This window comes from Natator depressus, chromosome 1 (genome assembly GCF_965152275.1).
Source record: "Natator depressus isolate rNatDep1 chromosome 1, rNatDep2.hap1, whole genome shotgun sequence".
Lineage (NCBI taxonomy): Eukaryota > Metazoa > Chordata > Testudines > Cheloniidae > Natator > Natator depressus.
Genome location: NC_134234.1, coordinates 295,988,359 through 296,060,447, shown reverse-complemented (window position 1 = coordinate 296,060,447; position 72,089 = coordinate 295,988,359).

The window sequence follows — 72,089 nt, the reverse complement described above, 5'->3', positions numbered from 1 at the left end:
CATTACCCCACAATCCCAGTGGAGATAGAGGTTCAGGGAAACCCGTTGAGGTGACCATGGGCATAGTTCCTAAACTCCCATATCCTGTAGTCATTGGGAGGGACTATCCAGGGTTTGATAATTTACTCCCCCCGGAGAGGCTAGCGAAATCCTCCAGGAAACGTGGGACCCACAGAGGCAAGGACAGAGCTTTGTCACACTATGTAGATATTAGCTTTTCCCTTCAAGGTTTCCAAGACACTACCCTCAGTATGGGGTTGAACATCTCATGGCAGAAAAACAAAGTCCAGAACCTCAGATCTGGGTCACCAGAACTCCCAGTGCAGGTGTGGTCGAACACAGTGGAGAACATTGAGGAGTACATCTATCTAGGCTGCAAAAGAGTTCAAACAGCTGCAGCAAAACAGATGTGCTCCGATTAATAGGTCTTGTTCCCGTCTGCATGAAGTTTATGTCTCACCTATGGACTCAAACCATCTTTGTGCTGAGACAAAGTTCAGGATCTATCAATCTGTGTCCTGCCAGTACTGCCATACAGATCAGAAACCAGTATTCTCCTAAAGGCAGATTAGGAACAGTTTGAGGCACTGAGCATAGATTTTGTGCAAAATGCCATAATCTTGCAGAGAGCTGGCCTTCCTCCAGTTGCTCACTACATTCAAAAGTGGCACTTCATGCTCCTCAGCCATGTCACCAGGATGGACAAAAAGCACCCCATCATGCCTTCTTCTCAAACTCTCCATAGAAGTGCTATCAGACGCATGCGTTGACCCTACCTGACATCACCCACCAGGCTGCTCCAGAGATTTGTGGATTCATAGGAGGGAGCCAGATCTGGGAATGTCAGTTTCATTATACAATGTCAGCAAAAGTGGTCACTCTGGCTGATGAAACTGTTCTCAGTAGACAATGCATGTTTGATGAGGATGTCTCCTTATGCAATACGTGGGGAGAGATAGGTGCCTTAAGAATGGGATATACAAAAGCCAGCATGCTAGGTGGGGAGCCGCCTAAGCTAGCCAATGGGAAATGCAAACAAGAGGATGTATCCTAGGCATGTAATTCCTTGACAGAGAAGAGGCTTAAATTCAGTCTGCAGTGATGCGCCTATCTCTGCTTGAGATCCACAGACTTTCCTGGAGACAGATGGCTTAGGAGCCTAAGCTGTTCTTGCAAGAGGAAGAGAAGTCTCCCACGTAGCCTTTTGTCAAGTGATTAGAGGACTCACTCAGAATGTGGAATATGTGAAGCCATTCCACTGTGGATAAATTCTTAAAGAGTCATTAGAGCAGGGGAACTGGACCCTGGTCTCCAACCTTTTATATTCGCAAAAAGAAAAGGAGTACTAGTGGCACCTTAGAGACTAACCAATTTATTTGAGCATAAGCTTTCGTGAGCTACAGCTCACTTCATCGAATGCATTCAGTGCATCCGATGAAGTGAGCTGTAGCTCACGAAAGCTTATGCTCAAATAAATTGGTTAGTCTCTAAGGTGCCACTAGTACTCCTTTTCTTTTTGCGAATACAGACTAACACGGCTGCTACTCTGAAACCTTTTATATTGGTGCCCTAACCACTAGCCCATAGAGTCATTCTCTTGCTCTCTGAGGTCCAATGACCATGTACATATCTATACAAAGTGAAAGCTGAAACAGGAGAAATCAAGAGACACCCACAGAATATCCCATAGCCCAGTGGTTAGGCCACTTCCCTGAGAGGTGAGCGACTCCTGTTCAAATCCTTTCTCCCCATCAAGCAGAGGGGGAAACTGAATTTGGATCTCCTACTTCACACATAACCAATGGGCAAAACATTATAAGGGAGGCAGCAGCATCACTTCCTCCTCTGGCTGGATTTTGAATGGGGCCAAATCTGATAGGCATGCTTTGAACACCCCTACCAAATGAGGCCTCAGAGTCAAAATAGTCATCTTCACCTAGTTTGAGGATCACTCTGGGGCTTAAATGTGAGATAGGCAACCAGACATCTGGGGTTAGGCAGCATTGTGCATGCCCAAAGGCAAGACGGAGGCACCAAGTTAGTTGAGGTGCCCACAGGTTAGGTGGCAGCCAAGTGGGGGTTTTGTGGATCTCAGTGGTACCTAAATCTGGGGTTCAGGCACCTAAATCCCTTTGTGGATCTGGGCTTCTGCCTCCCCTTATCTTGATACAGATTTTCCACTGTAATTATTTTATTTCATTGTTGTTCAATGAGAGGGATGAATGTAGTTGGTGTACTTTAAAAAAAGTCTCTTAAAATATTATATTTGGCAATATTCAGATTATTCAGATTATGGAGGTTAATATGCTGTCATAATGTGGTACATGTATCCTGTAACTGTATCCTATAATGTAGTCAAATTAAAACTTAGAGACAAACCACGAATCAGCTCACGTGGAATATGTTCAGATGAATTTTGCCACTGTAAAACATGGAGAACTGATGTTCAAAGGGACAACAGACAGGACATAGTTTCTTTTAAATATATATATAACCATTTTTGACAATGCTTTGGTACTGGTGACCAGAAAATTCAGCCTTTCATGTTATAAAGCTGAGCAAAACTCAGCCTATTTAACATGCTGTAATGTTAACATTAGTTGCATTTATGTGTAGGAGATAATGTCAGAAAGAACTGTGGTTACCCAAGCTTGTTTAAAAATCTTTATGATGTGTGTGTTCATGTCCATTTGCCTTTTCATAGTATTGAGATACATTCATTACCAGGACAGGACAGCTCACCCATCCTTTCAAATGGCATAGTAACTTTACATATTGTATGTGTGACAACTTAAGAAGTCAGTAGTATTAGCAGGAAACAAACTGTCCTTGAACAAGTAATAAAGGGTAGCATTTATCAAAGCTGTGTCAGCTTGCAAATTGTTTTGCCGAAATTGACTTGCCTGATTCATGATTATTCTTTTAAATCAGGCAAACTGTGTTTAATTTAAAAATTCTTCAGTGGATCTATAGAATTACATTTTTAAATGGGACTTTGATTCACTAAGCCCCCAGGACTGTTGTAAAGGTCTGAAATTAATCAATATGTTCCACCACTAGGTAAAAAGGTGATGGGAACAGATGCAAAAGATCTGAAAGGGGAGAGGGTGAGAGTGAAGAAAGAGAATCAGGGAGCACAGTAATTGGAATAACCAATGGAAGATTTAAGAAGCCTTGAGGAGCTGAAGGGAAAAACAAAATCAGAGAGGCCTGGAGCATTCAAGACTGGTGATTGAGTGCTGAGGATTAAGAGACCAGAAAAAGATAGGTCTATGAGTTTATTTCCTTCCAGCCTAGCAATGCCAGCAGTTAGAACTGGGGAAAAATTGTGAAAATTGTACATATATTTAACTATGTAAATAATATTTTGTGTACATGTAAATATACATCCTAAATGTATATCAAACACTGACTCTAGAGTTGTTGCTGTGCTGTGATACATATTTCCAAGGCACCCCTCCTTAGATGTCATACCTTCCTAGTTCACAAATATTGAATATTTTGCCACTCCTGGATGTGGCCCTATATTAAAGGACCATATGTTGTAGGTTTACTGGAACTGTCCTGATTTTTCAGACAACATCCCCAGAATTATTCTGGGGCGCTTAAAATGTTCCCATTGTTTCATTTAATCAGTCAGTGAAGTTAACAGGATTATGCACACAATTAACATTAAGCATGTGCTTACGTGCTTGGCTTCATCAGAACCTCAATGCTCAGTCCAAAGTGAGCATTAGTCCTAATTTATTTAAGTATTTGGATTTAACAACCATAAAAAACTTATGTTTACAAAAATTCTGCACACCCTAACAGTAAATTAAACATCCAATAACAATAACCACCACCAACATTAAATACTAGTATACAAATTAACTCCTGCTGCCAACTGTATTTATCTAAACCTGCCAATTAAAAAAAAATCCCAGCCTGACCCAGAACTTACCCTTTTCCTTCCCCCAAAACTCTATCAGAGAAATGGCTTTTGCAGTGTGCCTTGAATGTCACCAAGTTCAGGCTATTTCAGATCATAGTGGGGAACCAGTTCCAAAGTCCCAGCCCCCGCACTGAGAATGCCCTGCTGGCAGCACACTCTCCTTTCTAACAAGAAGCCCAAATGCCAACACTGACCACAGCTGCGGCAGTACGTCAGTTAATAATCATTTGTACTCTTAAACCGGACAGTCACATAGTTCTACTCACCTCAGTGGTAAGTGGTGAGAGAAGAGGTCAATTCTTCTTAATAGTGCTCGTTCTAGAATGGTAGTTTATTTCATTTCCAGTATTTAGTGCACGGATTTATGTGTTTACACAAAAGTCTGGCTCAGAAATAGCTTTATCATAGTAGCTTTAGAAGTCTAAAACGATGATAAAGTACTTTTGCTGAGGACCGGATGGCAGAAGCGTTAACCAAGTTGTATATTGATTTTAATTTTACTGCTATGAGAGCTCTTTTCACCATGCTTAAGGGAAATATACAAGAATATACAAATTCTGCCTTGATTTACACCACTCACGTGGCTCAGGAGGCAATGCCCAACACAACTAACAGTTTTTAGGACAATTCAGAGTGTAGCACTTCGTATTTATTATACATGTCTTAGCATGAAGAGCATGTTTCACCCTCCCGCCCCCCATTGTGATTAATGGGGTTAGCATTATTATTCTGTTAATATCACACTTTATAAAGGGCTCAAAATTATACTGGAAGTTTGCATAGTAACAATTTCAGGATCAAATGATGATTTTATAACACTGGTTTGAGAAAACTAGGTTAGAACATAATTACAAATTTCCAATCACAACAAAGGTTCTCATTTTCTACCACTGTTAACATAGTGCCACTTCAGGACATAGCAAAACAACGTACTCCCACATTGTCAATAGCTTAGTTTGTGTACTCAATTCGACTTCAAATTTTTCTGGATTGGTAGAGTTATTAATCTGAACCACTAAACTAGCACACATGCTAATATTTAACTGCTTACTTTAGTTGGGGAAAACTAATGATATGTTAGCAGTGCCTGATGACTGGAGCAAATGTTATGTATTTTAATGGACAGAGAAAGAGGAGGCTGCAGAAATAGACTGAAAGTATTAGGCCTGGGCTACACTAGGGGAGGGTTCGAACTAAGATACGCAAATCCACTACGCTATTCGCGTAGCTGAAGTCGAAGTATCTTAGTTCGAGTTACCTGGCCGTCCTCATGGCAGCGAGTCAAACGCGGCGCCTCCCCCGTCAACTCCACTTACTCCTCCTGCCAAAGTGGAGTACAGGCATCGATTCAGGGATCGATTTATCGCATCTAGACGAGACGCGATAAATTGATCCCTGATAGATCGATCACTACCCGCCGAGCCGGCGGGTAGTGGAGACGTACCCTTAAACAAAAACACAAAATAGGGAAAGGGTAGATGACATATGCACTGATACACTATTCATCATGTATGCTTTGTTGAACACCAGAAAACCTGGATTTGTGCTGGAAATGGCCCAACTTGATTATCATACATATTGTAAGGAGAGTGATCACTTTAGATAAGCTATGACCAGCAGGAGAGTGAGGTGGGGGGAGAGAAAATCTTTTGTAGTGGTAAACACCCATTTTTTCATGGTTTGTGTGTATAAAAAGATCTTCTGTACTTTCCACAGTGTGCATCCGATGAAGTGAGCTGTAGCTCACGAAAGCTTATGCTCAAATAAATTGGTTAGTCTCTAAGGTGCCACAAGTACTCCTTTTCTTTTTGCGAATACAGACTAACACGGCTGAAACCTGTTTAAATGCATTGGTAATGCTGAAAAGCAGAAGGAATATTGTAGCACAGTGTTATCAGACAGAATGTTTTTAATATAACATATAAGTGTATGCTATTTCTCCTATAACTCCTACCTGGAGAACAGGATCGATAGTGTTCATTATGGGTTCATCCACAGAGTCCTAAAAACACTGGATGACTATTACTAATCTTTAGGCATCTGGGGCCGTTAGGAGAGGGTCACTGATAATTTCAAAGCACAAAGCCAGATGGCAGTCAGCTCTTGAATGAGTGAGCAAGTGGTGAAGCTGGAAGAGGGCACATATAAAGCCTTCTCCTTTTATTGTCCCACCCAAGGACGAGCCACAATAACAGCTTTTGCACTTCCCAAATTGCAAGAGCTTCTCAGGACAATACCTAGATGTCTCCAGCTGGCAGAAAGGAAAGGAGAAAGATTGCCTTACTTATGATAAGTTTCTTTTAGCTCAGGGCTAAATAAACTAACCTATGCACTCTCAGCCTTAACGGGAAAGGGAAAAATGTCGAGATGCTTACTGTCTGGGGTGAGATGGCACTTCCACTTGGAGTCCAGCTGCGGGGAATGTTTGGTCACTACAGGGAAGTGGTGGCGACTAATGGCTGGCTTTATAAGGAGAGTGCTGCAGCAGAGCATCACCTCTGGTGCAGTAGGTTCTTGAGAACAGGAGCTACGGAAGTCACGTGCTATGGAAACTTGACCCCAGAGTCAGGACTGAGGGAAATAGTCTGCTGGTGGCTAGACTAAATTAGCTGGCCTGCCAAACCATGGCCCTGTTGATTTGTATCTTAGCGTCACAGGCTTATCCTTAAAAACATGCTGTGCAATTCTGTTTATTTATCTTCGGGTTAATTATCTTTTGGTTAATTTTGGCTCTTGTTCCTGTTGTTAAAACTAATCACCAAATCTGGCTCTTGCAAAGATTGTTCTGAGATAACATATGTACAATCATACACTTGTCTGAAATTTCCTCCCAGTCATTTGACCGAAACTGAACTCACAAGATCATCTGGTACTTGCCTGCTCAAATAACTAAAATTAACCTGAGTTTGAGAAGATATCCAATTCCTCACAGACTCTAATATAGCATTTTTTTATTTATTTACTGGACACTAAAGTGAATAAATGTGACATTAGTGAGGAAGTATTTCCAACAGGTTAATACACTGAGTATATTGGCCTGAAGAAATGTATTGACTTTTGCATCCATAATTCAGAGGGAGGTGACCGTCAGTTTCTGCCTCTTGGAGGTCATTGTAAATAAGACACTGAGCTAAAAAATCAGCCTGTGGTGGAATTTCTACAACAGTGACACCTAACATGACACTGTGATAGAGCAACAAATAAACAAAACAATATGGAAATAAATAAAGGAAACTAGCTGGTTGTTTAGTTTAGGGATTTTGCTCATGTAGGGATTTTAATTTAGTCATTTTGTCATGGGCTTTTTCACTAGACAAAAAATTTCAGCGCTTTACCAAGAGAAAAATGAATTAAATCATCACTTTCTGATCTACAACTGGTAAAATAATGAATAGTATTGAAAAGGTAAATCAGAAATTTCTGTTCTCTCTGTCTCCTAGCACAAGAACGGTGAGACATTTAATGAAACCGAGAGGTCTCAAATTCAAAATTGATGAAAGGAAATACTTTTTAATACAATATATAATTAGACTGTGGAAATCATTGCCATGGAAAGTCATTGAGGCCAGGAACTTAGCAAGATTCAAAGAAAGATTGCATGTTACTATGGATAACAAGAATATCCATTTTTTATAGTTAATGCTGGATTTTAAAAAAAGATTGGAGGGGTGATAAAACCTCATGTGTCAGGTCTTAAGCTAATCTCTAGCTACTGGGGATAAAGAGAAGACCTTCACGAGGGACAGACTGTCCCACATCTGCCTACTCTGGGGGTTCTTTCACCTTTCTCTGAAACATTTGGTGCTGGCCAGTGTTGGAGACAAGGCAGTGGACTAACTGGACCATAGATCTGATATAGCATGGGAATTCCTGTCAACCAGATACACACATGTTTACCTTTCTCATATAAAAATGTATTGAAAAGTGGGCTCTAAGCAAGTGGAATGCACACCCTGCCTCACCAAAGAGGTACACATTGTTTACTCTTATTTTCAGGGAGAAGTTATCAAGCTTCACCTGCCACAGTGATGTAACAGGAATAGCCCTACCACCCTACGACAAGACTTCTATAACTACAACTTGAATTTAGATATTGTTAGTGTATGATCAGATTTTATTAATCTCTGAGTCACCACGTGTCTAGCTTCCACCCACAGCCTTTCATCCTTAAGTGCAAGGATAATCAATGCTTTTTCCAAATCACAGGTGAACAAGCAGATGATAATCATTGTTATATTTGTCTAAGGCAGCAACATTAATATTGGACACAAATTTAAACAGTACGATTCACAGTCATTTTCTGAACAGAACACTATATCCAATATTTTGTGTGAAGGGTAAAGAACAATATATCAATGGGGTGAGAAAATGCCAAAAAAAAAAAAGCTACAATCCAGTAGAGTTCATCAGTGGAGCACTTGATGAATATTTGTCATTTTAGAAACTGCATTGATAGCTTAACAATTTTCAAAATGATCCTTTGAAAAACGTATGTATTCAATTGTACACTTCATTGCACACAATCCAGCTATGTGAAAAGGATTAAAGAGAGAAAAGAGGTTAATAGGCCAGAGAACAATTAGAAGGAAGAGGTGGAGATTAAACATCTCTCACCCCAATGCAGTTATTTTTGCTCATTAATGTTATTTGATGGACCAGTTTATCCGTTACCTTTTTGTTCTACAAAGCCGGGGCTCTCCTTATTTTGTGTCCTGTATAAGATTAAACGTTCTGTTGTCACATACATGATAAATAATAATTTCATCTGGCATGATGAGGTGTTTCGGTGCAACAACTCCAAAACTCAAGGCTTTTCAAACATCCCTCACAACATCCATGCTCCCGTGCAGGCAGCTGTTCTTGATAGCATGCATACCTCTTTCTTCACCTGTTGGACAAACAAGAGCAGCATTAGTTTGATTTAACAATGGTGTTAAAAAGTCTCAGCTTCATTTGAGTGCTCTAAATGCTGTACTGATTCTGTTTCGTGAATGCTATTCTTGCTTGGTTCAGTTGCTGCTTTATGGTCTTTAAAGCAGAACTGCCTCCTGTTGTGGAAACCACGTATCCAAAGTAACAAGATCTTTCAGCTTCCTCTAAGGTTACATCTTGTGTGTCATTAGGAGCAGTAGCACAGAATTCCTCATTAGAGCAGTAAACATTCAATATATCAGTCTTCCTCATGCTGATCTTTCACCTGCACTGTTTACTGCTACAAAGATGTTTTATTTTTGCCTGTAGCTCATCTTTGCATCACAACAGGAAGAACTCTAAATCTGCAAAGTTAAGGATGCCTCCACTTCACTAAAGATCCTTCCAATAACTCCTTCAGCTCCTCTGAAAGGCAATGTTGTCTAATGAATAATGCACCAGACTGGGTGTCAAGAAACCTGAGTTCTAGGCATAGCTCTGCTATAAATTCACTGTGTGACCTGGGGCAAGTCATCTAACCACTCTGTGCCTCTGTCTATACAAAGGGAAGATAATAATAGGCATCTTTTGTAAAGTGATTTTAAAGCTTCAGATCAGAAGACCAATATAATAAAATAATATTATTAGTATTTTCAAAATAATCAGGATATTATCCAGAGGAACAGAAAGCTAGATACAATACCTCTCTGCCAGCAGATAGACTGTAGCAAGCCAGACTGAAGACAGGTTACTGTAGATGACAAAAACATGCCATTTCTTATACAAAATCTTAACAACTTCCATCATCACTATGATTGGTGTTCCATAGTTATTTTATAAGTGGACACTATCAATCCTTAAAGTCTACAAAAAGGATATAATTAGCTGTTCTGACACTCCTCAGAGATATTCCATTGGCTAAAAAACTGCTCAATACAACTGCAATGTTGTTGGAAATCTGCCTACTCTCTAGCAAGTTAGCATGTGCTTTGTACTGGAATAGGATCTTGTTGATGATACTCTTGCAGAGTATTCCATTGGCATGAAGGGAAAGCTTGCAGCAAGTGGTACTGGAGATTATATAATCAGGCACCCAGCAACTGTATGGATTATTTATTTATCCTCATTACCTAAAATTGCCTTATTGGCTAAGTTATTGCTATCTATTCATTACACTTTCATTAATATACAAGTTATCAATGTTACTTCTATCCCCCCAAAACAGAGAGGTGAATGTTCCCCAACCTAGGAACTATATCCCTCGGAACTGTATGTGGCTGGGGAATAATGGAAACCTGCATACAACATAAGATGAAGAGTGTCACTATATTGTATTAGCTCTGCACACATCTTCTGCCTGGACACTAGTGCTTGCTCAAATGTGAGAAGCACGGAGCAGATCTGATAATCCTCCAAATATGGACATGGCTCCATAGGGTCCAAAGGTCATTTACATCCAAATTAGATAAAATCCTGATTTTTTCAAAAGCTTGTTCTGTCAAGTTAAAGGATTTGACTCTAAAAGTAAGTAAAGTAAGTTCTATTTTATTACACACACAAAAACTAACAAACATTATTTAGGTTACAAAGTCAAGGACCCAAAAGTTAGGAAATATCAGAATTAAGGTTGTCTATGCCACTCTAATTCCTTCACACACATCTTTTGAGTACGTGTTATGATACAGCCTTTAATGCATGGTCAATTGGGTTTTTCCAGAGGACCCCTTCTGTATTCACTGCACAGAATGGATGGTGATCAGTATATCAGCAGCTATTCAATATTTTATTGTCCCCCCATTGTTCAGTGTGTGGCCATAAGCTTTATTTACTGCACACTATTCAAACACTGCTCTGGAGACCAAATTATTAATTTCCTCAGGGGCCTTTCTACGGCACTGATCACTATAGTACATGAAAAAAGAAAAGGAGTACTTGTGGCACCTTAGAGACTAACAAATTTATTTGAGCATAAGCTTTCGTGAGCTACACTGAATGCATCCAATGAAGTGAGCTGTAGCTCACGAAAGGTTGTGCTCAAATAAATTTGTTAGTCTCTAAGGTGCCACAAGTCCTCCTTTCTTTTTTGCGGATACAGACTAACACGGCTGCTACTCTGAAACCTATAGTCCATGAGTGCTTCACAAGCATTAATTAATTTATATTTGCAACACCCCTGTGAGGCAAGGTGCTATTATTATTCCCATTTTACAGATGAGAAACAAGAACAAAGACAATGCCAAAATGTTCTCTCATTTTGAGTGCAAAATTTGAGGTGCCTATGATCCATTTTTTCAGAGAACTTTAGCATTTTATAGCACTTCATTTATTCAGAGCAGAGCTCTCATTGACTTCAGCTGTACTTGTGGTTGAGATGAGGGTGCTGAAATTATCGTTATTATTATTAGTTAACATTTATGTTGCAGTAGCATCTGAAGTCTACAAGCAGGTGGTCCTCATCATGCTAGGTGCTGTACAAACATACAATAAATGATAATCACTGCTCCAATGAGCTTAACATCTAAAAGGGACATGAAAACTAGAAAAACTAGGCATGATGGCAGGTAGAGATTAGATGCTCATGACTGAGGGAGTATAGGAGGTGGTGTTGAAGCTGTGGGCTGGATGTAAAGATGGGCAATTTACTGGAAAGAAGTTAAGTAGCTGCATAATTGCCTGGAAATCAAGCTTTGTCAAATGAGTTTCTACAATAGGAAGAGATGCTTTAAATAACAGAAAGCCCTTTAAACATACATTAGTGCCACCAGGCTCAAGTAGAGATACATAACAGCATAATACCCTTTTCATATACAGATGTCCATTCCAAGATTCACTACCAAATAAACATCAGTCAAGAGATAGTGGCTGTATATGGTTTACAAAATATGTCAATGTTAAAGGAGTAACAGTTTCAGACGGAAAGGACCAAAAGTAAAGGCTTGAAGTTAATTCTGCCCTCAGACATCTATAACGCCACCAATGTCAATGGAGATTAATATGTTTAACTGAGGGCAGCCTTTGTCCTGGATGGCCAAAAGGCTGCAGGACAGGCTGTGACTTTAAGTCTTGGGCCACGCTGTAGTGTAGTACCCGTACAAAACTGCAGGAGAGAAGGCTTAGACTTGGATTTCACATAGGAAGTGTATTCAATTGTTGAATTCCACCAGGATTTCAACAATTTCCACCCCACCATCAATCTCAGCCTGAAGCAGTCCACACAAAAGATCCACTTCCTGGACACTACAGTGCAAATAAGCCATGGCCACATAAACACCACCCTATACCAGAAACCTACTGACCACTATGCTTACCTACATGCCTCCAGCTTTCATCCAGACCACATCATATGATCCATTGTCTACAGCCAAGCTCTATGATACAACCGCATTTGTGCCAATCCCTCAGACAGAGACAAACACCTACAGGACAAACACCTATCAAGTGTTCTTAAAACTACAATACCCACCTGCTGAAGTGAAGAAACAGATTGACAGAGCCAGAAGGGTACCCAGAAGTCACCTACTACAGGATAGGCCCAACAAAGAAAGTAACAGAACTCCACTAGCCGTCACCTTCAGCCCCCAACTAAAACCTCTCCAGCGCATCATCAAGGATCTACAACCTAACCTGAAGGATGATACCTTATTCTCACAGACCTTGGAAAACAGGCCAGTCCTCACTTACAGACAGCCCCCCAACCTGAAGCAAATACTCACCAGCAACTACACACCACACAACAAAAACACTAACCCAGGAACCTATCCTGGCAACAAACCCTGTTGCCAACTCTGTCCACATATCTACTCAAGGGACACCCTCGTAAGATCTAACCACATCAGCCACACCATCAGGGGCGCATTCACCTGTACATCTACCAATGTGATATATGCCATCATGTGCCAGCAATGCCCCTCTGGCCAAACCAGATAGTCTCTATAGAAAAGAATAAATGGACACAAATCAGAAGTCAAAAATTATAACATTCAAAAACCAGTCGGAGAACACTTCAACCTCCCTGGACACTCAATAACAGGCTTAAAAGTGGCAATTCTTCAATAAAAAAACTTCAAAAACAGACTCCAATGAGAAACTACAGAACTGGAATTAATTTGCAAACTGGACACCATCAAATTAGGCCTAAATAAAAACTGGGAGTGTATGGGTCACTACAAATTTCCCCCTACTGTTACTCACACTTTCTTGTCAACTGTTTGAAATGAGCCACCCTTATTACCACTACATAGTGATTTTTCATCCTGTGGATAATAGCCCACTTTAATTGAATTGTCTCAACCCCCCACTTGGTAAGGCAACTCCCACCTTTTCATGTACTGTTATATATATGTTCCTACTGTATTTTCCACTTCATGCATCTGATGAAGTTGGTTTTAGCCCATGAAAGCTTATGCCCAAATAAATTTGTTAGTCTCTAAGGTGCCACAAGTACTCCTCGTTGTTTATGTCATAATTTGTGGCCAAGCCAATTTTCCAAACTAAAATTATAGGAGGGCTAAAGTACAGCTTTCTAACTATAGTTTGCAGTCTTAACCTTAGACCATGCTACATCTCTCCATAATATCAAAAGGAAACTACTGTAGCCCAGTAGCATCTATGCAACTTTATGTCAAGTTTATTTTTGACACTGACCTTTCAGTAAGGACTTAGATAGTTTAATGTGCTTTGAGTACATTACATGTCAATCTGTTTCCTGATTCAATATGCCATGTTTCACAAAAGAGGTGATTTTAGCCACTTTGATGATCATCATATTAACTCATCTTGCATTTCTTACTGTTGTTAATGTTTATATGTTTGTCTTATATTCCTTTAGAGGATAATTTTCAATCACAAATTTTCAAAAATGCTATTTGTCTTGAGTAACTTGAGTTAGCACAAACTTTGGCTGATTTGTTTTACTTTTCCAATGTATTGATTAGGTTAGGTAATAATCAGTGCAATCTCATAGATTCATAGACTTTAAGATCAGAAGAGACCATTATGATCATGCAGTCTGACCTCCTGCACAACGCAGGCCACAGAATCTCACCCACCAACTCCTGTAACAAACGCCTAACCTATGTCTGAGCTATTGAAGTCCTCAAATCATGGTTTAAAGACTTCAAGTGCAGAGAATCCTCCAGCAAGTGACCTGTGCCACACGCTGCAGAGGAAGGCAAGAAGCCCCCAGGGCCTCTTCCAGTCTGCCCTGGAGGAAAATTCCTTCCCGACCCCAAATGTGGCGATCAGCTAAACCCTGAGCATGTGGGCAAGACTCACCAGCCAGACACCCAGGAAAGAATTCTCTGTAGTAACTCAGATCCCACCCCATCTAACATCCCATCACAGGCCATTGGGCATATTACCGCTAATAGTCAAAGATCAATTAATTGCCAGAATTAGGCTATCCTATCATATCATCCCTTCCATAAACTTATCAAGCTTATTCTTGAAGCCAGATATGTCTTTTGCCCCCACTGCTTCCCTTGGAAGGCTATTCCACAACTTCACTCCTCTGATTGTTAGAAACCTTCATCTAATTTCAACTCTAAACTTCCTGATGGCCAGTATATATCCATTTGTTCTTGTGTCCACATTGGTACTGAGCTTAAATAATTCTTCTCGCTCCGTGGTATTTATCCCTCTGATATATTTATAGAGAGCAATCATACCTCCTCTCAGCCTTCTTTTGGTTAGGCTAAACAAGACAAGCTCTTTGAGTCTCCTTTCATAAGACAGGTTTTCCATTCCTCGGATCATCCTAGTAGCCCTTCTCTGTACCTGTTCCAGTTTGAATTCATCTTTCTTAAACATGGGAGACCAGAACTGCACACAATATTCCAGATGATGTCTAACCAATTCCTTGTATAATGGTACTAACACCTACTTGTCTCTACTGGAAATACCTTGCCCGATGCATCCCAAGACCACATTAGTTTTTTTCATGGCCATATCACATTGGCGGCTCATAGTCATCTTGTGATCAACCAATACTCTGAGGTCCTTCTCCTCCTCTGTTACTTCCAAGTGATTTGTCCCCAGTTTATAACAAAAATTCTTGTTATTAATCCCTAAATGGATGACCTTGCACTTTTCACTGTTAAATTTTATCCTATTGCTAATACTCCAGTTTACAAGGTCATCCAGATCTTCCTGTATGATATCTGGTCCTTCTCTGTATTGGCAATACCTCCCAGCTTTGTGTCATACGCAAACTTTATTCACACATTTCTGCTTTTTGTGCCAAGGTCAGTAATAAAAAGATTAAATAAGATTGGTCGGGTCCCAAAATCAATCCCTGAGGAACTCCACTAGTAACCTCCTTCCAGCCTGACAGTTCACCTTTCAATGTGACCCATTGTAGTCTCCCCTTTAACCAGTTCCTTATCCACCTTTCAATTTTCATATTGATCCCCATCTTTTCCAATTTAGCTAATAATTCCCCATGTGGAACCGTATCAAATGCCTTACTGAAATCAAGGTATATTAGATCCACTTCGTTTCCTTTGTCTAAAAAATCTGTTACTTTCTCGAAGAAGGAGATCAGGTTGGTTTGACACAATCCACCTTTTGTAAAACCATGTTGTATTTTGTCCCAATTACCATTGACCTCAATGTCCTTAACTAATTTCTCCTTCAAAATTTTTTCCAAGACTTTGCATACTACAGATGTCAAACTAACAGGCCTGTAGTTACCTGGATCGCTTTTTTTCCCCCTTAAAAATAGGGACTATGTTAGCAATTCTCCTGTCATACGGTACAACCCCTGAGTTTACAGATTCATTAAAAAATTTTGCTAATGGGCTTGCAATTTCATGTGCCAGTTCCTTTAATATTCTTGGATGAAGATTATCTGGGCCCCCCAATTTAGTCCCGTTAGGCTGTTCAAGTTTGGCTTTTACCTCAGATTAGGTAATATCTACCTCCATATCCTTGTTCCCATTTGTCATCCTACCATTATCCCTAGGCTCCTCATTAGCCTCATTAAAGACTGAGGCAAAGTATTTGTTTGGATAGTGGGCCATGCTTACATTATCCTTAACCTCCACTCCATCCTCAGTGTTTAGCGGTCCCACTTCTTTCTTTGTTTTCTTCTTATTTATATGGCTATAGAACCTTTTACTATTGGTTTTAATTCCCTTCGCAAGGTCCAGCTCTACATGGCTTTTGCCTTTCTCACTTTATCCCTACATGTTCTGACCTCAACAAGGTAGCTTTCCTTGCTAATCCCTCCCATCTTGTAGGCTAATCCCTCCCATCCCTCCTTGTAGGCTTTCTGCTTTTTCCCAGTCATCTCTCTGAGATGCTTGCTCATCCAGCTTGGTTTACAACTCCTACCAATGAATTTTTTCCCCTTTCTTGGGATGCAGGCTTCTGATAGTTTCTGCAACTTTGAGTTGAAGTAATTCCAGGCCTCCTCCGCCTTTAGATCCACAAGTTCTTTAGTCCAATCCACTTTCCTAACTAATTTACTTAATTTTTAAAGTTAGCCCTTTTGAAATCAAAAACGCTAGTCACAGATCTATTTTTCAGAGTAGCAGCCATGATAGTCTGTATTCGCAAAAAGAAAAGAAGTATTTGTGGCACCTCAGAGACTAACCAATTTATTTGATCATAAGCTTTCGTGAGCTACAGCTCACTGCATCGGATGCATTAAGTGCATTTTTGTTTATCCTTCCATTTAGTTTGAACTGAATTAGCTCATGACTGCTCGAACCAAGGTTGTCCCCTACAACCATTTCTTCTATGAGGTCCTCACTACTCACCAAAACTAAATCTAAAATGGCATCCCTTCTTTTCGGTTCAGCAACTACATAGTGAAGGAATCCATCAGCTATTGCATCCAGGAAAATCTGAGCCCAATCTAAGGCCATGATCTTGCAATGCATTGTACACAGGCATGCCCTGCCCCCACATGGAGCACTATTGATCACCCATGGAACATATATTGCAAAATTGGAGACCAGTCTATGTTATAGCACATCCATAACTGAATACATATGTATATACTACTTATGAAATTGGACTTATGGGCCTTATTCTTATTTACACTAAAGCCACTAAAGAGAAAGTAAGATATATTTACATGCATTTTAAGAGCAATGTTAAAGGGAGTTAGTGTATCTGAGACTAAGGCCCATCATCTATTAATATGGAAATGTTTCAGTGAAGAGAGTAAATGACTGCAATAAATACCATCTTCTACATTGTTTCAGGTTACTTTGTATTACTATGTTCTGATGAATATGCATGTAACAAACCTCACTGTTATATTACTTCTTCCTGAAGGAAATGATCAATCTCATGAAATAACGTTTTTAATCATTACATGCTTTTGGGACCTGTGTTTCTTCAGCTATATCATTTCTAAATGGACAGATATGATCTTCTGCTCTACTGTCAAATCATTTTTTTATGTAGACTGTGATTGCTCAAAGGACTTTTACTCCCTATCAGAAAAAAGTGGTTTGGCCAGTGTAGATTAATAGTGAAGCTTTGATTTATATAACTCAGAATGGCTTAGTGTCATTCTGAAATCTAAATCTAGCTGATAAACAGCACCTTAGATCTCCTTTTCTAACAACCAAGCCAAAATTAGGCTGAAAGTGTTGTGGTTCACTGCTTAAGTGAAACACTGGGTTTCCATTCCAACTGAGCCTTAACTTATAATTAAATCCCACAAGGAGAATGATAGATAATATCTAAAAATTAATGGTCTAATAACTAAGAAAGATAAAACAAACCTTAGTTGAGCAAATTGCTTAACTGACTACCTATACCACCTTTCTTAGGGTTCTTGGAATTTTGATTTAATTAAAGAAAAGGGACTCGAGAGTTAAATTTAATTTTATAAAATTTTATTAACCCTCCTTAACAACAGCAACTAACAGTAGAGGATATAAGAAGGTACAAATATTATTGGACTGTGATTTTGGTAACAAACTAGAAAAAATTGGTTAATAACCATCCGAGTTGTCAGAATCAAACACCACCACCACAATAGAAAATAATACTTATACTCAATCACTATCCTGGGGAGGTTACTTTGTATAGATTTTTGACTAAGAATCCCTCTGAATAGGGCCATATTCGTGCTAGTTGGTTTTCAACTGGCCAGTGTTGCTCACACAACACAGGAAAAACAATCCCAAAGCTAAAGCATAAGACAATTTGGTCAATTGCTTACCCATGCATTCACCAAGATTTCCCTCCCAGTGCATCCACAGTTAATCCTTTTAAATTACACTCCTAACTTTCTAAAATAAACCCCTATATTTAAGACAAACTGTATAGACCGAGTGCAATTCTAGAGGCTTGCACTTTTGATAGTGTTTTATGTCTGTATATACCTAGAACTTGAAAGGGAATATGAAACCATGAACTACGACAGAAAAGTACAGTGTTTCACAGTCTTAGGGCTTGTCTATATTATCCGCTGGATCATCAGGGGGCGATCGATGCAGCGGGGGTCGATTTATCGCGTCTTGTCTAGACGCGATAAATCGACTGCCAAGCACTTTCCCGTCGACTCCGGTACTCCACTAGGGTGAGAGGCACAGGCAGAGTGGATGGGAGAGCATCAGCTATCGACTTACCACAGTGAAGACACCACGGTAAATAGCAAAAAGAAAAGGAGTACTTGTGGCACCTTAGAGACTAACCAAAACTGGTTAGTCTCTAAGGTGCCACAAGTACTCCTTTTCTTTTTGCGAATACAGACTAACACGGCTGTTACTCTGAAACACGGTAAGTAGATATAAGTACGTCGACTTCAGCTACGTTATTCACGTAGCTGAAGTTGAGTAACTTAGATCGATCCCACCCCTCTAGTGTAGACCAGGCCTGAGTTAACAATAATAACTTGGTCAGTTGAAAAGCTACTTTATAACAATCTTGATTGGAACCTGGTACAAAACCAGGACAACACCCTGTAACTCTGTAACAATCTTTAAAACACATGCACAATCATGTACACTTCCTTTCTAATTAGGTACCCAGTTTCAATTGACTGATTTGGGTCATGAGAAAGTCTGTGTGCTACTTATCAGCAGATCTTTGCTCAGCCATTAGCTTTCAGCTCAGTTACTGTTCCCAGCAGGAGTTGACACTGCAAATGCAGGTGGAGCGAAGAACAGACATGACTAAAATCTTTTCTTGGTGCACTAGCGGGCAACCTGAATTGCTGCAATGTAAAAAGAGATGGTTAAAGGTGCCTATCCAAGCTGGTATCCAAGCTAGGAGTACTCCCTGGTGGCTGGCCCCAGGAACTCAGTCTTCTCCCTTCCAGGTGACTTTGGTTTTCGGGAAGTGATGTGCTGAGGGATACAAGCCATTTAATCCCATTTCTGCTTGGCAGTCCAGCTTAGTTCTTCTTGGAGATGCTGGCATGGACCAATCTGATGGTGACCCATACTTCTGCTGAAATGTCCAACCAAAACAAGGTGTCCTCTCTCATCTTCCAGTCAGGGAACAAGGCATCACTTATGAGTTCTTGCATTTGGGGCTGGAATTTTCCAGTTTCCTTCCACAAAACATCTTGTCATTCCAGCTTGTGTAAGACAGATTAGGCCATAGCTGTTGGTACAACCATCTTGGGGCATATATTGAACACTAGCTAGTTTGCTCTGGTCAGCAACTGATCTCCACGAGTTGCTTTCCATCGGCCCCTCTGTGGTGCATCCCTTAGCCAGCTTTGCATGCTCTGCTTGTTCAAGTTGTGGTTTCTCCATCAACACTCTGCTAGCTGAGTTTAAAGTCCATATTGTTTATACAATGTCCTTCCACATTCTTTGATGCTCTTAAAACTCACTTTAACCGTCCATTATACAATACAATATCACTTCAACAACTGTAGTTCTCCAACAGGCCATAACAGCTGTATATGTCTTCCACTTCTGTACTCCTTGTTTTAACAACAATGGTGGGATCTTTGTATGTATGGCTGAGCTGTGTCAGTGCATTATTATCAAGCAGCTTCATTTCTGATTATTCCACTTTGTGATCTGATTATTCCACTCTGTGTCCTTGTAACATACTATTTGGTTTCAGTCCCTTTTATTTACTGCCTATTTCAGGATAGATCCAGTTCACTAACTTGATAGCATAAACATGCTTGATGGCAATTACTAGTCTTAATTTATTCACTTTATAACTAAAATAAAATAAATCAATACAAATGCAACCCCCCTTTTTTCCTAAATAGGTTTGCCCGGGATGTAAACGCTGTCATTAAAGTTTACAATATTTTGCCCAAAGCTGTCACTTATAGTCAGTTTTCCCCTTTACTACACATAACTTCATTTAATCACAGCCATTGATTCAGTCTAGTTCCTTATTTTTCCCCACTACTATATCTGGCAGCCTAATATAGTATCTTAATATTTTATATTTATATTTTAATTCCTTCCTTCACAGACAGGCAGGAGAAAAGGGGGAGTCTTTTCAGCTGTACCAACAGTGTAGTCTTGTGAAAGGCTGCAGAAACCCTCAGGGGAAGTCTACACTTCAAGCGGCACAGCTACCGCATTCCAGCTATGCCACTGTAGCACTATAGCGTAGACACTTGCTGCAGCAATAAAAGGGGTTTTTCCATTGTTGTAGTAAATCCAACCCCTCAACAGACAGTAGCTGGGTCCACAGAAGAATTCTTTGGTTAAACCACTGATGTCTACACTGAGATTTAGGTCAATTTACCTACGTGTGAAACATTCAGGGGTTGTGAAACATTCACACCCCTGAGTGCTGTAACTAGATTGACCTAAATTTTAGGTGTAGACCAGGCTTGAGTTTCCTCAAACTATTTGGACACTCTGAAGAAACCTTGCCATTAGACTATGTGGTCTTTTTTGTTTATTTTGTTATTTAAATTCTCCCAGCCCTGTGCCCTATCTTTTCTAAAAGGTCTTTATGCCTGGGAAATTCTTAGACATAATTCATAATTTTGGGGATTTCGTCTTTCATAAGCACTCACTCTTTCTTTTTCAGTCCTGATGAAAGGTTTGAAGTTATTTTTCTTTTGTTTGTCTGAGGTATCCTGAGATCTTAGGAAAAGGCCACTGTATGTCTTCACATCCTTTTACATCAACAAAGGGATTATGGAAATCAATGTAGGCCGATATTATTTCATTTTTCCATAGGCTTCTTTTATATGAGTGAAAGAGCAGGTTAGATCATGATGCAATAGGTTAAAAAAATCAAGTAATTTAAATGGATGTGGAGGGGAAGTCAGACAAGATTAGAGAAATCAAATATTAGCATACAGAATTACATTCTTTAGCTGCTAGCAGAAGGCATGACTGCATATCAGTAGTACGTTCAATATGTAGTTCATTTTAAAAAGCCACCATTTTGTTATATTCCCTATAGTAACATGGTAACTTTGAGACATCTATAATCTATTTAAAGCTGTGTGGTAGCTTTAAGAAAATGTTACTTATTGTTCACAGCACGTATGTGCCCATACGCGCGCACACACAGACACTGGTCAGTTGTCACAAGTTAGGGTCTTGATTCTGCCAACTCTTAAACAACTGTATAATTTCGCTTGTGAGAATAGCCCCATTACAGAGCTTGGCCTAAAAGTCTGATCCAAAGCCTGCTGAAGACAGTGAGAGTGTTTCAATTGACTTTATTAGGCTGTGCATCAGGCCCCAAATATGGAAGCTTTTTCAATATTGAGTGCATTACATAGGGACTTGGAGATCTTGGGTACCTCCGCACAGGAATCAGAAACCCACGGCTGTCTGAGATCAGCTGACTTGGGTCGGGCTCTGGGCTGAAAAATTGCTGTATAGAATTTTGGGCTCAGGCTACAGCCCAAGCTCTGGGACCCTCCCCCGTCGCAGGATCCCAGAGCTTGGGCTCCAGCCCAAACCCAGATGTCTACACACCAATTTCTCAGCCCAGAGTCTGAATCCTGTGAGCCCGAATCAGCTGCAGCTTCTTTGTCCCTGTGTAGATGTACCCCTAGGGACCCTACTGTCCCACACATTGGTAGTTATTAGCAGCCTGCAATAACAAGCAGGGCTATATGTGTGACAATGAGGTATATCTGTGTCATTATGAACTCCATTTCAAATTATGTACTGAACATTACTGAAATGATTCCAGACAGCCATCCTCCCCAGGAAAGGTGTTTAACCCTTCATTGAAAGACTACCTATAGAGAAGTCAAGACTACCATCTAGAGCCACTGATTCTGATTGTCTCTCAACTAGTGGCTCATTCCTGTGGGAAAAAAGACTTTCTCCACAACCTTCCTCCTCCTGAAGTCCCTTCCAACCCTGATATTCTATGATTCTATGATTCCACTGGGGGCGGGGGAGGGACAAGCATGCCAATCAAGCTGTAGCGAGGAGGCATGGCCTCCCTCAGATGCGGAGGGAACACCACAAACCACCTGGTGGGTGGAGCCAGGAGGGCCACACCCTGCATGCCAGAAGCAAAGGAGTGGAACAGAAAGGGGAAATATAAAAGGCCAGCCCAGGAGCTCAGTTCAGGGGAGGCTGCTGGAGGAGATAGATGCTTCTTCCCCACTGCTGGAGTGGAGCACCAAGGAGAACTGCTGTTGCCCCAGGGACCAGCGTGAGCTTCCAGGGAGCCCTGATGCTCTTGACATGGAGGAATGACTACCACTAGCCTTGACAGTGTACCCCAGGGAGATTGAGGATGACCCCTGGATCCAGGTATGCCTGAGGGGGAGAAAAGGAAGAAACCCAGGGGAACCAGGCAATAGTCTGGTGGAGAGTGAGCCTGAAATCAGGTCAACATGTTGCAGGGAGATCCCTGCTGACCCAGTGGTGGACTACTCCACCACTGTTAGGGCCCTGGGCTGGGACATGGTGGAACTGGGTGGGCCCATGTCCCCTCAACCACTCCACCCTTGGGTGGCAGTAATCCCCCTCCATAGGCTAGAAGGCCTGTGATCCTCCACTCACCCCAAACCGGATCCCCATAGATGGTGTGTGGCACTATCCCAAACCTGAGCCCCATAGACTGGACTGGTGCTACAGCTCTGCCTGATTGCAGGTCAGAGCCCTGACTGTTGCTGCCCTACCCTGCTTAAAGGCTGAGCAAGTGCACTGCGACAGCTCTGCCTGATTGCAGGTCAGAGCCTTGGCTGTTTGCTGCCCCACCCTGCCTAGTGCCAGGGTGAATAAACTGCTGCTGCTGTGCCCGGTTGCAGACCAGACCCTTGACTGTTGACTATCCCGCCCTGCTTGACAGCTAGGGGGATAGACTGCTACTGCTCTCCCTTGTTACAGGCCAGAGCCCAGACTGTGTGTGGCCTGCCCCACTTGAAGGACAGGCCCCTTGAGAACCGCTAATTCCCCCCTTTTTCCCTCCTTGGAGAAGACTTTAGCAGACCCAAATTGCGAGGAGGCGTGGCCTCCCTCAGATACGAACATGGAAGGACAGCCCCACCAGCTTACATGTGGTGGAGAATGTGGACATAACACCCCCTGACGCAGAGAGGGGACTGCACTGCTCTTCCGCTGTCTCCATCATGGAGTGGGATAAGCTGGTCAAAGGGTGGGCCAAGAGCCAGCAGCAGCAGCAGGCCACACAGCTCCAGCAACAGCAACAACTGCTACAGCAGCTAGGAGCCCAACAACAGCTCATTCAGGAGTTGGTGGCCCAGCAACAGTGACAATATGCTCAGGAGCTGTCCACCCCAATGGGTCAGCCCACCGGAAGAGTGATACCAAACCCAGCCCTCAGTCTGCCTCTCCGACTCACCAAGATGGGGCCAGGGGACAACCCCGAAGCGTTCCTGATAATGTTTGAGTGTGTCATTTCTGCTGCCAGCTGGGACTCGGCGCAATGGGCCATTCTCTTGGCTCCCTACTTGATGGGCTCGGGACTACAGGATGGTGAAGGCTGCCATTTAGGGCCATCCCTGGGGGAGTCTGGGGCCTGGGGCATAAGTGATGAATCCGTCACTTCCGGGACAGACCCGTCACTTCTGGAAATGACCACGCTGGCCAATTGCACTGGCCTGTGGGGCCCCCCAAAATGCAGGGCCCGGAGCAGTTGCCCCAATTAGCTGTACCCTAGGGACTGCTCTGCTGCCATTCTAGATGTCTTGAATATTACCCCAGAGACATTTCAATGGTGTTTCCGGGGGAAGACCTACCCGCCAGGCACCCGACCCCAAGTGGTTGCCCAGGAACTAAGGGATGCCTGTTGGCGCAGCCTGCAGCCAGACCGATGATCTGCTGCCAAAGGCACGCAGAAAATAGTGGTGGAACAGTTCCTGCACTTTCTCCCAGTTCAAGGCTGAACATGGGTGATGAGGTATTCCCCTACCACCTTGAGTGCTGCCTTGCAGTTGATGGAGGACTTCATGGCAGCCAAGAACCCGGTGGCACCCGGCATGACGCTGGTGGTTCAAAGTCCTGGCCACACCATGTGGCCAGAGAGTGCCCAGAGGACCCTCTGACAGGTGCTACCCTGCAAGGACAGCCATAAACACAAGTCTCCCCCAGGACCTGTCCCAAGAATTCCATGGCCACCCCTTAGATGGAAGGGTGGATGGAAAGACCTGAGGCCAGCACCCACAGAGCCCCGATGCCAGGAGGAGAATCAAACCCCAGGACCCTAACGGTAGCTGGGTAACCCGAGAGATGTCAGTAGTGGTCGCGGCGGACTTACCCCACCCTGTCATCCCCCAATTTCTCGAGAACCTGAATCTCCGGGACATTCCCCCATGGATGGTCCTCAAGGGGGAGACGCCTGATGAGAAAACCACCCAGATGGATGAGGAGCTGGTTTGTAGGCCTGAACCAACCCCCACCCTGGCTGATGGGGGTGACCCCAGCTGAGGTACAGAGGCAGACTTTTGCTAAGACCAACTAAATGACCCCACCCTGCGGCATGCCTACGAGCGGCTAGTCTGCAAGGATGGGGTCATGGTCAATGCTCAGAAAGCCAAGCAGTGGCCTCGATTTGAGTTCATCCAGGATTGGCTCTACCACGTTGAGCTAGACCCCTGGACCCGCAAACTCCAGCCAAAAAGTATAACTGGGTTTAAAAAAAGAATTAGATAAGTGCATGGAAGGTAAGTCCATCAATGGCCATTAGCCAAGATGGTCAGGGGCACAACTCCATGCTCTGGGTGTTCCTAAATTTCTGACTGATAGAAGCTAGTACTGAACAAGAGACAATGGATCACTCAATAAATTGCCCGTTCTGTTTACTGCCCCTACGCATCTGGCATCGGTCACTGCTGGAAGACAGGATACTGGTCTAGATGGACCATTGGTCTGACCCAGTATGGCCATTCTTATGTTCTTATGCAGGAAAGGTGAGGGCAGCCTGAAATGCTGATAATCGTCACAAAAGGGTTAAGATCAGAATGGGGAAGGTGCATCTCAAGACTTTTGTTATTTTGCAAAGATCTTGAAATTCTTGAGAGAATGTAAGACTAAAGTGACTGTGGTTAAGAAATTCTTTTGCTCAACCAGTGTTCCTTGCTTTCCTGCCATGTTGTCCCTGAATGAATTAAACTAGAAGCCCGGAGAGCCCACAGACAAAGATTGAACTCTGAGGGAGCATGTGTAAGGGACTGGGAGGGCTTGAAGGTCTCAGTACTCATTTGGGGGTTGAAGATGGCTGGGCAGCAGTACCTGGCATCCCAAAGGAGCATGTCAGAATAAAGGTCTGAGCCTGGGAATGTTCCCTAGAGCTTCAGACCTAGAAAGTGTGACTAGACTCTACCCAGACCCAATTGGCTTAGAAGCACTTGGGACCCAGCAACTTGGTCTACTCACTACTGACTGGTGATCACACAGTGGGGCACTGGGCATGTTGTAATAGTGTGATCAAGGAAGTTCTATAGACTGACACTGTGCAAACAGAAGCTCTGCAGCACTTTCCCCTCCCATTGTGTAATGGATATTTGGTTGTTCATACCAAGAAAAATATCTACTGGTATTATTTTGCTATCTCAGATTAAACAGTTAATCTTGATTAGTTACCATTTTACTGAATTTTGAAGAGTTTACATGCTAAGATCTAAGTATTAGTTTTTAAACTTGTTTAGGTAAGTAAGACTACTCTCTTTTTATGTGTAAAAATCAATATTACAGAGACACTGGAAATAAACTGCCATAGGTTTCAGTGGCAAAGTGCTAATTCAATTAAGTATTTATCAAACTATAACTCTAACCCATCAATATGTTACAATAGCAAAGTGAACAGATAAACATTATAAATCTAAACATATACAGTATATATAAAATATATATACAGTAAAACAAAGTAACAAAGGCCTCAGTTTTGCCATGAGCTCCACACAGGACATTGCCAGCTCAGGGATCTTTGCAGAGACAGGACCGTTATCTATTCAAGTCATTAGTGTCTTGAATCAGTTGTCTGTTGATATTCAGCAAAGCACACAAGTATATGCTTAACTTTAAACACCAGCTTATGTCCACTGAAGTCAGTGGGGCTTAAGCACACATCTAAAGTTAAGCACATCATTAATTGCTTTGCTGTTTTGGGGCCTAGGAGGCCCCCTGCAGGATCAGACTTTAATTATAATTGCACTAAACATACAGGCTTTGATATCCTTCCCCGAAGAAAGGATAAAGATGCATAATGCTCTTTTAAAGTGGAGGCAGCGAACATCCAGAGGAGTGTAGAGCGGAATCAGGTGGCTGACTATGATGAATCTTTTCATTTGTGATGATCACACCTGTCATGGAGGTTGCAAACTATACTGTAGGTAAAAAGAGGCTGTGTTGATCCCCACGCTATATACAGATATCAATTTATGCATCATTTTTCACTTTTATTACTCTTTGGGTTAACTTTCTTATTTGAGTTGCTCCACATTTGCTTTGATATACTCAAAACATTGCCAGAATATATAAATGTATCACATCTAGCAATATTTTGTCAGTAATATATTATGTGTATTATATTTGTTTTTCTACTGCTTCTTTCACAGGGGTTTAAATTTTATCATATTCTTTACATAGCAATAAAACCATTTCCATTGCAAACTGTTAACAGTAATGGATAATAGCCTTCAGGGGATACGTTTCTGAGAAATTTATTTCACCTCATGATGTTCAGCCACCCAAGGAATGAATTTGTTTCCATGACAGATAAGGACTGCAGAGATCATTTTAAAATGGTCTTGGGGTACCATACATCAATATCAGAAAAAAGGAAAATGCAGAATTATAATATTTCTTTTGTTGTCATTAATCCTGCTAGTTTGTACTGTAGAATTGTGAACTGAACAGTGCTTCATTAGCAGTCATTAAGAGACTTGCTAAATAGAGTTAGATAATCATTCAGTTCTGCTAAGTCCTGGGTGGCTTTTTATTTATTTAAGAAGTGAATTGAACTTTTTCTTCAATCAATTTGTCTTTGAATGTATGGAGATGAATTTCTGCAAAATACAATTTCAACACCAGCAGTGTTCTTACTGGAAGCATTATATATCAAAGTCAGATTAACAACTTGCACCCCCATCCTACAGACATTTATAAATGCTTAACTTGGTAAACTGTGGCTTCATCTACACTTGAAGCTGGGGCTGTGGTTCCCAGCTTGAGTAGACATACTCACACTAACTCACACTCCTAGTGTGGCCATGCTAGCACAGGCAGTGATGAGCAGTGGAAGGGGCTAGCTGCCCCAAGTACAAGCCCCCCAGACCTTGGAGGTATGTACTTGGGGTGACTAGCCCATTTCCCTGCTTGTCTCTGCCCACTCTACCATGACTACCCCACTATTTTTGGTGTGCTAGCTCAATAAGAGCTAGCGGGAGTATGTCTGCTGGAGCTGGGAAGCACACCCCCAGCTCCAAGTGTAGATGTAGCCTATCACTATGTCTGTACTGCAGCTGGGAGCATGCACAGGTGGGAGCTCTGTACGTACCTGCCAGGACCCCCTGGGTATATACTCAGGCTATTAGCGTGAGCTGCCACCTCCTAGACTCCTACTTCTAGCATGCTAACTGGAGTGGAGCTAGCACATATCCGTGTATCCACGCTAAGAAGCAGTGTAGATATACCGTTTGAGTACCCATTGACTTCAGTGGGTCTGCTCCAAAGGCATAAAGTAAAGCATTGCTGGATCAGGGCCATAGGTAGCTATTTAAAAATCACTCTGTACATAATGTACAATGTAAACAGGTTTATCTTATCAACACAAATGCTTACAACTGAAGCTAACAACCTTGTCTCTGTTGATTGGGTAGCCTACATTAAGAGATTTGCAAGCAGATGTGCCTTTCATAACACTGTCTGTGGGAAGAAGAAAAGGAGGACTTGTGGCACCTTAGAGACTAACCAATTTATTTGAGCATAAGCTTTCGTGAGCTACAGCTCACTTCATCGGATGCATACTGTGGAAAGTATAGAAGATCTTTTTATACACACAAACCATGAAAAAATGGGTGTTTACCACTACAAAAGGTTTTCTCTCCCCCCACCCCACTCTCCTGCTGGTAATAGCTTATCTAAAGTGATCACTCTCCTTACAATGTGTATGATAATCAAGGTGGGCCATTTCCAGCACAAATCCAGGGTTTAACAAGAACGTCTGCGGGGGGGGAGTAGGAAAAAACAAGGGGAAATAGGTTACCTTGCATAATGACTTAGCCACTCCCAGTCTCTATTCAAGCCTAAGTTAATTGTATCCAATTTGCAAATGAATTCCAATTCAACAGTCTCTCGCTGGAGTCTGGTTTTGAAGTTTTTTTGTTGTAATATCGCACCTTTCATGTCTGCAATCGCGTGACCAGAGAGATTGAAGTGTTCTCCGACTGGTTTATGAATGTTATAATTCTTGACATCTGATTTGTGTCCATTTATTCTTTTACGTAGAGACTGTCCAGTTTGACCAATGTACATGGCAGGGGGCATTGCTGGCACATGATGGCATATATCACATTGGTGGATGTGCAGGTGAACGAGCCTCTGATAGTGTGGCTGATGTTATTAGGCCCTATGATGGTGTCCCCTGAATAGATATGTGGGCACAGTTGGCAACGGGCTTTGTTGCAAGGATAGGTTCCTGGGTTAGTGGTTCTGTTGTGTGGTGTGTGGTTGCTGGTGAGTATTTGCTTCAGGTTGGGGGGCCGTCTGTAGGCAAGGACTGGCCTGTCTCCCAAGATTTGTGAGAGTGTTGGGTCATCCTTCAGGATAGGTTGTAGATCCTTAATAATGCGTTGGAGGGGTTTTAGTTAGGGGCTGAAGGTGACGGCTAGTGGCGTTCTGTTATTTTCTTTCTTAGGCCTGTCCTGTAGTAGGTGACTTCTGGGAACTCTTCTGGCTCTATCAATCTGTTTCTTCACTTCCGCAGGTGGGTATTGTAGTTGTAAGAATGCTTGATAGAGATCTTGTAGGTGTTTGTCTCTGTCTGAGCGGTTGGAGCAAATGCAGTTGTATCGCAGATCTTGGCTGTAGACAATGGATCGTTGGTGTGGTCAGGGTGAAAGCTGGAGGCATGTAGGTAGGAATAGCGGTCAGTAGGTTTCCGGTATAGGGTGCTGTTTATGTGACCATCGTTTATTAGCACTGTAGTGTCCAGGAAGTGGATCTCTTGTGTGGACTGGACCAGGCTGAGGTTGATGGTGGGATGGAAATTGTTGAAATCATGGTAGAATTCCTCAAGGGCTTCTTGTCTGTGGGCTATTTCTGCCTTTCTGAGATGGCTGTTGTGCTTCAAAGCTCATGTTGGCAGCCACATATTAATGGCTTTGTGATGCTGTATTGAACCATTGATTCTGCAAAGGGTGCAAGCTCCTTGACAATGAAAGATGCATCGTGGTGTTGCTCTGTGGTTTGATTTGCTTTCCCCTTCATGGGCCAGAGTGAGAAAAATGTTAAAGAAAATAGTTTCTGCATTTTCCCTTGCTACTTGGAAAAATCCCTTGAAAGTGGAACAAACCTATACAACCTGAAAAAGTAAAAGGTATTCCCTAACCCATGTGTTACTCTTAACATCATAAAAATATTTCTAAATTCAGTGACATGCAGAAACGTACATGTATTAATTTAAATCATTATTTGTGATTGTAAAAACAACTCTCAATTTTAAAGGAAACAAACTGTGAAGTCTTTTAGGCAGGCAGCTTGTTACGAACACTTGTCCCCAAGAGGAAAGGTCAAAATAAATCCTGTGTCTTACACCAAGTAATGTAGCCTACACAGCTGACCATCACCTTTGTTCACAGGTCTGCAGGAAGGAGCCTCAACTCACCAACAGCTTGAGCACTGACTTCCAATAACCAAACTGTAGGTTTAACAGCTCTTTAGATGAGCTTGATTTTGAATAATTCAGGAAACCTAAGAGTCAGCACAGCAGTCGCAATTACAGTAACCTTTAACAACTATGGACTCAACCCGCTGCCACCTACACAAGTGGAGTTCCATCACGGAGTTCGATGAGAGCAGGCACAAGTGCTGTATATATTTAACTCAAGGAAGTAATATAAGCAACTTCATTTTCTTTCCTGAGATCACTTCAGGTTCAACAGTTCTAGTCGAGCATCATTAAGGATTCTTAGTCGTTCTATAGTATTTCGAGTGTCACAGAAGTTAACAGACAAAGGGTCAAATTCAGCCCTGGTGTAAGTGGGTGTTACTCTGTTGGCTTTAAAGGAGCTGCATTTGCCTATACTAGGAGTGAATTTGGGCCTATATCTCTAATGACCGTTTTTCACTTCCTAGAAAGTTTATTTTTCAATAGTTTTTTTATACAAATAACCTGTGTGGATGTTTACATTGAAAATACCATGCGAACAGTTGCACATTAACATCACTGCTTTATGTTCAAATGTCTCCTCATATCTCATGATCTACCATGTTTTTCAAACATTAATGAATTAGTCAGACAACCCTCCTGTGACATATTATCCTCATTTATAGGTTGGAAAGAGCAAAAGAGGTGACTTCCCAAGGTCACACATGAAGTCTGTGGCAGATTTGAAAACAGAAGCCAAATCTCCTGCTTCCCAATCCTGTTCTCCAGATTATGCCTCTTTTTTGTGCATCTCTTGCACAACTTTTTAAATTCATTTTAACTCATATAACTCACCTACTCCAGCAAATCTGAGTTCATAAGCCATGCCATTTTTTCCCCACTATGCAGTTTTTGTTCCTATGTTGACCTTAAAATAACCCCATGTGCTGATTCTCTGCTTCCGCTGAACTTGTTCACCCTGCACACTATTCCTTATAAGTAAATTTAGCAGCACTTATTCCCTAATATTCTCTTCTAATATATTTAGTTAGGATTTAAATTTCTTTAGGTTTTTATTTTATTTATGTTTAAGTTTATTAATGACAGGGTGTCAGAAGCTTTTATACTACAGCTTACAAAGTTTTTGCAAGGAAATGTGTAAGACACATTAATTAGACATCAGAGAACTCATGTGCCTGCATGAAATAAAGAGCAGCTTATGCATCCATTTTGTCATAAATAATTCTATACACTCCATTATGGGCTATATTTGCAGTAAGCAAAACATTCGTCCGCCACCACCTTAATAACTTTGCTTTTAAGTTGTATTTCTTTCATTCACTCTTTCTGTTTTGTTTCTTTGTAGCCTTTTGGGGACATATTTGGAAATTGTTTACCACATTTTTGGCACTATCATAAAACAATTAAGTATATTCAAGATGTTCCTTTTCCAAATTAAGCTATTTTACTTAGGCTTTGTCTTCACTAGCACTTTTGTCAGTAAAACTTTTGTTAGTCCGGGGTGTGAAAAAACCCCTGACTGACATAATTTCACTGACAGAAGTGCCGGTGTGGGCAGCACTATGTCTGCGGGAGATGCTCTCCCAACATCATAGCAACCGCCGCTCGTTGGAGGTGGTTTAATTATGCTGATGAGAGAGCTACAGAGAGCGCCTACACGGTAGACCTTACAGTGGTGCAGCTACAGCAGTACAGCTGTGCCACTGTGGTATACACATAATCTCCTTAGGGAGAAAAAGCAGCTAGCAAACATGAAGTACTACTGAATGTGATATCATTTAAATCAGAGGTTCCCAAACTGTGGGTCATGCCCCCAAAGTGGTTCATGACCCCATTTTAATGGGGACACCAGGGCTGGTGTTAGACATGCTGGGGCCGAGGGCTGAAGCCCAAGCCCAGGCCCCGCTGCCCAGGAGGGATGCCCGAGCCCCACCTCCCTGGGCTGAAGCCAAAGACCAAGGGTTTCACCCCTGGGTGGTGGGGCTCAGATTACACCCCCCCCCCGGGCAGGGGGGCTCGGGCTTTGGCTTTGCTCCCCTCCCCAACCTAGGGCGGTGGGGCTTGGGCAGGCTCAGGCTTCAGTCCCGCATCCTAGGCTTGTGTAGTAATTTTTGTTGTCAGAAGGAAGCCACGGTTCAATTAAGTTTGAGAACCGCTGATTTCAATAAAATTTTAAACAAAAGGTGTTGACTGGCTGTTTTCCGGGATAAGTCTGATTGCAGTGTGCATGTGCGCACATACACACACACAAACACACACAAAGATTAGGGTATAAACTATCAAAGACAGTCACAGTGGATCAGGCCAATACCTATTCTGAGTTACACCTCTTGACAAATTAAATTAAGCTGAACGGGTGATACTGAGAGTAGAATGTGGCCCAGTAGTAGGGAAATTTAATCAGATAGATTGGCAGTGGCACATATACAGCTGTGATTTTCTGACATAAATTTATATGACTTTGCTTTTTACTTGCAAACTAGCCAGATTTTAGACTAGATTACACACACTTGTTCCAGAGAGCGAGTCTTCCATTGTCCCTTGTGGTCCCTCCTTTTAACAGGCAGCCAAGGCCTCTTTCCATTCCTGATTCTCATTTCCTAACAAATTATCTACCCTGTTTGACAGTTGGGACTCAAAAACTGGGAGGGAGATTGTTCCTATTGAAAATGCCCAGGCACAGATAGCAGGGACAGCTGCTTTAATTTCTAGTGTTCTTTTTTTGACAAACTGTTGCAAATGAACCACAGACACAGGCAATAATCTTGGGGTTTCACTTTCAGCATTGACAAAAGCCTCCTTAAAGCAGCTTTAACATCGTTTTTCAGATTTAATATATGAGCAGCCAAGTTTCTCTTTCTGATGGATAGATCTTGTGTCATTGTTGTAGGTGCCATATAATTTGAGGCTCTCCTTAGCTGGTCTTTTATTTAAATTGTGTATCAGGTTTTTTATGTGTTTTGGGGGGGGGGGTTCAGGAAAAGACCCCCCCCCGCGCACACACGTATGTTCTGGGACACTCTAAAATAAATTCAAAACATGTAAAAGTGCTATTTGGGGACTTGCTTCTGACCCCTGCAGGCATGTGCCCCCTCCACTGGGATGAAAAAGACTTTGTGGGGGACATAAATGAAGTTCAATAATAACTAGCTAGAAGGCAAGAGGTTACTACTTGTAAACAGCCAAGGCACTGATCACTGTTGTGACACAGCCTACCCAGGAGTCAGTTCAAATCAAAGGCACAGGCCCATTCACTTCTTAGAATAGAACAAAAGGGAATGTTACCACATTATATGTACATGGCATGTGCCTGATTATTACATTTGCCCTTGAAAACTAGTGAAGTGCTAATGTTATTGTATCCACTTGTCTGTTTCCTATGATGCTGTCCTTGTACTTAATTAACCTTAAAACAATAATGTGTGTTAGTGTTTAAGTGTGAAGGATTGTCTCTGGCTTTCATATTGTGTTTACATTATGTTTACCCAGTGGAAATTGGAGCCTTGGAAATGTAAATGAAGAAACAGGTAGACTTCAAAGAGTGGGTCCTTGTGTGTTCAACAATGGGAAGTCTACAGACCCATGCTATGCTGAAAACACTTGTCAGAGTGTTTTCAACTATAAGAAGGAAACTTCATCTCTCATCTATTTGGCTGCTGTCAGGGCAGCGCTCCAGATATAAGACAGAGGTCCTCAAAACCATTTTGCGCATCCCTGAGAGACTTATAGAGAACTAAGCAGATACACCATCTCTGCTATCATTTGGACTTACAAACTTTGACTCACCTGTTATATATTCTATCTGCTTTAACCGCGCAATAACTCATTTCTTTTTCTTAGCTAATAAATCTTTAGTTAGTTTACTAAAGGACTGGCTATCAGCATTGTTTTTGGTGTGAGATTCAGAGCATCCGTTGACTTGGGGTAAGTGACCAACCCTTTAAAGTTGGAAGAACTTAATGTCAAATGATTTTTGGTTTTAATAACCTTTTATCACGAAGTCCAGTTTATCAGAGTGGCACGATATGCTGGAGAGCCTAAGAGGACCGTCTGTGGCTCCTTGGTAAAGCTAATACAATGATCCAAGAGTGCACACTTGTTAGTGATTTGGTAAGATCTAATTAAAGAATATATCACCAGTTTAGGGTGTATACCCTGTTTTCACACAGTCTGGCACTTTCAGTTGTGAGCCACATGGCAGGCAACCTGACAACTGTGGTGAGTTGTCTCCACTTTTAAAAGGCCAATTACAAGACATCCGAATAACGAGTAAACTGACATGGGGTGCTCAATAATGGCCAGGTAGTCAGAAATAAGAGACAGAACTTCCATTGATTTCTGTGGGACAGCCCTTAAGCAGCTATGCCAGGGGGCCATAATGGCCCCAAACATCTGTAGTATCAGTAAACATCAAGGTGGAATAAAGCCACGTTTACAGCCACACCCTTTAACTGTGTGAAATTTGACCTTGTTGCAGCTCAGAATCTAGCCACATCACTTTAGAACTCCTTTTTTAAATTATTATACCAAAATTCCTGGGAAAGTCATAGCCTGAAATGAGATATGTGGAACAGGAAGACTTGTTTGGTGGAAGTTAGGGTGGGGCATGTTTAAAATTCAGGCTTATAATGGGAAGCTAGCTTCAACGTTAGTTGTGGCTCTGCCACTCGCTACAGTTAATGTGGATTTAGTGCTTATCAAAGGTGTTGTTCTGAAAATCCTGAAGTCTGAAGGTATCTGCACAGCAAGCAAAATATGGGAAGTGGCAGTATCCAGGGTAAAATTCTTCTCCCATGTGTCTCAGTTGTGTTTGAAAAGAACCACTTCTAGATGTTATAGGACAGATCATTCTCCATGCCTTTCAAGAAGTTTGGCTCTGCAGAGAATTCCAAAAAAGGTACCAATTGTGGTGATGAGGTTGTTTTTGGTTTTTTTTCATGATTTGGGAAACGAACTGAGACCAAGCTGATTTCACTGCCTGTTTCCTTTTCAAATTGTACATACTGCATATATCATGACTGACAATGTAAGAGATGCAAGGAAAAATTCATCATCTTAACATAAGGTTTTTCCCCATGGATAATAGATGCACTTAACAGAAAATAATCTATTTGAGACATGTACACAAAAACTAGTGCTTGATAGATGGAACGCAGCAGGAATGCATTTGGGAAAGACAGCTTTGATCAGAAACTCTGGGAGATGCTGGACTATGAAAATGACTTTAGTTGTGCATCACATTATTTATCTTTGCTTGCAGGCAAGGAGTCATTAATTGGAAACAAACTAAAACCCCAGCAGGAGGTCCACTCTGGGCTAGATAAACCTACCATGGTATTACACTGAGTGCAGGGAAATTAATATTTTTCCTCATTTCATAACTGAATGTGCTGATGACCATTAATTGTATTTAAAAATGTTCTCCCCAGGATATCCTCAAGAGATGCAAAGTCTCATATGTGTACAATAAACAATACAAAAATATAGAGAAGAGCTGAGCAGGTATATTAGCATAAGAACATAAAGAACTCAGCTGCCATCGTACTCTTTTCAATGTTTCAACATTTACTATTTGTCCTTCTTGCTGCATATTGCCTTTTCGGTAGACTCACAAGTAGCTTTTGTAACCACTGTTTTTCTCATTTCATAGCAATACAAACAACAGGCCTTGAATGTAACAAAAAGACAAACTAGCCGACCAAAAATGTTATAATGAGTGCTAATAAACACAGATTTCCCCAAATGCATTATAATTACAGAAACAGCAGTGCTAAAAAGCTGTGATCTTATCTACTGGGAAAACTCAATGGCCTTCAATATTCCTAGTTTCTCACCTTTAGTGGGATAATTTAGCAGTCCCCAAATGTGCTACTTTATAAAACACACAGGTGAATTGATTCAAAGCCTCATAAGGACATTTTTCTTATATTGAATATGAATCTAAAAAAGTGCTAGCAAGTTGGCACTCACAAGGAGTGACTATATCAAATACCTGGCTCTCCCTATTTTAGGAGTCAGCTTACGCCATTATCTGTGATTATTCTGGTAGCATTGACAGGAAGACATGGCTATTTTGGCATTGCAAGCCCAGCCCACCATTTATTGTTTATCCTGTGGTGTAGAGTATTTGAGCCCTCCATGGTATGTGTGCCGTATACAAAACTCAGTTGGAGTTTGACACGTGTGTCCCAATCCTGCATGAACTTCACACACCTGGACTCCCACTTGTCCAAGGAGCCCCACTGAAGTCAGTGGGGCTCTTTGTGGGGCAGTGAACTACCCCTGTGTTGTAACAACCAGGCAAGGTACTAACAAATTCAACAGGACTTTATTCTTAAAGTGGAAACCTCTTTACCAAGCTGCTGCTGCACCTTTGGTAGCTCTCGCTCAGCCACCTCAGCTCCCCCCCGCTCCTTCCTGTTTCCTGTCCTTTCAGACTCCCAACAGCTGCCAGTGTTCCTAGTTCTAATAATTACAAGCAGCGTCTAAACACCACATTCCCTCCTCTCTTAAGAAACTCTCCCAATTAAAATAAACATTGTTGTTCTAACCACAGGAACAAATATGAAACAAGACACTATACTGTTGGCAGAAATATTACACTGAAAACACTGTAGATACTATACAACATAGTCTCTAGTCCAGACAGGTGGTCGTCTTGGTCTGACAGGTCGTCTCTCAAGCCCCGGTTCCAGTGCAATGTCTTGTTATGTTGATACTACGGTGAAGTCGTCCAGTGCAGATTGGGTGTTGGCATAATCTCCTCTTGGTGCATAGGCAGGTGCAAGATAAGAAGCATTCCATACCCGCCCATCAGAAAGTCGATAGGTGTAAGCTCCCTTCTTCTCTATGATTTTAAAAGAAGCTGTGAATTTATGGTCCCCTTTTCATAAAATTCCAGGTTTTCGTATTCTAACGAAGGAACCACACTCAAACTTTGGTTTCTTAGCACCCTGCCGCTTGTCTGTGAAAGCCTTATACTTTGCTTGGTTCTGTTCAACTGTTTTTCTCACATCATCCTCGGTTGGGGCATCAGGACGTGCCTGCAACAATCCAGCAATGTTCAGTTTAGTATTCATCTGTTTCCCATGCAGTAACTCTGCGGGTGATCTTTGCATTGTGGCATGTCATGTAGCCCAGAATGCTTGCAAGAAAGCAGTAGTGAAGGTTATCCACAATTGCCCTTCCAGTTTAGCCATTTGCAAACTCTCTTTCAAATTTCTGTTAAACCGTTCGATTTCCCCATTGGCTTGAGGGTAATATAGAGATGACCTTCTGTGTAAAATGTTCCTCTCTGCTAGAAAAGTTTCAAACTCCAGGGAAGCAAATTGACTACGATTATCTGAAACCAGTTTTTTGGGGTTACCTTCCCTGCTAAAAAGTGAAGAGAGGAACTTAATTACTGTAGCAGAAGAGATTTGCGATGTAAACGCTACCTCAGGCCATTTACTGAAATAGTCTATTAAAGTGATGGCTAACGGCAGTCACTTGGAGCAGTATCAAAGGGTCCTACAATGTCAATTGCCACTTTTTCCCATGCAGATTCAGGAAGAGGAACAGGCTCTAATGGAGGGGTACATGTCACTGCTGTCCTATCATGCATTTGGCAAGTGACACAGGATTTTGTGAGTGCTTGAGTTTGAGAGTCCATCCCTGGCCACCAATATAGATCCCGTAGTCGTTGTTTGGTTCTGACAATTGCTTGATGAGTATTGTGTGCCAGGTGTATGAGTTTTTACTGTAATTCTTCGGGCACAAGTAGCCAGTGTGTACCTCATAGCACACAGCCATCAAGCGAAGAAAGTTCATCCCGAACTCTAAAATAAGGCAGCAAAACTGCGTCAAGGTTTTTATGGTTACAGGGCCATCTCTTTGTCAGAAATTCCTGTAGTTTTTGTTGAATTGGACACGCTGAACAAGCAGCTTGAAATTATTCTCTTGTAACTGCAGTAAGAGTGCTTGTAATAAGCACAACTATTACATCCTCATCCTCCGGGACCATCTGGTGAAGGCAAAGGCAGGCAAGAAAGGCAATCAGCTACCGCATTTTGGTTTCCAGGCTTATACCCCAGTTCATAAATGAAAGAGAGTAGTCGTGCAGACCACCTAACAATACGATATCTTGCTCTTCCCAGTCCTTTCATGGTGAGCAACTTCGTCAAAGGGCTGTGGTCTGTGCGCAACTTGAACTTGCGGCCCCACAGGTAAGTTCTCCATTTTTCAGTAGCCCAGACACAAGCAAGTGCTTCTTTTTCAACTGTAGAACATTTTCTCTCAGCATTACTTAGTGTCCTTGAAGCAAATGCAACAGTCCTCTCTGTGTTGTCCTCATGAAGTTGTGTGAGGACAGCCCCAAATCCATAATCAGAAACATCGGTAGTTACAATAGTGGGCAATGCAGGACTGAATAGTGCAAGTACTGGACTATGTACAATCAAGTCTTTCACCATTTTGAAACTAGCTTGTGCATCCGTTGTGCACACTAGGGTTGAACTTCTCCGTAGTAATTCTCGTAACGGTTCAATGACAGAAGCATAATTGGGAATGAATTTTGCATACCATGAGGTAAGACCCAAGAAGGAACATAAGGTTTGCAAATCTGTTGGAGGAGGAGCATTTGAAATTGCAAGGATATGATCTGGATCAGGTTTTAGTCCAGCCTGTGAAACTGTATGCCCCAGAAAGGAGAGTTCAGTTTGTCTAAATTTGCATTTGGCCCTATTAAGCTCGAGGCTTGCTTTGCTGATGCAGTTTAGTACAGACTGCAGGTTATTGTCATGCTCCTCAGAAGTATTTCCAAACACGATAATATCATCCAGATAGTACTGAACTCCACGTTGATTCTTCAGAATCAGTGACATCATTTTTTGGAAGGCACTTGGGGCAGATGCGAGACCGTATGAAACACGTTTAAAATGAAATAGTCCCTCATGTGTAATAAATGCTGTGAGGTCTCTGCTATCTTCATGCAACATAACCTGGTAGTAATTGCTCTGAAAATCAAGAGTAGAAAACATCTTTGCTCCATGGAGTTCTGAAAATACTTCTTCTATGTGAGGAAGAGGATGTCTGTCAATCACAATAGCTTTATTTGGCTCCCTTAAGTCCACACAAAGGCGAATGCCTCCACCCTTCTTCTGCGTCACTACTATAGATGAAACCCATTCCGAAGAGTCAATCTCCTCAATAATTTCCTTTTGAACAAGTTTTCTAAGTTCCTCTGAAACAGCTTCCCTGACTGAAAATGGTAAGTGCTGTAACTTCTGTCATACACGCATCACATTCCGCATTTTAACTTTATGCAGAAACCCATAAGCACAGCCAAGTTTCTCCTCAACCTGGTGTTGGGTCCCAGCTGAAACTGATGTGTGTACCGCAAGAGTGCTTTGCTGAGGAAGATCAATTCGTCCATTAACTACCCGGAGATTTGAAGCAGCCAATAAATCTCTGCCAAGGATAGGAGTGCCTTTGTGGACAATGTAGAACTCTGCAGTTACACAGCAATCACCAAACGTAACTATTGCTGGCGGGCAGCCATGTACTGGAATATGTTTTTTTAAATAGCACACCAAGTGAAGTTTGGGTTCAGTAAGAGGCACATCTTTAAAGTAATGCAAATAGATGGAATCAGGTAGTATAGATACTGCTGAGCCAGTGTCCAGCATTAGCTGAATAGAGTGTGATTTGCCTGAGGGTATGGCGGAAACGTTTACAGTGTGCTTTATTTGTTCTGGAATATGTACAGTAGTGATTTTGTCCACGCTCAGCACAGTAACATCTGGTATTGTAACTGCATGCACCTGTTGATTGAACTGGCTGCTGTGACATACTTTAGCAAAATGCCCAATCTTTTTGCAATGATTGCACTGAGCTACTTTTGCCGGACATCCTGTGTAGCTTGCAAGGTGTTGTGGGGATCCACAGCGAAACATGCTTTTACTGTATTTTGAATTTGTTGATTCGGTGGTTTTTCATTAGTTTTCCTCTTAGAGTCGTTTGTCTGCAGCGATAGTGAACTTTTCTGCAAAGGAGTCACAGCCTGGACTGTGCCTCCTGTATCCATGCTCATTATTTTGGCTTCAGCTGTAGCTGACTCAATCTGGGGAGCAATGGTTATTGCTTTTTCTAGTGTAAGTTGTGGTTCTAAAAGTAAACGTTCTCTTACACGAAGCATGGTTGTTTTTTCAATGAGCTGGTCTCTAATCATCTCATCTGCCATATTCCCAAAGTCACAAGTTACAATCAGACTTCACAGGGAAGCAATATACTGCATTATAGGCTCCCCTAGTTTCTGGTCACAATGGCAAAATCTGTAGCGATTAGCTACTACATTCACTCTTGGTACAAAAAAGTTCTTTAATGCAGTGAGTGCAGTCTCATATTTATCATCTGCAAGGGGAAAAGTGTAAAATATATGCTGCCCTTCTGCTCCAAGGCAGTGGATTAGCAGCGCACGCTTTCTTACTTCAGAAATCTCTGTAGCACTGATTGCAAGCAGATAAGTCTCAAACATATGGATCCAGGCAGTAAAAGCAATTGGAGGGTCACCTGGGCTTTCCAGAAAGGGTGCAGGTGGGTTCAGAGGCAGAAGATCCATCCTCATCACCAAAATATTGTAACAACCAGGCAAGGTACTAACAAACGTCAACAGGACTTTATTCTTAAAGTGGAAACCTCTTTACCAAGCTCTTTACCCTCGGTAGCTCTCACTCAGCCTCCTCAACTCCCCACCCCTCTTTCCTGTTTCCTGTCCTTTCAGTCTCCCAACAGCCAGTGCTCCTAGTTCTAATAATTATAAGCAGCATCTAAACACCACACCTTGCAAAGCTCACTGATCTGGATCACTGAGTGTAGCCTCAGAATTTGACATTCCTGCATGTACCTCAGAATTTTACAGTACTGCAGTCAGCCATTTTGTATGTTCAATCAAAGCAGCTGAAACCCAAACATCCCATAGCTAGAAATAATCCTAGGCCCTGACAGGCAAGCCTGTGAAGCTGCATGTTTGCAATTTTGCTATCAGAATGAGATAAGAAGTGAATGTACTGTGAAAACAGAAAGAATGTTTGGACAGTCGCCCTTGGTTTTATGTCCCTCTGACATGTAAGTTTTTTTGCTGTTATGACTAGAAATGTTTTGCTGGTAAGGAGAATAATAAATTGTTATTGGTTGTTGCTAGGGAAATTGTTAGCCTGTTAGGGGCTACAATGAGTTATATACTTTGTCTGGAGAAAATTTATAAAACCATTAGTTAGAAAGTGTGCTTTGGAGTAGCCTGAGGAAGCTTTTCTTTAGGCAAGGATCTGACACGTAAGTTCTCCAACAGCTAGATGGAAGGAGGGGCCCCTGGAAGCCTGGCTGTTGATTCCTGGAAATCTGGAGCTGCAGCTAGCAAGAGATGTCAAGAGTAACAAGAAGGGTTTCTTCAGGTTTGTTGGCAACAAGAAGAAAGCCAAGGAAAGTGTGGGCCCCTTACTGAATGAGGGAGGCAACCTAGTGACAGAGGATGTGGAAAAAGCTAATGTACTCAATGCTTTTTTTGCCTCTGTCTTCACGAACAAGGTCAGCTCCCAGACTGCTGCGCTGGGCATCACAACATGGGGAGTAGGTGGCCAGCCCTCAGTGGAGAAAGAGGTGGTTAGGGACTATTTAGAAAAGCTGGACATGCACAAGTCCATGGGGCCGGACGAGTTGCATCCGAGAGTGCTAAAGGAATTGGCGGCTGTGATTGCAGAGCCATTGGCCATTATCTTTGAAAACTCGTGGCGAACGGGGGAAGTCCCGGATGACTGGAAAAAGGCTAATGTAGTGCCAATCTTTAAAAAAGGGAAGGAGGAGGATCCTGGGAACTACAGGCCAGTCAGCCTCACCTCAGTCCCCGGAAAAATCATGGAGCAGGTCCTCAAGGAATCAATCCTGAAGCACTTACACGAGAGGAAAGTGATCAGGAACAGTCAGCATGGATTCACCAAGGGTAGGTCATGCCTGACTAATCTAATCGCCTTCTATGATGAGATTACTGATTCTGTGGATGAAGGGAAAGCAGTGGATGTACTGTTTCTTGACTTTAGCAAAGCTTTTGACACGGTCTTCCACAGTATTCTTGTCAGCAAGATAAAGAAGTATGGGCTGGATGAATGCACTATAAGGTGGGTAGAAAGTTGGCTAGATTGTCGGGCTCAACGCGTAGTGATCAACGGCTCCATGTCTAGTTGGCAGCCGGTGTCAAGTGGAGTGCCCCAGGGGTCGGTCCTGGGGCTGGTTTTGTTCAATATCTTCATAAATGATCTGGAGGATGGTGTGGATTGCACTCTCAGCAAATTTGCGGATGATACTAAACTGGAAGGAGTGGTAGATACGCTGGAGGGCAGGGATAGGATACAGAGGGACCTAGACAAATTGGAGGATTGGGCCAAAAAAAACCTGATGAGGTTCAATAAGGATAAGTGCAGGGTCCTGCACTTAGGACAGAAGAACCCAATGCACTGCTACAGACTAGGGACAGAATGGCTAGGCAGCAGTTCTGCGGAAAAGGACCTAGGGGTTACAGTGGACGAGAAGCTGGATATGAGTCAGCAGTTTGCCCTTGTTGCCAAGAAGGCCAATGGCATTTTGGGATGTATAAGTAGGGGCATAGTGAGCAGATCGAGGGACGTGATCGTTCCCCTCTATTCGACATTGGTGAGGCCTCATCTGGAGTACTGTGTCCAGTTTTGGGCCCCACACTACAAGAAGGATGTGGATAAATTGGAGAGAGTCCAGCGAAGGGCAACAAAAATGATTAGGGGTCTGGAACACATGACTTATGAGGAGAGGCTGAGGGAACTGGGAACGTTTAGTCTACGGAAGAGAAGAATGAGGGGGGATTTGATAGCTGCTTTCAACTACCTGAGAGGTGGTTCCAGAGAGGATGGTTCTAGACTATTCTGAGTGGTAGAAGAAGACAGGACAAGGAGTAATGGTCTCAAGTTGCAGTGGGGGAGGTTTAGGTTGGATATTAGGAAAAACTTTTTCACTAGGAGGGTGGTGAAACACTGGAATGCGTTACCTAGGGAGGTGGTAGAATCTCCTTCCTTGGAAGTTTTTAAGGTCAGGCTTGACAAAGCCCTGGCTGGGATGATTTGATTGGGGATTGGTCCTGCTTTGAGCAGGGGGTTGGACTAGATGACCTCCTGAGGTCCCTTCCAACCCTGATATTCTATGATTCTATGATCTTAACTTTGGTAAATATAAAGGTTTAAGATGCTCTGGACCTACTGCTACAACATACGTGTGTGTGTGTGTACACATGCGTGCATGTGCCCTGGAGACCTAATAAAAAAGTAGTTTTAGGTGAAAGCACTCTGGTTTGTTTCAATCATATATCAGATGGAGGAGCTGTGCCCCATTTATTAATTTCTGCCACTGCCTGGAGGGAAACAAAGTTACCACTGCTTTCTGAAAACCCTGGGCAACATTAGCAGTTACATTAGCTTGCAGAAACTAAATACAAAAAGAGAGACTGCATTTTAATGCATTATTTATGTGGCAAATAGTTGGATGCTTTTGTGTGTTTGAAATTTCATATTTACTGTGCATGAGTCACTAGAGTGACTAGTGGATCTATTTATGGTTCCTGTTCTGACCCTTACAGGTATTCTCTTAGTCCTCCTGACAAGTGCAGTGCAGGAGGTTAAGTTATGTTTTCACACAAAATGTAGTTATAAACATGCAACACACGGGCATGCTGGTAAGAGACTGGTCTTTATTCCCTGGCTTGAGTCACATGTTGTGGTTCAGGGTTACAAAAGTGTATACCCACATCAAATGGCAGGAGTCAGTATCACTGATTTTGGTGGCTATTGTAATACTGTTCACAGTGTGAAAGCCATGTCATGTTTCTCTGCAGGTGTGTAAAGTTAAGACTTAATTGTTACTTGATCACTGCCTTTCAGTTCAGTAGGGTATATAATGTATCGTACAGCTATGGTGGCTGTTATCATTTAATGTCCTAGCACCTAGGGTGAGAGCATTCTCAAGTGATGATGTGTTACCAAAGCAAATAAACAAGCACAACAGGACTAGCTTTTTCTTACTGGCACCTTGGAAAGATGACCCATTTACCTTTTCTTTCCAATGGCAAAATCAAATTTGATTTTTTAAAATTTATATCATTAATTTTCATATAGAAAACACTTGAGGATGTAACTCGGGGTATCAAACTATAGTATTTTACAGAGACCAGATGTGCGAGTAATATCTTTTATTGGATCAACTTCTGTTGGTCAGAGAGACAAGCTTTCGAGTTCTGTATTAGCTCAAAAACTTGTCTCTCTGACCAACAGAAGTTGATCCAATAGAAGATATTACCTCACCCACCTTGTCTTGTCATATCCTGGGACCAACATGGTTACAACAACATTGTATATAGTATTTTAGACAGTTTGCTACAGCCATGTCAGACATATGTATTCCATTCATGGAACATATGTGACCTAAGTTTCAGAGGTTCTGAGCATTCACAGATCAGTTGTAACCAAAATTCAGGGGTGGGGGAGATTTACTAAAGGACACTCTCTGGGAATACAGGTAGAAAGAGTGATGAAGAGAGTCAGAGAAACATGACCTGCCAAGAACCACACATCATTATGATGACAGCATTTGGAAATGCAATATATTTTCTCCTTTCATGTAACAGAGATTGCAGCACAACTGTGAAAAGGCTAAATGAGAATTTATTCATTTCAGTAAAAATCCTTTTATTCCAAATCAGATGCATGGATAATCAATTTAAGACTTAGAAAAACTGAGTAAATGGTAACCACAAATGAAAATGTCTTTAATGTTTCATTAGCATTCTCCCCATTAAATTGCCATCCTGCATTGTTTCCAGAGGTAGGTAGCTTCTTTGCTCTTTTAAGAATAATATGCAAAAGAGGAAAGGGACACATGAAATAAACAGAAGTATGCCGAGTGAGTGAGTTTTAGAATTTTCTTTCTAAGATATCTGAACTAGTATGTTAGTTTTCTCTAATTCCTTAGTGTTTTTTTAAGTGCAATGCTCTTCCATTGTAACACCCTGAAGTTTAAGGTTATTCTAGATTAGCAGTGAAGACATCACACATATTTGTCCTGAACGTCTTTTATACATTCACCCATTTTAACCTGCATCTCTTTCGGACACAAAAATTCCAAGAATAGCATTAAGGCACAGCTGGAGGAGTGCTGTGTCATTATTCTCTTTTACTGTTAATGACTGCGAGTAATTTAAAAAAATCTTTGGTTAGGATCCCAATAAAATGGATTATTTATTTAATGGGATTTATCCATCTGAATTCAGCTATGAATTCATCTGTAAATAAAAATTGCACATTATCTGGTAAATTGGCAAAATATTTATATGTACCTCTACATTCTACTGTATGGAACAAAAACTGCATTGTGTCATAGGGCCTATTTCACTAGCAGCTAATGGAGAACCTCCTATAGCTCAATTACCAAAGGCAAGTGCTTTTGGAGCAGGAGGATCCATGCTATATTTTTTCTGCTGTCACTCAGATGTTTCAAATGGCCCCAATGTATAAGATTTGTTATAATATAAATTAGAAAAATGCATGAGCAATAAGACTCAAGATCTTTTTTAAATCTACCAGAAGAATTGCATCCTCACACAACTGAAGCTCCATGCTGCGAGAAAAGCATGATAAAAAAAACTCTTTGTGACTTGGGTTGCAACTATAAATAATAAACCTCCTGGATCCCTCATTGAATGGTCTCAGTGCATGCTTTTTTGCTAGCTTTATCCTTATCCTGTGGTCCCTGTTTGGACAAGTCCCTTAAGACTCCATCTCTGACATACTACGAAAGGAGCAAACACTATGCAACCTTGGCAGAGATCATTACCAAAACACACACATATCTTTATAAGCTTACTTCTTGGCTCCTAACGTATAACTCTGTCACAATAGTGCCTTGAAGTCCAAAGTGAAACAGAGCAATTCGTCCTTCCAAAAGACTCAGGGGGCTCCCCTGTGACATGCTTGGAGATGGCTGAATATATCTCACAAAGACAGATGTGAAAAATAAATAGAAACATGATAAACAAAGAGGAAATATAAAATAAAAAGTACAGGTACAGGAAGATGTTATTTATTAGTGTGCCCTATAGAGTACTGGTTTGGAGGACATACCTCACATTTCACTCTTAGTTGTGAATGTCTGGGCTTTTAGTGCACTCTGGAAATCTCCAGCATGTTTAATTTTCTATTAGTGTACATTTTTGAGGGTGTGTGAATGATGTGTATTATGTGTGTGCACTTGACTCATATTGAGTTAAAGACATAAAGCATAATTAGAAATGAAAGTAGAATGCATGAAACTAACTAGATATTTCTGCATTATTAACAGCTGTCTAATCTCTCTCTCCCTCCTAGTGTAATAGAATGGGTACAGTGCCTTCTGGTAGCTACTATATCCAATCTCATCAGGTGTGAGTGTTCATGGTAACTGCATGAAGAATAGGTTACATGTGGGAGTTAGCCATAAGCAACTTTGCTTTAGCAAAACCTCAGTCCTCATGATTTGGTTTTGCAAACCTCAAATCAAAGCCACCAAAATACAGATGATTATTTAAAACTCCCAAGCATCCACATTACCGAAAAGCACACAGGAGCAGACAAGAAATCTCACATACTTGCTGTAAGAAAAGGAGTACTTGTGTACAAAGGATCTGTGTGTCTTTCTATATGCTGCCTTTGCTAGGGATAGACCAGGAATGGAGTCTTAGAACTTTTAGTAAGTAATCTAGCTAAGTACGTGTTAGATTATGATTTCTTTAAATGGCTGAGAAAAGAATTGTGCTGAATAGAATAACTATTTCTGTCTGTGTATCTTTTTTGTAACTTAAGTTTTTGCCTAGAGGGATTCTCTAGTTTTGAATCTAATTACCCTGTAAGGTATCTACTATCCTGATTTTACAGAGGGGATTTCTTTACTTCTATTTACTCCTATTTCTATTAAAAGTCTTCTTGTAAGAAAACTGAATGCTTTTTTCATTGTTCTCAGATCCAAGGGTTTGGGTCTGTGGTCACCTATGCAAATTGGTGAGGCTTTTTATCCAACATTTCCCAGGAAAGGGGGGGGGGTGCAAGTGTTGGGAGGATTGTTCATTGTTCTTAAGATCCAAGGGTCTGGGTCTGTAGTCACCTAGGCAAATTGGTGAGGCTTTTTACTAAACCTTGTCCAGGAAGTGGGGTGCAAGGTTTTGGGAAGTATTTGGGGGGAAAGACGTGTCCAAACAGCTCTTCCCCAGTAACCAGTATTTGTTTGGTGGTGGTAGCGGCCAATCCAAGGACAAAGGGTGGAATATTTTGTACCTCGGGGAACTTTTTGACCTAAGCTAGTAAAGATAAGCTTAGGAGGTTTTCATGCAGGTCCCCATATCTGTACCCTAGCGTTCAGAGTGGGGGAGGAACCTTGACAGCAGGTGTCATGGTGCACCCTCCCATTTCCTATAGTTGCACCCTCTGACTTCATATATTCTCTAACCCCTGTTAGCAGGTACTACTTGAATCTGGAGGTGTATGTTTTGCTTCTGTACTAGCAGGTATTCATATGGACATCTCTATGAGGTGATGCACCTATATATCTCCTTATGTCATGTGTCACTGCAAAGAACTATCCCTTCTGCTTTACAGGTATTTGTGTCTGACACTGGCTGGTCACTTTTCATGGGAAGGATTTGTGCGAACAAACTGCTCATCCAGTGCCATTTTCCATTTTTTGGCTCTGTCCCATGATTGTCTGAAAGACTCTGGGAAGTTGCAAAAACCTGAGGGTACAATCTGCATTTGTCTTGGCTCGTTCTTTCCAAGTGAGGTTTACTTTATTTATTTATTTAGCTTGTCTCTTACTCCACAGTTTGGGCCTTAATAAGATATTTGTAGTAAAATGTGTCCCTTACAAACAGCTAATTGTAATATATTTATGTTGTGTACTTCAACCAAGAATGGAAATAAATAAACTGAATTTTAGTTGTGGAGTCTGTAGGAATTTGTTTCGAAAAATGCTAAACAACTAAGAAATGAAATACTAAAGAGTGGCCATTGCTCTTAAGAAATTAGCCACCTCAATAATTAGGTACTGAGGCTGGTTGGATCACAGAAACCCCCTTGGGGTTGCCAACTGATGTGCCAAGACTACTTCTGCCCCTGCTTTCCCTGCCAGCTTGGGACGCCAGCACCCTGTCTTGCTGAGCCAGACACGCCAGTCTGCTCCAACACAGACCCAGGGTCTGAACCATGGGCCTCAAAGCTGCAGACTTAACTGAAAGCAACTTAAGAAGTGCTCCTCTCTTTTACACTCAGATGCTAAACTCCCAATGGGGTCCACTGATAGAGAGGTATGCAGAACTGTTTGTCCCCGCCCCCCCCCGGTATAAATATATACTCTAGGTTAATAAGTAAAAAGTGATTTCATTAAATACAGAAAGTAGGATTTAAGTGGTTCCAAGTAGTAACAGACAAAACAAACTGAATTACCAAGCAAAATAAAATAGAACACGCAAGTCTATGTCTAAGAAAACTGAATACAGATAAAAACCTCACCCAGTAAGCTTCCTTTTCCAGACTAGTCTCCTTCTAGTCTGGGTCCAGCAATCACTCACATCCCCTGTCGTTACTGTCCTTTTGTTCCAGTTTCTTTCAGGTATCCTTGGGAGTGGAGAGGCTATCTCCTTAGCCAGCTGAAGACCAAAATGGAGGGGTCTCCCAGGGGTTTATATAGACTTTCTCCTGGGGGTGGAACACCTCCCTCCCCCCTGTGTAGAATCCAGCTACAAAATGGAGTTTGTGAGTCACATGGGCAACTCACATGTCCATGTATGACTGAGTTTCTTATCAGCCAAGCCACATTCCTGGGAAAGCTCAGATGTAGATTGGCGTCTTCAAGATCCATTGTCCGTTAAGTGCTTCTTGATTGGGGATTTAACTTGAGCATTCCTTTCTCAGGAAGCTGACCAAATGCTTACTAAGGCTACTTAGAAATCAAGCCAGTACACAGCCAATATTCATAACTTTGAATACAAAAATGATACATACATACAAATAGGATGAATAGATTCAATAGATCATCACCTTCACTGAGATATGTTACATAACATATGTAGCATCAAACATATTCCAGTTATGTCATATATATATATATATATATATATATATATATATATATATATATACATTCATAAGCATATTTCCATAAAGCCTTACGGGGGGCACCGTCACAGGTACCCCAAGTGAAATGAAAGTAATGAGTGAATGACTGGTCATTTTACAGCAGAGAATAATTTGTTGCTATGGACAATGTTGCTGGTATCAGAGAAGGAATTTAACTTTCTAATGATCTTTTCATTCAAATTTGATTAAGTCTGTATCACAGTTTTATTTCATGTGGTGAGCATAACCACTAGGAAAGATGTTATAATTCTGTAACAGAGTGAGGGACTACAAATAAATAAATAAGTAAGTAAAATAAATCAGAATTGTCGAGAAAGTGTTAGCCTTAACTCAGGAAAGCCTACATACAATAGCGTACACTGAACGTGGAAAAACATCCACTATCCATTAGCACACACCAGAGGACATTAAAGATAGTATTATCATTAATAATACTGCTTTTGTTATATTAAAATAACCCCTTATTATTTAGGTCAGATTGTGATACCTTTCCTCACCTTGAGTAGCACCTTACTTCACAAGCAGTCCCAGAGTAATACTGTTGGAGTCCATGGTCCACTTGTGGCGTAAGGTACTGTGACCAAGCCGGAATGTGCTTAAGTGGTACAAAGTAGTTTTAAAACAGCTGGAGAAAACCAATGGAAATTTCCCCTTATACAAGGGAAGTCTTTGCTGGCAAACAGTTGGTGGAGGTGGCTATCACACTTCCTGAGCCAGCTGCCCCCACATCCCTGGCAAAAGGAGAGTGAGAGGTGTATCACGGGTATTCCTGGAGTGGGATGTGGACATGGGGAGGATGGTGGAGTAGAGCTTCCCTATGTCTGATCCTCCACTGGTGCAAAGGCAGACCATATGCCTGCAGAGGAGGTTAAAGCAGGCCCTAATATCTGCTCTGATATCTGCTGAAACTGCATGGTCAAGGATCCGGGAGCCACAACCATCTCCCTGTGGCCACCATTCTCCACTACCTCCAAGTGCAGCTAGGACATAGTCAGTGATGCAAGTAGATTTTAATTCTTACTGGTATGGTGGCTCCTGGGAGGGAAACAAAGGGGGGCACCAGCTAAAGGGGGGGCACGTGACCTCCCCCATGACTCCTCCCCACCCCACCCCCAGCCCTGTCCTCTGGCTGGGCTGTTCAGACCTCAGACAGGAGATGCAGATGTGTGGAAGGGCTGGGGGTGTTACAGCCACTCCAGAGGAGCTGCCAGCATGATCCGCCCCGTGTGGATTTTAATTTAAGCTTTGCAACAGCCAGCTTTTTCTTTTGCAATTCCAGTGCCAATTCCATTTTACTCATCCATCACTATGTTGAAACCAAATTCTGCTCTCAGTTGCAGTAATGAAGCCTCATCAGCCTTATTGGAGTTAAACCAGATTTGGCCTTTACTCTTCCAAACACCTGTTGAAAAGCAAGCAAAGTAGAGAATAGAACCATTTTTAAAAGTTGGCTATAGAGCACAAACTGAAAGCAGAAAAGTAATCCTTGCCTTGGCTGAGCAACAATGCACAGTAATTCCAAACATATGTCTTTTCACTCTGGAGTAGGATGCATTGAAAGGTTGCTATTGATTTATAGCAGCAAAAACAAGCACTTGATATTGATTGGGCATTATATCTGCACAGTATTGATGTCAAATATCAAATTTTGCTAAAGCACTCAAAATACATACATCTGTCCTTTTTACCCACTGAACACCAGTTACCAGTGTCCTATATTCCATATGAATCACAATCTAACTAATTATGAGCTTTAATCTCATCTAGATTTAGCACCAGAATGTTGTTACATCAATCCCTGAAAGCAGTACTACACTTCAAGATCTGTCATTGACTGACCTGTTTTTACAGATTTTATAATTCAAATCATATTGGATTAAAATCTTGTCATGCACATTTTCCCATTAAAAATAGGGCTGCTGATTAATCGCAGTTAACTCACACGATTAACTCAAAAAAAGGAATCATGATTGAAAAAATTAAATGCAATTAATCGTAGTTTTAATTGCACTGTTAAACAATAGAATACCACTTGAAATTTATTAAATTGTTTTTGGATGCTTTTCTACATTTTCAAATACATTGATTTCAATTACAACACAGTATACAAAGTAGACAATGCTCACTTTTGTTATTGTTATTTTTGATTACAAACATTTGCACTGTAAAGATGGCAAACAAAAGAAATAGTATTTTTCAATTCACCTCATACAAGTACTGTAGTGCAATCTCGTTATCGTGAAAGTGCAACTCACAAATGTAGATTTTTTTTGTTGAATAACTGCACTCAAAAACAAAACTATGTAAAATGTTAGAGCCTACAAGTCCACTCAGTCCTACTTTTTGTTCAGTCGATCGCTAAGACAAACAATTTTGTTTACATTTACGGGAGATCATGCTGCCTGCTTCTTGTTTACGATATCACCTGAAAGTGAGAACAGGTCTTCGCTTGGCACTTTATAGCCAGCATAGCAAGGTATTTACATGTCAGATACACTAAACATTCGTATGCTCCTTCATGCTTCAGCCACCATTCCAGAAAACATGCTTCCATGCTGATGATGCTTTTTAAAAAAATAATGCATTAAATTTGTGACTAAACTCCTTGGGGGAGAATTATGTCTCCTACTCTGTTTTACCCACATTCTGCCATATATTTCATGTTATAGCAGTCTCAGATGATGACCCAGCACATGTTGTTCGTTTTAAGAACACTTTCACTGCAGATTTCACAAAATGCAAAGAAGATATCAATGTGAGATTTCTAAAGATAGCTACAGCACTCGACCCAAGGTTTAAGTGCCTTCCAAAATCTGAGAGGGACGAGATGTAGAGCATGCTTTCAGAAGTCTTAAAAGAGCAACACTCCGATGCAGAAACTACAGAAAAACCACCAAAAAAGAAAATCAACCTTCTGCTGGTGGCATCTGACTGACTAAGATGATGAAAATGAACATGTGTCAGTCCGCACTGCTTTGGATTGTTATCAAGCAGAACCTATCAGCATGGACACATGGGTAGAAAATGTCCACAACTATTTAAATAAACGGTATCCTATTATTGTTTAGCCGTGCGATTAATCGTGTGATTAATCAAGATTATTTTTTTAATCGCACGATTAATCATGATTAATTTGTAATCGCTTGACAGCCCTAATTAAAACTTATTCAAAATAGCACATTTTCATTCTAACTTAAATCTATGCAAACCCTTTCATTCTAATGGATCCTAAACCATATAGCAATATATAAATATAAATCATTTCTCCCATCTGAAATGCACTTCTGAGCTGCACTAGGGTAGCTGTTTAACAACAACATTATACAAACAGTTTAGGACAGAAAGTGAATACTGTATGCATCTGAAACTGATGGAGGAATTGAAAATGACCATATACAATTACCCAAATGGAGTTTCACCAGGATAATAGGACGAATACTACTTTTGAAAAATTACTGTGAAACGTGCCAGTGGTTCTTCAGTGACTAGACATACTCATGACCTCTTGATGTCTCACATGAAAAATGACAGCTTCAGCAGCATGCTGTCCCAAATATCAATATGGGATATTTTCATGTCTGCAGGCCTGCCGACAGAAATTCTGGGCCCCCGGGCCAGGACCATGACCGTTCCTAGGGGAGGCGGGGCCTGGGTTGTAAGTAATAAATCTGTCACTTCCGGGACCACCCATGCTAGCCTGTGGGACCCCCAAAGCGCGGGGCCCAGAGCGGTCTAGCAAACCTAGGCGCCCTGCATCCCACCTGGGTGATTTTAAAGGGCCTGGGGCTTCCAGCCGCCACTGCTACTGTGGCAGCAGCAGTGGCCAGGGGACCCTGGGCCCTTTTAAATTGCCTGGGCACTTGGGCAATTGCCCTCTTTGCCCCCCCCACCCCCATCAGCAGGCCTGCATATCTGTCCCAGAAAACAGAGGACCACCAACAAAGGGTCTGATTCTGAACTCATACACAGCTGTGTAAATCAAGAATAACTTCTTTGATTCTGATGCCACACAGACTTAAAACTGGTGTAATTCGGTTGAGGTTAAAGGAGTTAGACTGGGGTAAAACCAGTATAAAGGATATTAGAATCAGGCCCTGCATCACTAAAATCACTCTCTGCTGCACCCATTCTTCAGATTTCAAACATTAACTCAAAACCTCTTAGGGTATGTCTAAACTGTAATGTAAGCCTGGGATTAGTGGAACTCAAGTGAGACACCCTGAGTTTGTTAACTTAGAGCTGAGTGTCTATACTCATTTGTAACCCCAGGTTAGAAACTGTTGAATCCTGGGTCCCACTCTGGGGCTCTAGCATCTACACTGCATTATGAAGGCCCAAATCCAACCACCTAATCCCAGAATTCCTAGCACCCTCCCAAAATGTGGCCACTCTAGCCTTTTGTTCATGGTGCAGTATGAGAAAACTTGACTTTTCACCAAATTTGACTGTTCAGAGGCCAAAGAAATCAGCTTGTGGAATACTTTTGATGGACTCCCAGAGCACAAGTCCAGTGAGACTGTGGCTGCACTGCAAAGCTATAAGTCTTGAACCCTGAGTCCTGGCTTCACTCAGGTAAAGATCCTCCACCTCATTGGGTCCTGGGACCTTGGGTCCGAGCCCTGGGTTAGTGCGATTTGAGCATAGATGGAAGGGAGGTGTGATGGTGTGTACACTGGGCCCAAAGGAGTTAAAGGACAATATTGGGCCCAGGTAACCCCGGCCTCTCCTAGACCTGCAGAGCATGCTCCAAGTGAAAAGGAAGCTTAAAAGGGAGCAACTCAGCTCAGAATAGGGAGGAAGACAGACCTACCCTGAACACTGCTGGACAAGGGTGTCAAAGAAGCCTCCCTGTGAGGAACAGGACTGTACGCTGAGCCCAGTTGGGGCTGAAGGTTTAGTTGTCTTTTTCTTTTGTTATCTCATATTGGACTTGGAGCTGTGGGGAGAGAGATGGTAGGACGTGACACAAGGAGGGTAACTCTGAGGGCACTCCAGGATGCCAGGCACGGTTGACCCTCATAGGGCTCTGGGTTGGAGCCTGGTGGAGTGGGAGGGCCTGGGCTCCCCTTCCAACTGCCCCTGCTGCAGGAGAGGCATAAGCCACATTCCAGTCTCACTCCCCCCTGATAAGAAGGGGACAAGGACATTGCAAACCCAAGGTGAAGCTAAGCCAATCCTCAGGTGAGGAACTAAGCTGAAAGGCCTTCCTGCTGAGAGGAGATACTGGGTGTGCCACCCACTAGATCACAGCTGGCCCTCCAAGGAATCTATGATAGGGAGTTATGCTTGAGCCTAAGTTCAAACCCTGGGCTTACATTGCAGTGTAGACATACCCTATTATCCCCAGTGGGTTAATTTAGAAAAAAATAACCAAGTAATTGAAGCCTGATTCTGATCTCACACCAGTATTACACCAGTCTAACTCCATTCACTTCAACAGAGTTACTCATTAATATTGGTGCAAGATCAGAATCAGGCCCTTAGCCCTTTAAAATTGACCAGGTGCCTTTTGATACTTTGAGAAAAAGGGTTTTGAAACAGCAGAAGCATTGAAAACTTTGATCAATATTTTAGCATCCACATCAGTTATCCATAGCCGTTATTGCACATAATGTCATTCAAAATGAAGTTGACACACACTTTCAAATAATGTCAAGTATTGTGCAAACATTCGACATGCCAATTAGGGTATAATGAAGCAATAATAAATGACAGGGAAGGTATTTACTGTCAGTTAATGGCCAGTTAGAGGAACTGAATCCTAATTTCTTGGGCCCTAAAATTCAAGAATTAACCACTCGGAAATGCCTGACTTGGGGTCATTATTTCTATTCTAAATCATGTGAATCGAATGAAGTAATTACCATTTGATCTTTTTCCACTTTGTCTGATTAATGATGCTGTGATTACTTTTTTTTTTCTTCATGGTTTGCAGCACCATTCTTTTCCTAGCAGTTAATAACTGGTACAGGCAGAAAGCAGGACTTGATTCATCACTCTCTTTCACACATGGGTTTAAAACATAGAATAATATCAGGATTACATTATTGACTTTACATTCAGTGCTTTCCTCCTCCTCTGCTTCAATTGCACCCCGTATCCATTCTACACAAGAGTCTGGTGTATTTCCTTGGCTGGTGTGAATAGACATAGCTCAATTCAAGTCAATGGACCTAAAACAATTCACATAGCTGAGGATCTGCCTTCATGTGTATGCCCCAAAAAAAGGATTCTGAAGTGTTCCGTGGCAAGGAGGGTCATAATACATCATTTTTAGTCTTGTTTTTCTTTAACAAAAAAAAAAAACTTGTATGAGTTCACTTACTTTTAAAAATGCCTAAAAAAGCACATCTGCTAGGAGATAACGAGGGGTCCATTTTGGATGAAAGTCTAAAAAAGTATTAAAAGGGTGATAGTATACAGGATCCCTGAAAGTGTGTGGTTTAGATATTCCTACATGAAATGTGAGTAATTTTCACTTTTTTTTCCTTGCTGGTGTGTTATCACTATCAAAGAGACAGCAGTGGTGCTCTATTTACTACTAGGGGACAATCACAAAGGCAACAATTGCAATGTCATGATCTGTATTTCATTTTTAACTATTGAGGGTAGAATATGTAATTTGCATTACCTTAATTCTCTTCATGACTTTTACATGATTGATGATCTTTTTCTGGAGTGTTATTTTCTTAAAATGTTCTTTGTCAGAGTTATTGTTTATTGAACAAATGTACAAAGTATAATCTTAATTTATTCTGTAGTCTCCAAATTACCTTCTTGTATGAATCAGTTTCCAGATCACTCCTTGCTTGATGGCTCATCACAGCTTTCCATTGTCTGAGAATTTTGGTACAAATATATTTAAACCTTCATGGATTACTTCTGCAAGAAAATATAATGATTTCTGTAGTAGTATGGATGATTATTCTACATAAAGATGGGGAAATAATATTCATTGCCCATTCTAACATTTTTGTAATTATTTCTCAATAAATGTTCCCATTAGTCAGCCAACACTATTGATAAGTCACTACTGGTGTATGGATTATAGATTTACTGTTTCAGTTTATAGCTGTGGAGTATAGTTTTGTTGGTCACTTTTACAACAATGCTGGAAAAACTTCTACAAATTTGTATTCAAAAACTGTGTAACATCCCTTAATGCTGAGTTTGTATAGTACTTGGTATCTGATTATATTTCAGGGATGGGTATTCACTATACAGCAAATCCGGAAAAAGTGAATTCATCACTAGATGAAAAGAAAATTGTTTAGGCACACAAGAATATGGAGGTGGATCCAAGCACATAGGAAAGAATAGAAGAAAAACACAAAAACCCAAAAGAGAGGCTACAAAGGGAAGCTAAAAAGAACCCAAAGAGAGGAAGGGGCAAGAAGAAAGGACAGCAGAGATATAGGCAGGGACAGAGCTGTGCAGGCCTTCAAAAGTGAGAGGACCTTAGCTTTGATTAAGAAAGACTGAGATCCAGAGATGGATTCAAAGAGGGGGTTATGACTAGAGCTGGTAAGAAGTTTAAGGGAATGATGATTCTTTGTGCAGAAATGTTTCACTCAGTCTTATTACAGATTCAGTGAAACTTTCACTGAAACACGAGCAGGTTTTGGGGTCCACAGCTCTGGTGGGAAAGCTGGCAGCCCCAGATCCTTTGACACAGCCAGACTCTAAGGGCTTGAAGACTCTTTGTTCCCCAAGGAGAATCTAAGTGAAATTGACATCCTTGCAAATTTAATGGCTGCTATTCAGTGACAAGAATGTCAGTATCACATTTCATTTCAGGAACACCATATTTTGGTGTTTCTGAAACAATATATTCAGGGATCTCCATTTTCCTGAGAAATTCCATAAATTTGCTTTAATTCCAAATCAGAACAAAAGCAAATTCATAAATAGCAAAATCCCCAGCAAACTGAAATCCCTGAGTTTAGGCCAGCTCTAGTTATGTAATGGGCAGAGTAACAAAGAGGAAATAATCTTATTTGTAGCATTTTTGATAGAGAAATGACAGTGTAATTTTTGACCCTATATACTATTTTGCTTGCATTCCCTCTATGCAAATTCTGAAAATGCGGTTGAAAGACCACATTCAAAGAGAGGTTACCAAACTGGGAGGATGACTCCGCTGGGGTCAGTCCTGAGTCCAGTTCTATTCAATAATTTCATTTATGACTTGGATAATGGAGTGGAGAGTATGCTTATAAAACTTGCAGATGACACCAAACATGGAGGAGTTGCAAGCACTTTGGAGGACAGGATTAGAATTCAAAATGACCTGGATAAATTAGAGAATTGGTCTGAAATCAATAAGATGAAATTCAGTAAAGACAAGTGCAGAGTACTACACTTAGGAAGGAAAAAGAAAATGCACAACTACAAAATGGGAAATAACTGGCTAGGTGATAATGCTGCTGAAAGGATCTGGGGGTTACAGTGGATCACAAATTGAATATGAGTCAACAATGTGATGCAATTGCAAAAAGGCTAATAATTCTAGGATATATTAACAGGATTGTCATATGTAAGATGTTCTACTCTACACTGGTGAGGCCTCAGCTGGAGTACTAGGTCTAATTCTGGGCACTACACTTTAGGAAAGATGTGGATAAATTGAAAAGTCCAGAGCAAGCAATACAAATGATAAAAAGTTTTCAAAACCTGACCTATGAGGAACTGGGCATGTTCACTCCTGAGGAGAGAAGACTGAGGGGGGACCCAATAAAAGTCTTCCAATAAGATAAGGGCTATTAAAAGAGGATGGTGACTGTTTGTTCTCCATGTCCACTGAAATTAGGATAAATAATAATGGGATTAATCTGCAGCAAGGGAGATTTAGGTTAAAAATTAGGAAAAACTTTCTAACTATAAAGGTAGTTACATTCTAGAATAGCTTCTAAAAGAGGTGGTGGAATCCCCATCATTGGAGGTTTTTAAGATTAGGTTGGACAAACTCCTGTCAGAGATAGTCTAGGTTTACTTGGTCCTGCCTCCGCTTGACTTAATGTCCTCTTGAGGTCTCTTCTAGCCCTGCATTTCAGTGATTGTATGATTTACTCAGCCATTTGCTATACAAATGCTATACAAATGCTAAATTGCTGCTCCTAACTTTGTAGATGCATGGACTGATACATCTTTAAACCAATTGTGTTTCTCTTCTAAAAATAAGCACAAAATTTGGCCTGGTTGTCAGCCATCCTTCAAGAAAAGCCCACTACTGCAAAAGCCAGGGTGTCATACTGCCAGTACGGAGGATGGACGTTCATAGGCAATTTTATGTAGGGGTGCTTGTACATTTTCTTCCCATGCCCTGCTGGTCTAAGATAGACCACTTAGTTCTTGATCAGCCCAATGACTTCAGTAATGGGCATTAGATTAAGTCTACAGTCTCTCATTTTTGTGAGCAAAACTCACCTCAAAAATGATAGTCAGTTTTCTATTCATTTACATTTTCCTCATATCTGTTTTAAAGTGGTTTTATTCAAGCAATAAAATTATCAAATAAGTGACTTCACATTACATTAAATGAATGCTAAGAGTCTACCAGGAACTGACAAAAGCAAGGACATTCAAACAAAGCTGTCACTCCACACACTCAAAGTGACAAGCTACACAACAAATATCTTGTTTTGATTACGATTTGTATCTCTAATGATGTTTCAACATATCTGCTGTATTTGTGCTATTACAGACCATTAAAAGTAGTTGGGAGTCCTTAATGGACTTTTAAATAATGAGATAAATGTTGAAAACACTAAGCAGAAAATGAAAGCACAACAGCCCTTATTCAATGGACAAATTTGGTGAGGTGAATAATTTTTTGAAAACTGTAACTTCACTGAATGTGAAAGTTTTGGGCCATATTCTGTTACCCTGAACATTGAGTGACACCTTACTCCACTCCTAGCCCCATTGACTTGCCAGAATATGGCCCTCTGACTTAGAACCCCAGAACTCCATTCATCTGTGCAAGGGATTTATCTGACCCTCATCACTATAGCATTTGAGAGCCACACAAGTTGTGAGGATAAATACATTAAAACACACCTGGGAGGTAGGGCAGTCAGGTAAACCAAGTCTTCAGCTACTGCCCTACCCACTGGACCATTTCCTTCCTCTTAAAATTAAGAATTCCATTCCTCAAGCAAAACTTTCATTGATTTCAATGGGAATTCTATGGTAAAAATGGATTTTTATTTGGAATGAGATTGGAGTGTTGTCAGAGTTGAGGGGGAAAATTTGGTTTCCTGGTCTGGCTCTTCTTTTATGAAAAGAATGTATTGGTTTGCTAGTGTTTGTCTTAATTGGGCTGTATTTTAGGTATTTGTCAAGGGAGCACAGAGCCTGGGGGAAGGTGCTGCTTTTATGATTATTTGTAAAAAATAAAATAAATCCATTGTTTCCCATCCAGGAAATCCTTTCCCATCCCAGGACTCCAGCCCTTGAAACCTTCCTCCCATCCAGCCACATCTTGCCAGGCTGAAGGCCCTTTAGTTTCAATAAAAGCATAGTGTATATACAGTAGATTACCTTAAATAATGTGTGAATCTTGTTTCCATGAAAAGTGCTAAGTTGACACCCCTGAAGACTGGAGTCCTCTATCCACAGATCCGATACAGAACTGGCAGCAGCATGGCTGTCAATCCAGCAACTTTCAGGAACTCTAAATTCACACGTACACAATTGTGGGGGAAAAAAGAAACTTGATTATTTCAAACATTCACACCTTTCTACATTCCCTGGTTCCACGCAGGATTGAAATAGGAAATGTCATGACATTTTCTAGAACTGCAGTTGCCTGAGGGAAAAACAGAACTGACAACCCCTAAAGAAACTGTCTTGTTCAGATATCTCCAGTCCAACTTGCAGATTAAAGTCTGGTTTATCCAAATCAAAGCTCCACATTTCTTTTAGATTGACCAGTCACTGCTTTGGTCCTCATGGGTCTTCTCTCTAAAAAGATGGTGGCATTTAGAATAAACATTGCGTTTTACAGGTACTGACAGAATCAACTCTCAGCAAAGTGGAAGTACCTGTCTGCTGAAATGCCCCTATTGTCTTTTCTGACATTCATTCAGGTCCCATCCATAACAAGATTCTCCTCTTCCTGATTCTGGGAATATTCCAGGAAATCCAAGATATCAGATTACCATGTTATAGTTCAAGGGGAGTGTTCTATACCCAAATGCAGAGTTTAAGTTGCATAGACAGATCTTCAGTTTTTTTAAAGGAGAAATGTAAATGTAAAGAGCTCACAAAGAAAAAGAGCTTGTCCTAAAATTTGAGAGATGTTTTGCAAATTTACCCTCCAGACATTTTTATGCATGTTTATAAATCTCTTCTGAATCCAGGCCTTGGGCAGCAATGTCTTTGGGTCAGGCACCATGCTTTCTTTGGGTGTGTATGGTAACTAGCATAATGGGCCCCCAATTCATAGAATCATAGAATATCAGGGTTGGAAGGGACCTCAGGAGGTCATCTAGTCCAACCCCCTGCTCAAAGCAGGACCAATCGCCAATTAAATCATCCCAGCCAGGGCTTTGTCAAGCCTGACCTTAAAAACTTCTAAGGAAGGAGATTCTACCACCTCCCTAGGTAACACATTCCAGTGTTTCACCACCCTCTTGGTGAAAAAGTTTTTCCTAATATCCAACCTAAACCTCCCCCACTGCAACTTGAGACCATTACTCCTTGTCCTGGCCTCTTCTACCACTGAGAATAGTCTAGAACCATCCTCTCTGGAACCACCTCTCAGGTAATTGAAAGTTGCTATCAAATCCCCCCTCATTCTTCTCTTCTGCAGACTAAACAATCCCAGTTCCCTCAGCCTCTCCTCATAAGTCATGTGTTCCAGACCCCTAATCATTTTTGTTGCCCTTTGCTGGACTCTCCCCAATTTATCCACATCCTTCTTGTAGTGTGGGGCCCAAAACTGGACACAGTACTCCAGATGAGGCCTCACCAATGCTGAATAGAGGGGAACGATCACGTCCCTCGATCTGCTCGCTATGCCCCTACTTATACATCCCAAAATGCCATTGGCCTTCTTGGCAACAAGGGCACACTGCTGACTCATATCCAGCTTCTCGTCCACTGTAACCCCTAGGTCCTTTTCCACAGAACTGCTGCCTAGCCATTCGGTCCCTAGTCTGTAGCGATGCATTGGGTTCTTCCGTCCTAAGTGCAGGACCCTGCACTTATCCTTATTGAACCTCATCAGATTTCTTTTGGCCCAATCCTCCAATTTGTCTAGGTCCCTCTGTATCCTATCCCTGCCCTCCAGCATATCTACCACTCCTCCCAGTTTAGTATCATCCACAAATTTGCTGAGGGTGCAATCCACACCATCCTCCAGATCATTTATGAAGATATTTGAACAAAACCGGCCCCAGGACCGACCCCTGGGGCACTCCACTTGACACCGGCTGCCAACTAGACATGGAGCCATTGATCACTACCCGTTGAGCCCGACAATCTAGCCAACTTTCTACCCACCTTATAGTGCATTCATCCAGCCCATACTTCTTTAACTTGCTGACAAGAATACTGTGGGAGACCGTGTCAAAAGCTTTGCTAAAGTCAAGAAACAATACATCCACTGCTTTCCCTTCATCCACAGAACCAGTAATCTCATCATAGAAGGTGATTAGGCAATTGAGGCCTCTGGGCACTACTGCAATACAAATTAGTAATAACTACAGTGTTTATCTGCAGTAAAGATACAGAGTTACTTTCTACTGTATGCATATTAACTTATAATATGGGGACATTATGATGTTAATGTGATACCTCATAATGATCCCTCTGAAGCCATTAAAAGGGGGTCATGGCAAAGTTCCACTTATTAACAGCCTAAAACTAACCATTATAAAGCCTAATGTCAAAGATTTGCTTGTTAATATCTTCACACCATTGACTGACATATGGAACCTACTTATCAGTGTTTCCTTATTCTGTATTGTTTTTTTTCTTTCCTGCTTTTCAGTTTCTTACTCACTGTTTTCTCCTTCTCCTGAAAAGGTTTGATTTCTTTTATTAAACCAGTAAGAAAAGAAAGTTATATTAGACAAAAGATTCCAGTAAAATACATTTGTCATAAGCTGACAAAATGCAAAGAGTCATACTAAGGATGGACTCACAGCTCTTAAGTCTTCCTGGGCCTGTTGCTGTGAAGTGATGAATGCCGTTGGCTTCAGCAAAATAGGTGTAGCTCAGCTTCTTGCAGGATTGGGCTCCTGTACTTATACTGGATACCGTACATACTCCCAACTTTTTCTGAGAATCCTGTAAGAATGGGAATGAAAGAACTGTAAATTGTATAACTGCTCTGGACTGTTGTTGAAGAGAGAGAATGACTAAAGTGGACTTGCTAGTCCCGCTGTCGATGAGCGCTACTGCTTAGAGAAATGCCCAAGAGGAGACGAGGGAGGAAGAACAAAGGAACCAGGAAGCAAGCAGCAGATACATTTCATCTAATTGCTCTGGCTTTTTTCTTTATGTTTCCTTTTAAGAGTCTGTCTGTTGTAAGATAGAGATTTGAATGACTAATAAGATTTGGCAAAGAAAGACATATTTACATTTTCTGCCTCCATTACTGAGTAAGATAACTGAGGCTGTAGACACAATACTCCCCAATGCTCCACCACAGTGGGGCAACTTTTCTCCTCCACCCTGTTTTTTGTGAAAGCACGCCCCATCACAGTGCTCACAGAGAGTATGGCCTGGGAAAGGGACATGGCCAAGACACTGTTACATCCTGGCAATCCCTGGCTGCCAAAAGGGGACCTGAGGATTGCTTGCAGCTGATATAGGGTGTCCTACTCTATGCCAGAGCTCCAGGACAGTCCCAGGATTATGCAGCACAAAGGGGGCTTAACATTACCTTGAACTTGCTTCTCCCTTACTTCCAAAGCTGAGCCAAGCAATCTGTGATAAATTAAGTGGGTGGTAGGTAGCCCCCTTTGATGGACACTGTCATAAAAATAAAGGGAAGGGTAAACCCTTTTAAAATCCCTCCTGGCCAGAGGAAAAATCCTCTTACCTGTAAAGGGTTAAGAAGCTAAAGGTAACCTCGCTGGCACCTGACCAAAATGACCAATGAGGAGACAAGATACTTTCAAAAGCTGGGAGGAGGGAGAAAAACAAAGGGTCTGGGTCTGTCTGTATGCTGCTTTTGCCGGGGACAGAACAGGAATGGAGTCTTAAAACTTTTAGTAAGTAATCTAGCTAGGTTTCAGAGTAACAGCCATGTTAGTCTGTATTCACAAAAAGAAAAGGAGTACTTGTGGCACCAGTCTCTAAGGTGCCACAAGTACTCCTAATCTAGCTAGGTATGTGTTAGATTATGATTTCTTTAAATGGCTGAGAAAAGAGCTGTGCTGAATAGAATGACTATTCCTGTCTGTGTGTCTTTTTTGTAACTTAAGGTTTTGCCTAGAGGGATTCTCAATGTTTTGAATCTAATTACCCTGTAAGGTATCTACCATCCTGATTTTACAGAGGTGATTCCTTTACTTCTATTAAAAGTCTTCTTGTAAGAAAACTGAATGCTTTTTCATTGTTCTAAGATCCAAGGGTTTGGGTCTGTGGTCACCTATGCAAATTGGTGAGGATTTTTACCAAACCTTCCCCAGGAAGTGGGGTGCAAGGGTTGGGAGGATTTTGGGGGGAAAGACGTGTCCAAACCACGTTTCCCAGTAAACCCAGATAAAGTTTGGTGGTGGCAGTGGAAATCCAAGGGTAAAATAATTTTGTACCTTGGGGAAGTTTTAACCTAAGCTGGTAAAAGTAAGCTTAGGAGGTTTTCATGCAGGTCCCCACATCTGTACCCTAGAGTTCAGAGTGGGGAAGGAACCTTGACAGACACCCAGTTAGCTGTAAAATCCCTCTTGGTGTCTGTTCTCTGCTTGCTTTATCTGTAAAGGGTTAACAAGCCCACAGGTAAAAGAAAAGGAGTGGGCACCTGACCAAAAAAGCCAATGGAAAGGCTAGAACTTTTAAAATTGGGAAAGAAACTTTCCCTTTGTCTGCTGTTCTCAGGGCTGCAGGGACGGAGCAATAATTCTATAAACAGGAATGCTGTGTAAGGTTTGAACCAGGTATGAAAAAGTATCTTCCATACCTATGCAAGCAGAGTCAGAATGAGCTCTACCCTGACATCTGGTGGTGAGCTGTGGAAAAGGACTTCAGGGGCTGATCTCGTTTGCATGGGCATACCCACCCTGCCTAGCATGATGGACTGCTTGCCCAAATGGTCACTTTGGCTGCTGTGGGATCCCCAGTCTCTTTGTTATTGGGGCAGGAGTAATAAAGGGTTGTTATGTTGGTTATGTGAATAAAGGACAGTAGAACTGTACTTGGTATTTTATGATGGAGGAACTCGCCCTCAACTAAGTAGCATTTGCTAGGCAAGGGACATGGGTTCCAAAACCCAGTGACTTGAGAGAGGTTGGGGATAGGGATATGTACTTAGTAGTGTGGGTGCTTCCTGAGGACTCTAAACACTACTTTAATCTTCTCTCCTTGCTCCACTGTATAATAACAGAGCTAATTTTGGCTACATTAGGAATTTTGTTACATGCTACAGAGCTGAAATCACTGATACTAAGTGATTAAGTAGCATTAGACCTACTTTGGGCTAGTGGTACACCAGTGCTGAGGCTCTCTTACTACCACCTAAAACTCACTGAGAGCTGAAATCACTAAAAAGGGTTCAAGTTACTGAGAGCTCTGTTGGGAGTGGGGGACAATTTGCTGAGCAGACAACAGGATGGCTAGTGTGGAGAGTGGCATGGATAGCTGGGTGGCTGGTGGAGAGGAGCGGCCAGCAGGACGGCTGGAAGAGAGGCACAGCTGGTGGTGAAGACTGCAACAGAACCCCATGGAGAGACGTGACACTCGGCCGTCGATCCGAGCAGTGGAGCATGTAAGATGCCCCCATACCTCCCTCCACCCAGGCTGGGAGGTAAACTACAGATGAACTTCTGAACTCTGAGGGGGCTGCACTGACCAAGGACAGAAACTATGCAGGGGTGACTACTGGGTTTCTGGACTTAAGATCCTGAGGGGAAAAGGACACTGCCAAACTTACCTGGGGAGGGGGGGTCTTTTGCTCATGGTTGGTGTTATGAATCCCGTTTGTGGTGTTTCCCCGCATTGTTTCCTTCCTTTATAAAAGGCTTTTGCTACACTCAGACTCTGTGCTTGCGTGAGGGGAAGTGTTGCGTCTTAGAGGCCTATAGGGGAGTGGTATGTAATTGTCCCAGGTCACTGGGTAGGGGCTCAAGCCAGTTTTGCCTTGTGTTATTGAAACCGAACCAGTGGTGAGCTGGAGCCAGTTCACTAGAACCGGTTGTTAAATTAGGAGCCCGTTTAGAACCAGTTGTTCTGTGAGGGACAACCGGTTCTAAAAGGGCTTCTAAATTTAACCGGCCAAAAGTGGCGCCTTAGGCACCAAATCCATGGGTGCTCCAGCCCTGGGGAAAATATGGTGGGTGCAGAGCACCCACCAGCAGCTCCCCGGCCCATCCCCGGCCCCAGCTTACCTCCGCTCTGCCTCTGGCTTCTCCCCTAAACACGCCACCCCGCTCTGCTTCTCCACCCCCCCAGGCTTCCCGCGAATCAGCTGTTCATGCGGGAAGCCAGGCAGGCAAAGCAGCAGGCCACAGCTTTCCACTCAGGCCCAGGGAGGCAGAGGTGAGCTGTCGCGCGGGGCGGTGCAAGGAGGGCCGCCCGCACCGCAGCAGGTAACCAGGGAGGGGGCCGCGCAGGGGAAACGCTCCCCACCCCAGCTCACCTCCGCCACCCTCGGCCTGAGTGTGAAGCCGCCGCCTGCTTCTCAGCCCTCCCAGGCTTCCCACCAAACAGCTGATTCATGGGAAGCTGGGGGTGGTGCGGAGAAGCAGAGAGGGGCAGCGTGTTCAGCGGAGGAAGCGGAGCGGAGGTGAGGTGAGCTGGGGCCAGGCGTGGGGTGGGGAGCTGCCGGTGGGTGCTGTGCACCCACCAAATTTTTCCCGTGGGTGCTCCAGCCCCAGAGCACCCAGGGAGTCGTCGCCTAAGGCGCCACTTTTGATGTGATCAGGGGGCAAGCCCCACTCCCCCTGCTTCCCCCCCAGCTACGCTCCCCTGCCCCTAGGAGCCAGAGGGACCTGCCAGATGCTTCCTGGGAGCTGCCCCAGGTAAGCACCTCCAGGACTCCCCACCTCGCCCCCCCGGCAAGTCCCTCTGACTCTTAGGGGTGGGGTGGGCACCCACTACGGTGGCCCACGAGACCCTCCTGCCCAGTTCTGGGGGCAGTCAGGGGACAGGGGAGGGGGTGGATGGGTCAGGGGTCCTGAGGGGGGAGCATCAAGAAATGCGGGGGGTTGGATGGGGCAGGAGTCCCAGGAGATGGGGGTGGGCAACGACCCCCTCGTGGGGTGAGGCGGGAACCCGTTGTTAAGATTTTGGCAGCTCATCACTGAATGGAACCCCTAGATACTGAACCCAGCCCTTGTTGCTGCCAACTCTGACAGGCAGAAGGTTTACACCTAGAAGAAATTATTTGGATAGGGAATGTTTAGATAGACGCAATCAGGTTTCATTCTTATTTTGGCTTGTGGATCTCCTCTGTGCTAATCCCTGATGCTTTTGTTTGCTTGTAATCTTTAAACTGAACACCCAAGAAAATTGGTCTGAGTGCTTAACTTTTGGAATTGCTCTTTTAAAATCTAGCAAAAGCCTAAGTTCCAGATGTATTTTTTTCCTTTTTGTTTTTAATAAAATTTACCTTTTTTAAGAACAGAATTGGATTTTTGGTGTCCTAAGAGGTTTGTGCATGTTGTTTGATTAGGTGGTAGCACAGCTAATTTCCTTTGTTTCTTTCTCAGCTCTTCCCCGGAGGGGTGGTGAAAGGGTTTGAGGGTACCCCACAGGGAGGAATTCCCAAGTGTTCCTTCCTGGGTCCAAGGGGTTTTTTTTTGGGTGGTGGCAGCATTTACCAACCCAATGTCAGAGAAAAGCTGTAACCTTGGGAGTTTAATACAAGCCTGGAGTGGCAGGTATTAATTTTTAGAATCCTTGCGGGACCCCATCTTCTGTAGTCAATGACAGAGTGGGGATTTAGCCTTGACACAATCCAACACTGCAGCTCAGTATTTGGTCCTATGTTTTTAAATGTAGAAATAACAACCAGCTATATGATCCAAATTTTAATCCAGTAGAACACCCCAAATTGGAGGTTGTTCAAAATCTAGTTACACATCTGAATGTTGCAGCTTGGGTCCATATCTGATTTTCATAAAGGTAACCAGTGTAGGTCTTTTTTCTGTAGTCTGGTCCCTGCATCTGTTACACATCTTTTTATTTGTATGGAGATCTTCCGTGGGAGATAAGCATGCTGGCTACTAGGACTGTGTACAAGAATATCCCATCCAAAACAAGGCCGCAACTGGCATAAAGCTCTCACACATGGGAGCATTGATTTCAAACTGGTTTGCATTTATGAATAAGTTCAAACAACTTTTATTAGTGTGCAATTTTACACACTCAACAAGGGAAAACCTCCTTCAGTACATAATATGCAGCCATTTTATGGCTTCAACACATGTTCACACAGATGTCTGAGTTCAAACCCTCTGCCACACTCTTTGGGCTTGTTCTAAATTTTCACATGCCAAAATGCGGGAAATCAATATAACTGCCCCAAGCACCAAGGCTGGATGTTACTAAAATATGACAAATTGCCATTATAGGAAAGGAGTCTTCATGGAAGGTGCCAAAAGGTAGATATGGATTTACAACAAGCTTTTTGGCTGTATCATTGCCCTGGGATATTATATAAGATATAGGAAAATTCAAATAAAGGGAGTATTTTCACAATAAAATATATTTTTTGGAAAAAATAAGATGTGGAAAATATCCTTATGTTACCCAATACAGTGGAGAAACTGTCTGAAGATGAATTATCCTTATAGTGTATTAAGATTAACTCCTAAAGTGTAAAAGCTAATCTCATGAGTAGCCTGTTCCAAAAATTGCAGTACCAGAGTCAGAATTAAATTTTCACCTAACTTTCTCAAAATGTTTTCCTTTTCTTTAGCTGACCATATACATCTCACTCCTCTAGAACCTGACCTTTCATATTTGCCCAGGTTTTCCTATTCCTTTGGGGACTCCACATCCCACCAGGCATTCAAACTCCAATGATTTGACCATTCATTTCACATACATTAGAGAGAAGTCCAGTGGTCTGTTACTTTTTAAAATAAAATCTTGGGCCGAGGCATTAGCCTAACCCCAGATGGGACTAGAGGTTAGTACACCACTGTTCCTGCCAGTGTTATCTATCACTCCACATATCTAGTAAATATTTAAAGGAGAAAAGTAGCCAAAATGAGATTTCAATATAATAAAATTCAACACATCACCTAAATAGATGACTACGATATGCCAATAAAACAGGCATTACAAGTGTTATATCTGTGTTTAGGTGCTGTTTACTCTAGTTCTGACAATGGTATAAGCCACTCTATTTAGGTAGAAGCAGCCGTCTGCCTGAATGATTTCAGGTCCCTCAGTTACATGTCATTTTGTATCTTTTTTTATCCTTCAGTACAAATTTGAAAATCTTAGCACATGCTGTGTGATTACCTTGTAATATAAAATCTTATCTATGCTCTCTTTAATTGTGCCAGCTTATCTCTTTAAGCTGTCAACTTTGCTTAGAAAATTCTCTCTAAGCTTATTTATCTACCACACTCCTTATTCCTGGGACTAAAGCATTTTATCCAGACCCGATAGAAATCCTTCAATTACTTTATTCATTACATACCTTCCAAAACAAGCAGAAATAAATTACCAATACTAACAGCAGAATGCATATTTTTCTGTACAAAAGGACATGTTTCTATAAGGTCTAGGCCAGGCCACATTCACTTCAATTAAACCAAAATAATAATAAAATGAGGCTAATTTAATGGTGAGCTAAATTCTGTGCTGTCTTCCTGTCATGACTGATTTATTTCTTGCTGTCAATTTTAATCTGGTTTTGAGATTAGCCACATCAACCTGAGTTCAGTTTCCTTTCCTTGATTTAAGACAACTCAGTAGGAGAACTTCCAGCCATTCCATCATGTCAGGGCCATTACTAATTTTTTAAAGTGCAATGTCTAGCATTTCCTTACAACCAGGATCTGGTACTAAGATGGAGCTACCTGTAGATTCTGAGTACAATGGAACCATCACAGGGTAAACATACTGATGTCAATTAACCATTTCTAACCAAAATAATTGGCTCTGATTCTTCAATATTCTTCAACACTTTGCACCACACCACAGGGGCATTCTGGGTGGAAAGACAGGTTAGATGCCCATGGGAGACTCTCTCCAGTTTTGGGAGAACCTCTGATGGTACAGAGCCAGTATAGTGGCTCCTACAGTGACACCTCTGTCTATAACCAGCACCAGGGGCACAGTCTGGAAAACGATGTGGCAAAGATGGCTGTAGTGGTGTGGCTGGAGTAGCACCCCCTTTTGCACCTTCCCGGTGTCCTGATATAGCTGTGGATCTCCCTGGGAAGTGGGGGAGGAAGTCTCAGTCCTCTGTGTCCACTCGGCCCTCCTACAGTCTTAACTCCTTTGGGATGCTGGAAGGGCTTAGCCCTGAAATGTTCCCAAGAAAAAAGTAAAATCAACTCACTCCTGGGTCATCCCCAATCTCCAAAACAGCTTCTTAGTTGAGCATCACTCTGTCCTGAGGGCTAAGTGCTTTTTCCTCAGTAGCTGCCCTAGCTATTGGGCCTGTTTCTCCACCTTCAAATCTTCCTTCACAAAGACAGACAGAGCTCAATCCTGTTTTCTCCCCAATCAGCCCTGAACTGAGCCAGATTCTCTCCTTTTATTCCACCTCCAGGCTCAGCATCAGTTGCAGGCATAGCAGGACAGAGATAGCAGGGTCCACAGAGTCTCTTTAGCTTCTTCTCTGCTGGTATGGGGCCTCTCTGCTTCATCACAATGACCCTATGTCCTGCTGATCCATCAGCTACCAAAATGGCCCTTTGAGACTGTTGGCAGCAACTGCATCTGAGAGCAGCTTTCAAGATGCTTTCAGTTAAGCCAGAGACTGGACAAGAGACTTGTTCCGCCATGATCCCTCTGAAATGAGCTTTGTATACTCCTCTAATGAGCTGTTTTATGGGGATCTCAACTATACTCAAGGATTAGGGCCATTATTATTATTAGTGGTATCTGTATTACCATAGCACCAAGGAGATTTCTCCTTTATCTCCTTTTCCTGTTAAATAGCACTTGCCTGGTCCTATCAGCAAAGGACATATTCTCAGTATCATGAAGGGAATAAAGAAAAAACCCATTGTTGGCCTTTCCCAAATCCACATAGGCCATTGCAAAATACCCCATTCCATCCCCAACATTGACCAGGCACATGTAAGTGTAAGTGCTCACCGAGCTCCACAGCTAGCATTGCTGAAATACTCCCAGGAGGCTGCAAATTCCACTGGCTAAGTACAAGTACAGAAGAAGCACACAAATTCCTAATCTCACAGCATTGCGCACACTCATGTGTGTGCACACACACAACCCCAGCTGCTCCACTTACTGCTGTCTCGCTGAGATGGGGTGAGGAATGGGGCAGGGATCCACTAACCTGCTGGTTCTATAGAGTGTTTTGGAGATTTGATGGAAGATCTGCTTTTCCTACTGTACTTTTTTTCCTTTTTACCCTACATGAATCTTCATTCTCCTTCCCATTGGGCAGTGGGAGAGAAGTCAAAGTACGAATGTAAAAAGCAGAGACCCAAGGTCAGGAAGCCCACTGGCCAATAAGATAAAGAGGAGACCTCTGGTGAGAACTGCCTTCCTCAGGACTGTGGGTAGGGGTTGCTCCCCAAAGACTTTATTCCTCAGGCAGGTAGAGTAAGGGGATTCCCCAGGCAGAGAAGAAGAGGGTTAGAGAAAGAGGATTAGCCACTCAGATTCAGGAACATTTTTAATAGTGGGGGTGCTGAAAGCCAGCCCCCTTACCCCTGTCCATCACTCCCCCAGAGCTGAGGCTGGGAGCAAAGCCCTGGGTGAAGGATCAGCAGCCAAGCCCTGGGCACGCAGGGCAGCAGCTGGGACACCAGGTGCGCTGGGCTGGCACCCAGGACCGCAGGCAAGTGAGAGCGGGGAGTCCGGGGGTGCTGCAGCACCCCCCCCCCATACCCCTAGTTCCCACACCTATGCTCAGATTCCCATCACAACATGCTGGGATAGAGAAGATTGCATTCCCTTGCCATGGATCCCCATCATCCTAGTAGTAAGAAGTGGGGAAGGGGACGGCTTCCCAGGTACAATGTCTCCCAGGCTAAGGGAAGGAAAGGGGAATCTAGTGACTCTGGCTGGGTTAAAAGAGTGCCCACCTAAGTTGTCCATCCTTTCTCCCTGTCTCATGCCTCAGCTCGCCTCTGTGCTCTGCTTTCACATATTTTCTCTCACTTTGTTTGCAGACACAAAACCTACTAATACATTCACAAGAGAGTCTTCAGAGGAGATGTTGCTTTCCCTTTCTCCAGCCTATAAAGCAGGATCAGTCAGAAAACTGAAGTCAAATCACCCCAGCCCTGCCTTTGATAAACAGGGACCTGGTAAATTCTGCCCATTGAGGGTAGGCTAGAGACAGAGCTCAGTATAAACACAATGGGAACAGAGCACAGGCCAACCCATCACAACCGAAGCTAACAGGACAGGATGAGGATTACAGACCACAGATGAATCATCCTCTACATCTGAAGTCTTCAAAGGTAAATTATTGTAGGGAGGGCCTG